The sequence below is a fragment of the Ipomoea nil genome, unplaced genomic scaffold, assembly GCF_001879475.1.
Source record: "Ipomoea nil cultivar Tokyo-kokei standard unplaced genomic scaffold, Asagao_1.1 scaffold2694, whole genome shotgun sequence".
NCBI classification, from domain to species: Eukaryota; Viridiplantae; Streptophyta; class Magnoliopsida; order Solanales; family Convolvulaceae; genus Ipomoea; species Ipomoea nil.
In genome coordinates, this window is record NW_017619122.1 from 862009 (window position 1) to 934097 (window position 72089).

Consider the following 72089-nt stretch of genomic DNA (forward strand, 5'->3'; position numbering starts at 1 on the left):
ATTTGAGTTGAGCTAGAGCTATATCTCAAAAAAGAAACCTCAGACAAGTTTAAGTTTCTACTTTTTTGAATCCTGTGTGCGGAGTTTTGAGTTTTGACTATTCATATTCAAATTGACTCATTTACACCCATAGATGTAATTATATATAATTTGGAGTTAAGTCCTTAACAGTAGCAATGGTAAATTAAATACTTTAATAACTTAATTACTTTTATCTTTTAATAGGATATAATCAATCAATACTCGTATATTTTGTCAAAAAGTAAAACTTTTTTAGAAAATCATGTACCTATTTGCAAACATCATGATGTGGATAAAATTTTCACATCTTTTTAACTTAATGGTGGTCAAGAGAAATTCATTGCCTTAGTACAAAGCTTAGATTATTATGTATGTGTACATTTTGGTGGTCAAAAAACTTTTGGCAACAACTAATTTAAAATTTGAAAATTTTTTTATTTTAGTGAACAAAATTTTGATTTTATTTTTAAATTGTTTACTTCTTTTTATATATAGTGAGAGAAAAAAAATGAAAAAAAAAAAGATGATTGGAGGAGAAAAAGGAAACAAAAAGTTTTTTTTTTAATTACTCCGGACATAGTTTAATTTCTACCATCCAACAAAAACCTATGATAAGAAACCAAGATTTCGGCTAGAAACACTTTCTCAATGATTATTGAAAAATGGTTAAATTTTTTTTCTTTTCTTTTTAATTCTCGACCGTATGTGGATGAATATCTAGTTACTTGCATAGTGATTTTTTTTTTTTCAAAACGGTGTAGTGATCTAATTGTTCAAATATTCTAAAAATCTATGTTGGTGCTTGGTGCTTGGTGCTATTGATCATGATCTAATTGTTCAAATATTCTAAAAATCTATGTTGGTGTTTGGTGCTTGGTGCTTGGTGCTTGTTGCTATTGATCACTTCAAGTACTGGTCAATAATATTGACAAGAATTTTTCGAATTCCATAAGTAATTGAAAACTCAATTTTAAATTGTAAATCTTAAGTTTTCAATGACTTTTTGATAGTTATAGAAATTCTAGGTTTTCTAGTCTTCATCTTATAATTACCTTAAAATGTGTAGAAGTAACAATACAGCATTCATAATTGTACAAAATAAAATTAGAATATTTGGGCTCTCAAAAAAAAAAAAAAAAAAAGAATATTTGGATACTTGTTGAATTTGAGTATCACACTCTAATCTATGATGCATGAAAATTTTTAAAGAGTAATATTCTCTCACTTTATAAAACATTTCAAAACTTCTGGAAACTCATTCCGAGACATTTTTTATGTAATTTCCTAATAAAATAGAAGTTTTTAAAATTTTGGTATAATTTTATAATTAATTTAAAAAATTTCAAAAGTGTTTTAAATCCAAATTGAAAAAATTTTATTGGATCAAAATCTTTAAAAAATCAAAATTAAGACCTAAACTTTGTCTTTTACTCTTGAAACCTATTTTGCAGACGATGTTCATCACTTTAGTCTCCAACTCCTAAGACCTATTTATGCATATATTACAATTGAATATTACAATTGCGGCTGCTTGATTCGTACCATATATTTTTCTTTTAAAAGAGATTAATGCATTAGTTTTATTTATTAATATAGTATTTTTAATCATAAAACTATATATATATATATATATATATATATATATATATATATATATATATATATATATATATATATATATATATATATATATATAAGTTAGCTCAAATGCGACCGCGCCTTCCCGTGCAGTCGTTGCGGCCGTTTGAAAAATGCACCAATAATAATACGTGTTAACAAAAGACACTAATATTGTTAGGAAAATGCACAAAGTAATACACCAAAAAATGCACAACACACCCAATATAATGCACCATAACTCCCCACACTTAATTGTGCATTTCCGAACACTGTGTGGTGCTTTTATGCATATCTAATGATGCGTTTTTGGGTGATGCGTACTTAATAATGCATATTTGTGTTGTACATTTCCTAACATTGTTGGTGAATATTTGCATAACTTTAGTACGGTCACACTAACCGCACGTTAATGCCCGGCCACTCAACTCTGCTATATATGTCATACACACATTTTTCGGTATTACATTTCCTACATTCCTACTATACATTTTTTAAAATTATTATTTCCGGCCTGTTTTTCCTATTTCAGTATTACAGAGATTTTAACTAGTTAAGTTAGAGATTATTGGCAAATGGAAATACATTAATTAAAGTAATACAGAATTAAAATGAAATTAAGCTATAGTATTATTCAAAAAAATGAAATTAAGCTATATTCCAAAATGTAGCTATTTTTATTTGATTTTTTCCTTTTCTCTCCCCTATTTATTCTCTTATAATAATACTTCTTAGTGGTACTTATGAGAAAATTACATTTTTTGTTCTATAATTATTGAGGTCTTGTTAATTTTAATCCATAACTTTAAAAATTAATAATTTAATACTTTTAACTATGTCATTTTTAACAGATTTGATCTATCTGGCCAAATTACCGACCAATTATCACCGGAATCTTTTAATCCATTTTAATTTGTTTAATTCGGGGGCAAATTGATCATTCCAGGTTTTTCTTAAAAAAAAAAAAAAGGGGGGGGGGGGGGGGGGTGGGGGGGAGTACGCCGGAGATGGTATCTGCGCTCCAAGTTGAAGCTGCTATCTAAATCCATAGAATTCCTCGTCGGCGGTACAGAGCTTCCTTGTCGGCATCAAAATTCTCATCGACGACAGTGTGTATTCCGTTCAAATTCCAATCTACATAGATTAATTTCCGGCGGTGGCAGTGGAGGATTTCCAGATGGCAGCCTCGAGTCCTCTCTGGCAGGAAGTTTCTGGGCAAGTTCAAAATTTCCCGGCAACTTCAATTCCAGCGACGGTGGCAGGTTTCCCGTTCCGCGAAGGTTCAGCAAATTGTTTTAGGCAGTAGCTTTGTTTGGGTGGCAAATTAAATCCAACTCAGCAGCAGAGGATTAATTCTAGCAGCAACAAACAAATTCTTTGGCAGCAACTATTTATTCACAATAATTGATTTTTCTTTATCTTCACTCATTAGTCATTATTATGAAATTAGCAATATTATGGGGAAGACGAACGGAGATGGGGAAGATGAACAGGGAAAACATATGCAGAGAAGCTCTGTACCGCCGACGAGAAATTTTTCAGCGTTCTCAACTTTCCCCTTTATTCACCAAGAATGACCGTATTGCCACCCCCGAATTAAACAAATAAAAATGGATTAAAAGATTTCGGCTACAATTGACCGATAATTTGATCAGATGGGTTAAATCTGTTAAAAATTACATAATTATGATATTAAATTATTAATTTTTAAAGTCGTAGATTGAAATTAACAAGAATCCAATAATTATAAGACCAAAATTTTAATTTCTCTTGTACATATTTATAAGAAAATTTATAACAAATGGATGTATTTAGATTCTGAGGATACTTTTTGAGAGTATACTAATTTCAACGTATGTTTTATTTTATTAGAAGAAAAAAAAACATTAAAAATATTGTGGTCCTTTCTTCTTCTTTTTTTTTTTTTTTTTTTTTTTTTTTTTTTTTTTTTAATTTAATCTGTGTATATTAAGCTTGCAACAAATAAAAAAAAAAATAAAAAATAAAGTACTAAGGACCTTGTAGTCTAATGGTACTATGTTGCTCTCTTATGTGAATACTGATAGGTTCAAACTCATATAACTCATATAAAATAATAATGTAATAAAAATTGATATATATATATATATATATATATATATATATATATATATATATATATATATATATATATATATATATATATATATATGGCAGAAGTGTCAAACAGGCTCATCTACTAATGCGAAGTGCTCAATTTCCACCACGAACTAAATTAAAATCTAATCAGCCCCACTTATACTTACCAGCTTGTTTGATTGACTTTTTTTTTTTTTTTTTTTTTTTTTTTTGCAGGTTGCTAACCAGATGCCTATTCAATTATCAAAAATAAAAATTATAAAAATTAAAAAAAAAAAAAAAAAAAAAAAGAATTTCAGCCACTGGTTACGTATTTTATAAACAGCCGGACAACCACAACTGTCAACTGGTTAGCAACCTGTAAAAAAAAGTTAATCGAACAAATTTAGCTGATAAGTGTAACTAATTAGACATTATTTTAGTTCGTGGTGGGAATTGAACACTTTAGTAGATAGGCCTATTTGATACTTTTGCTTATATTTTTTAATTCTTTCTTTCCTTTGACTAAGGCATGAATAGTATAATGTTAATATGAAGTAGATAGCCAGATATAGGGTGATATGGTCACTTGAAGTGTGTATATATATGTGTGTATTAAAAGTAGGGTTAACCACCTAATCTGAACAGAACTAATAATAAAGACCATATATACATATGGATATATTAGTCATACGGTCATACCTATATAAGACATATATATACCAATCTATAAATCAACTGCTAGACATTCCTGATTTGTTTCATCAACTTTAGACTTTTTTGTTTAATAAAAAATCATTATCTAATCTAAAAACATAATAAGTCTCAAGCAAAGTTATATCCATAATTTATAACCATGTTTTTAGTGCTAACCATTTTGTATATTGTGTTTTTAGAGTTGTACTATACAATTTTTTGAACAAAAATACCCTTATCGTTATAACTTCCGTTATCTTTTCTATTATTTTACCATGCACATCCATCCATCGTATCTTTTCGTATATTCTTTAATGATAATAATATTTGTAGATATTATATATTGGATTAAGAAAAAATTGCATCTTTAGTCCCTGAGTTATAACCAAGTTTCGACTCAGTCCCTAAGTTAGGTAGTATCCGAGTTTAGTCCCTCAGTTATGAGCAAAGTGGTGAGTTTGGTTCCTAGCTTTAATATTATGTCTCCCGCTAACGGAAAACTTAAAAATAATATAATAATATAGGGGTAAAATAGAAATTTCAAATTATAATCCCCTTCTTATGTTGAAACTCATTGCGCAACAGTCATTATTTTCTTCTTATATCAACAATAGAAGGTCTTTTTCTTCCCCAAGCTCTGAAGTCTCAAATTCATCCACTTCCAAGCTGCGAAATTCATTGACAAGTTGCTTTTCTATTTTATATGTTTAAATAAATAATCAATATTCTCTATTTTATATCAAGAAAAAAGTAACTTGGAGCATATTGATTAATTATCAAGAAAAAAGTAGTCAATATTCTTCATGAAGTTAGCAAACACCTCCTCCAAATTACTTTTTTCTTGCTCATAAATACGGAGAATATTGATTATTTATTTAAATATATAAAATAGAGAAACAACTTACTTATGAATTTTGCAGCTTGGAAGTGGACGAATTTGAGATTTCAGAGCTTGGGGAAGAAAAAGACCTTCGATTGTAGGTACAAGAAGAAAAGAATGACTGTTGCGTAATGGGTTTCAACATAAGAAGGAGATTATAATTTGAAATTCCTATTTTACCCCTCTATTATTAAATTGTTTTTAAGTTTTCCGTTAGCTGCAGACGGAATATTAACTCTAGGGATCAAACTCGCACTTTGCTCATAACTGAGGGGCTAAACTCGAATACGGTCATAACTTAGGGACTGAGTTGGAACTTGATTATAACTCAGGGACTAAAGATGTAATTTTCCCTTGGATTAATATAATAAATAATTTTAATTTCATTTAGATATTTTAATTAGTAAGAATTTGTTAGTTATTTTTTAAAATATAAATATTGGGCATATGTTTTTGCACATCGCGTATAAAAAAGACTAGTGTTATAACAAAAATGAGCACACAACAAATTATGCAGAATATAACTTCCTAGCGAATATAAAATAGTTACAATTGATCAATGTAAATTAAGTAAAAATTTCATAAGTTTAAGAGTTAATTATCGAAATGGTTCCTTGACTATAGCGAAATTATTAATTTGGTTATTGGCTATTTTTTGCTTAATTAAATCTTCAACTTTAAAAATCTTAACCAATTTTGTCTTCCGTTTGTTTAGTAATCAGACGTCTATTTACTCGGGATCAAATTGATAAATTCGCAATAGTCAAGGGACCATTTCGGTCATCACATGCATAATTTCCTATCTTATTAAACCGAAAAGTTAACTACTGAAATTGTTCCTTGACTATAGCGAAATTACTAATTTGGTATCAAGTAAACGGACGTCTGACGGCTAACAAACGGATGACCAAATTGGTTAATAATTTTAAAGTTGAGGACATAATTAGGCAAAAAAAATAAAATAAAAAATCAAGAACTAAATTGGTAATTTCTGTATAGTCAAGGGACAATTTCGATAATTAACTCTAAATTTAATTCTCAATTTTTTTATGAGAATAAAGGTTTAATTCATTAAATCATTAGCAAGACAATTAACAAGACACAGAGGAGGGACATCTAGCCACGCCGCAACCTGACTTAGAAACGGCCTCCCGAGCTATAATGTGGGCGGCGCGATTCGCAGATCGCTTATCAAAACGAAATTCAACATCCATAATCGTGGATGCTGATTCTTTAATATCACCTACAATTAAACCGAAAGCAGAAAATAATGAAGTACTGGAAATAGCGTTAAAAAGAATTTGTGAACCTGTTCCCACATCAACTTCTCCCATTCTTGTGTGTTTGAACCAGCTCAAAGCTTCCCTCATACTAAATGACTCTACTTCCTTTACACTATATATACAAAGCTTCCCTCATACTAAGTGACTCTACTTCCTTTACATTATATATACATACCATGCACACACTTATTCTTGAACCAGCTCAAAGCTTCCCTCATACTAAGTGATTCTACTTCCTTTACACTATACATACCATGCACACACTTATTCTTTGCAGCGAGGAACACACCATGATCATCCCGGAGGACCCATCCAAGCTCCATAGTGTTATTAGAGTTGTTGATGGCAACATCAGTATTCAATTTTATTCTCCCCATATCCGATCTCTTCCAATGCACATCATGACCATAAACATTAGCAGCCCTTGGAGTCTCATTCGCTGTAGCCCAATTTTCAGGAAAAAATAGCGCATGAGGCAACAACATGGATAGATCAAAAGCTGCACTTGCCAAACACACTGATTCCGGCTGCACCAAAGGCCCCAACAAACCATCAAGAATTTAGGAAGCAAATCAGCATGTGCCAAATTAAGGCAACAAAAAAACCAACCAGTCATTGAGTTACTCGCAGCAGAGGGAATAGACAAACTAGCCATATTGTATGCTCTCTTTGCCTCTGGGCAATCTACAAAAAGGTGGCAAGGATGAGAACTGATTGTATTATATTTTCTGAACTTGATTACAATGAGATCAGATGATGTGAATATATATAATAGAGAGTCACAGTGTGATAAGGATAAGAAGTAGAGAGTCACAGTGTGACAAGGATAAGAAGTTCTAAACAGACTCAGATACATAGAGTCCTAATACTCCCCCTCAAGCACAGTGAATACTAGTAACCTGTAGCTTGTCCCTTAGGGAAGAAAATCTAAGTCCAGACAGAGCTTTGGTGAAGATATCAGCAAGTTGATCCTTTGTGGAGATGAAGTTGACTTGAATATCGCCCGAAGCTACTCGATCACGAACAAAATGATAATCAATCTCCACATGCTTGGTGCGCACATGAAAGATTGGGTTGGCACTCATATATGTAACTCCTAAATTATCACACCATAATTTTGGAATGGAAATACCCGGAATCTGTATCTCACGCAGTAATGACATAATCCATAGAACTTCAGCACAAACATATGCAAGAGCTTTGTATTCAGCCTCAGTGGATGACCTAGCAACAGTTCTCTGTTTCTTGCAAACCCAGGATATAAGATTACTCCCCAAGAAAACAGCAAAACCACTCGTGGATTTTCGATCCTCAGGACAACCAGTCTAATCAAAATCAGAGAAGGCATGAATGTCTCTAGATGAGCATCGTCGTATGCGCAAACCATGATCAACTGTTCCCTTAACATACCTGAGTACCCGTTTGAGCTGCTCCCAGTGTGACATGGTGGGAGCATGCATATGTTGGCATAACTGATTAACTGCAAAGGATAGGTCAGGTCGTGTGACAGTGAGATATTGCAGTGCTTTAGCTAGACTCCTGTACTGTTTGGGATCATCATATTGATCTAAATTGAAGGGGATATTTTTCGAGATAGAGATAGGTGTAGAAAGGGGTTTGCATTCAGACATTCCAGCCCGTTTTAAAATATCATTCATATACCATTGTTGAGATAAAATAATCTCATTGTCACTCTTAACTGTTTCAATACCCAGAAAGAAATTTGGTTCACCAAGATCTCTGATTTTGAATGTAGCAGACAGTTTAGACAAGAGCTGAGACATAATACCCTGATCACTTCCCATTACAAGAATGTCATTCACGTACACCAATAGATAAACCAAAGCAGAGTTTTTAGAGTAATAAAACAGAGAGACATCTGTCTTGGATGCTTGAAAGCCAACTGATAGTAAGAACATATGTAGTCGATTAAACCAGGCTCTGGGAGATTGTTTTAACCCATATAGAGATCTTTTTAACAAACAAACATGATTCGGGAAGTTAGCATCAATATAACCAGGGGGTTGCTTCATATAAACTGTTTCAGCCAGATTACCATTTAGAAAAGCATTATGAACATCTAGCTGTTTGATAAACCACCCATATGATAAAGCTAGAGATAGAAGGAGTCTTACAGTCGTAGGCTTTACCACTGGACTAAATGTGTCAAAGAAGTCCTGGCCTGAAACCTGATTAAAACCTTTCGCAACCAGTCTGGCTTTATGCCTTTCAATAGCACCATCAGCCTTTCTCTTCGTACGAAACACCCATTTACAACCAATAATATTCATACCTGCAGTGGGTGGAACTAGAGACCATGTGTGGTTATGCAGGAGAGCATTGAATTCTTGGTCCATGGCTTCACGCCACTCAGGATATTTGACAGCTTGAGAGTGACATGTGGGTTCCGTGGGATGCACCTGAGCTGCTAGAGCAAAAAGAGGAGCATCTGCGTTGCTGCGAGTGGCCATAGAGTGAGTACGGACATTGGGCCTGGTGGATCGCCCACGCGGACGGCCTCGCTGGCGAGCAACGGGCTCCACCGGATCACCCGACGAGGCAGCCTGTCCAGGATCCACGGCTGGTTCGAATGAAGCTGGTAGCGGCGATTCTGGCGGCTCATCATTGGACATGGCAGGAATAGGTGTGCTATGACTGAGAGCAGATTCCACCCAAGGTCCAGAAAATGGAGTAGATAGATCCTGCAAAGAAGTTTTAGTAGCAAAGGGGAAAGCTTCTTCATCAAATCTGACATGCCTGCATGTGTAAATCTTATTAGTATGTAAGTCCATGCATCTGTACCCCATAAAGGACTCAGGATAACCTAGGAAGACACATGGAGAAGACATGTATGACATCTTCTGACGATTATATAGTTGAAGATGAGGGTAGCATAAACACCCAAAGACATGAAGAAAAAGATAGGAAGGAGGGGATTTATGTAACAGGAGATGAGGACTGGAGTTATTTAATACAGAAGATGGCATTCTGTTAATTAAATAGACAGCAGTCTCAAAGGCGAAATCCCAAAATTTCAAAGAAACAGAGGCATGAGCTAGAAGAGCCAGACCAGTTTCAACAATGTGACGATGTTTTCGTTCAACACGACCATTCTGTTCATGTGTATAGGCACAAGATTGTCTATGTTGAATTCCTAATTGAACAAACGAAGAATGCAACTTTTTGTACTCAACACCTAAATCAGACTGAATGGCCTTTATTTTGCAATTAAAGGACCGTTCAACAAGAGTACGAAATTTATCAAAGATGACATAAAGATCAGACTTTAATTTCATAGGGAAAAACCATGTATAACGGGAATAGTCATCCACAAAGATCACAAAATAACGGAAGCCAGAAGTAGATAAAGTGGGCGCAGGACCCCAAATGTCTGTGTAAATAAGATCTAGGACTTGAGAACTATAGGAAGCAACACGATAGGGGGGAAAACGGGCAGATTTGCCTAATTGACACGCATTGCATAAAGAATTATGACAACGAATATTATCACGAGACCCACTAACCAAACAAGAACGAAGTATATGGCTAAGAACACGGTTATGAGGATGACCCAGACGATTGTGCCAAGTGGAAGCCGAGGCACGAGCGGAAAGAAACGCTGAAAGAGACGAACTAGGTAATAAAAGTGTGTATAGTCCCCCCGAACTATTGCCCCGAAGAAGTATTTCCTTGGTATTGATATCCTTCACAACAAAAAAGGATGAGTGAAACTCAAAAAAGACTTTATTATCGGATGCAAACTTCTGAACAGATAATAAAGAATTACACAAACGTGGAACGTGAAGTATATCAGACAATGTAAATGATCTAGAAGAGGTATTAAAAGAAGCATGGCCAACATGACTAATAGATAAACCCATACCTTCACCGACACGTAAAGTGTCATTACCAGTGTACTTCTCCGATGTAGAAAGGGCAGCGATGTTTGGAGTTGCATGATTTGTGGCTCCAGTGTCCGGACCCATGTATGAGAATTTGACGAGGTTTTAGCAACTAAACCATTGAACCCGGAGCCCCTGAATATCGCCGAAAATAGTTGACTCCCGTGTGACCGAAACTTTTACAAATTTGACACGGACCATTATAGCGCCAAAAACAATTGGCTCCCGTGTGACCAAAACGTTTACAAATTTGACATGGATCATCATAGCGCCAAAAACAATTGACTCCCGTGTGACCAAAACGTTTACAAATTTGACACGGATCATCATAGCGCCAAAAACAATTGACTCCTGTGTGGCCGAAACCTTTACAGATTTGACACGGATCATCGAAGCCACATTGCTGACCTCCACGGTAATTAAGGTTGCCACCGCACCGCTGCATCTTCTTGATTTTATGAATCACAAAACCTTAGCTAACTGATACCAGATGAGAACTGATTGTATTATATTTTCTGAACTTGATTACAATGAGATCAGAAGATGATGTGAATATATACAATAGAGAGTCACAGTGTGATAAGGATAAAAAGTAGAGAGTCACAGTGTGACAAGGATAAAAAGTTCTAAACAGACTCAGATACATAGAGTCTTAATAGCAAGCGCTCTCCTCCTCCCGCATGCACATATGGCACAACAGATTACAGTAAATATGTTTCCTTAGTAACGCATCACGGGTAGGTAAATAGGAAGATGCCAGTTGCATTAAAAATAAAAATTATATATTGTAAAAAACACAAAGTACATACTATGGTATTATTTTCAAAAAAAAACATACTATGGTATTAATTTACCAAAACAATCTAAGTAGAATTATATTATTATCCATAGAAAATTTTTTAAATGCATATACGGGCATATCCTGCATCTAATCCAATATATATGTACTACTTTTAACACGCACATTACGCAATAAACTAATGCCCAATATAAAAATTAGAATAAGTAAATAATTAATATAAATTTTATATATGGCAATTAATTAACATAAAATAAAATTGAGTACTTTCAATATAATCAAAATGAGTATTCAAGTTTTTATTAAAGTAGCATGTAGTAAAGATGAATGTTGTTGTAGATGTTATGACCGGAAACAAAAAGATGAGTATTGTTATAGTAGGAACTTGTGATAGTCATTTTAAAATAAATTAAGTCTTATTAATTCAATTTTGATGACCTTTGATGATTTTGTAAATTTTTTATTTTTTTTGGTTGAAAATGACATGTTTATAATAGGTTTACGAATATATATGGTCGAAGAGTAAATATTAATTTAAAGAGTTATGCAATGAAGTTATAACATATTGCAAAATATTGTTTTGGAATATAAAATTAATACGATGAATAAGGTTTGATTTAGGTAAAGAGTACGTCCTGTAAGTTATATATATATATATATATATATATATATATATATATATATATATATATATATATATATATATATATATATATATATATATATATATATATATCCCTTATACTTATAATTGGGTGTTCCCAATTGCCCTTCAAAAATGACACCCCTACTAGCCATTGATTTGAAATCTAATGATTCAAAGTTTTTTTTTTTTTTTTTTTTTTTGAAAAAAAATTTTTTTAATTGTTTTTTGATATTTCAAACTTTTTGATATAACATTTGTATTTATTTTTGTTTTTAATTGCCCCCAAATTTTAAACAAATTACAAGTTTGCCATACAATAAAGTAGTGGCAGTTGGTAGATCACATTTTTTCAGATAGTACTTTTGACTTTTGGCTTTTTTTTTTTTTTTTTTTTTTTTTAAATATGACTTTTTTCTTAATTAAACCCACCGAATAGCTCATTTTTCTGGTTTTAAAGCATTTGTTCATCAACATTTATTTTTCAAATGAAATATAGAAAGTTAGAAAACTAATTGATTTTTTTTACTCCTTTAAATTCACAAATGTTAATGATAAGTATCTATAGGTTGTTGATATTAAAATTTTAAATGATACCTTTTAATTTTTACACTAATTATCTAATATATTTATGATATTTGAATTAAGAGCATAACAAGTTTTTTTTTTCTTAGAAAGGAGATTATCCCTAGCAATTTCAAGTGGGCCTTGTCGGATGCGAGCTTCTTCTCGGCGAGCCTTTTCACTTTGTCTTGGGAACAATGGAATTTTTTTGGTCAACAATGTTAGTTTCATAAAATTTAGTTTCAGAGTTAGCTGACTAAAAAATTCCTATTAAATATGGGTGGCAATTTAATTTAACGTTTATCTATCCCTTCTTAAGTGGTATGGTAAAAACCTACTAATATATACTAAAATTTGATTTGATTTCCCCTTTGTTTTGCAATCTAAGAGATACGACCTTTTGCATATACAGTGAACAAAGAGAGGAAAATAATTGTATCTGGATCAGATCATTCAACCCTTTAATTGCACTATGGACAAGCCCCTTAAGCTCTTGGAAGTTGCTAATAGGTACATTTATTAGCACCTCAACGATCACTTTCAAAACTATGATGGGGTAAAATGATTAAAAATGAGTTGTGAACCTGATTCACAGGTTAAAGATCATATGTTTTTCCTTTGATAATGTTAAGCAGATAGGATAAGGGGTAAAAGGGGGCCGGTTCTGAGCAGAGATTGATATATGACTTGAATTAAAAAGTTAAGAAAAAGTTTGTAGATAACAAAGATTGCAACAGAATAATTGTTGACACATTATTTCTTATGTTACTTTATGGCGTAGTTTATTCATGGGAGTTGGTGGCCTAGCCTTTGTTAAATAAAAAGTGGTATCCTATCTCTTTACCATTGTTAGCTTCATTATATATGCAACATTTGTGGTACGGTGAGGGATATCCATGTTTTGAAAGAATTATCGGTAATTGATGCGGACAAGCCTCCATTGACAATATCTAAAAGCAATTCAAGGATCGTGTAAGGCATTTTTAAAAAGCTGGTGAGTATATGTCCATTATCATTGTAATTCGGAGGAATGTAAGAATATTCTGGATTAATATGTCCATTAATGAATTAATTAATCCAATGTTAGTAGTAGTTCAATTTTGTCATAATTTTAGAAAAACAAATGTACTAAAATAGTCTATATATTATATACGATATTTTGTTATTAATGATGTACTATTAATGTTTAATTTGTCAAAATCGTATTTAATTTAAAGTTATAATTATATCTTGCATGTTCTTACGTAAATAATGTATTTATGTATGTTTTTATTTTTTATATAACAATTATTAAAATTTGTATATATTATCATTTAAAAATTAGAACACTTTAATTCTTTTTTGGGTATGACGTTTTGCACAAAGTGCGTGCCTGTGACTAGTATATATATATATATATATATATATATATATATATATATATATATATATGGGTTTCCGTGCGATTGAGATGGTTTGTGTGCTTAAGGTGTGTCGGTGTTGAAACTTAAGGTGCGTCAACCTAAAGCTTTAGGTGCGTGGTTTTCCTTCTTAAGGTGCGTTGTTTTCATTCTTAAGGTGCGTCAGTTGTTGAAACTTAAGGTGCACCATTTTAAAATTTTAGATGCGTGGTTTGTGTTCTTAAGGTGCTTTGTTTTTGTGCTTAAGGTGCGTGGTTTGTATTCTTAAGGTGCTTTGTTTGTGTGCTTAAGGTGCGTGGTGTGTATATTTTAAGGTGTGTCATTTTAATGCTTAAGGTGCAACAACCGCACGAGAAGCTATACCCGCACCTGAACCCTTATATATATATACATTATCTATTTACTGTGAATGTAAACCATGGTAGCAATTGTGAAAAATATTTGCTTGACCCTTGCTTTTTTTTTTTTTTTTTTTTTTTTTTTTCCTTTTTTCTATCTGTTATGATAGTTGGTACAATATTTGAGTCTTATAAGGTTCTGTCCAACCTTAGTTTTAGGATTCAATTCATTTGTTAACATCACAATTTGGAAAATTCTGCCATCACAATGATTGTTACGTAGGTAATGTCATATTTTTGATTGCCCATTTTAAATTTTGAAACCAAGAACCCAAACCCTTGCCCAACCCTAGGAAAGTATTATGAACATGTGGCTGAGGTGGTTACATTGAGAATTGAGATGAAGAGTTAATTCCACCAATGGTCCTCTGATTATTGTGATTTTCCAAAATTGGTCCTTGTTTTTTAATTTGGACAAAATAAACCCTTGACTATCATATTTGTTCCAACATTGGTCCTTCCGTTAAAGATCAGTTAGTTAGGTGTTAATTTAGAGGCTAAAATGGTATTTTCCTTAGCTATTGCTTTCTTCTTCCTCCCTTGTCAAACCAGCAGTCCTACGCTTCTTCTCCTACGATCTTCCCCTCTTAAATCAAACAGCCTTCCGTCCATTAAAAAATACTATACCTTGCCAAAAGGTGCCACTAATCTGTGTAGAGCTGCTATCCTGTCTCCAAGTGTTTCTTTCCTCACCTGCTTATTAATCATTTAATTTACAACCCCCCACCCACACACATATATATATGAGTAAATATTATTTTATGCAAAATATATGTTGCATTTTGGAGGTTTGATTTTCTTTAATGTTGGAATATGTGAATTATGAAGATTACCTTGATCACTGGACATGAAGATCTTTGTGATCCGGTTCGTGGATTCTTATGTTGTTGCCGGAAAACTAGCTACACCTATTGATGCCACCACCGTCTGTGTAGGTGCCGGAGATTGAAGAAACCAGTGAAGACGGCCGCGGCGGAGAATTATTAGAAGAATTATTCATACTTCCAAACCTAGCCGCAGGAATTTGTCGGCACCCCCGATGCTTCGAGAAAAAACATTGTGGTTTAGGTCAAACTAGTTATGTTGCTCGCGTTTGACGGCATAGTCCGAGTTGAACGCCGGGATGATATTGCAGTACTGCGACGATGACGACATGCTTATTCCTTAATGTCAGAGTTGTTTTCATGTTGATGATAGTACTGCTGTATTGCGTCAGCTACGGCCGCCGCCGACCACACTAGAAAAAACAATATTAATCCATCCACTAACGCCGGCTGGTCGGACAAGGGAGGAAGAAGAAAACAATAACTAAGCAAAAGACCATTTTAACCCCTAAACTAACGCCTAACTAACTGATCTCTAACGGAAGGACTAATGTTGGAACAAATATAATAGTCAAGGGTCTATTTTGTCCAAATTAAAAGACGAGGACTAATTTTGGAAAATCACAATAGTCAAAGGACCATTGCTGGAATTAACTCTGAGATGAATTAATACTCATTCTCAAGTGCCATCATTGCCTGAAGTTTGAATAAGAAATCAAAAAGGGACAAATTTTATGACTGCATGAAAGTTTATTTTTTTCCCATGTTTGGTTCTTCCATAATTTCATTGCATTTGTTAATTAGTGTGTTTATATTTCGTGTTATTGTGTTTTTCAAATACTAGTTTATTTATTATTTTTTTTTTTCAATTTTGTAGCATTTAGAGAGACAAGGAAGTTTGCCCAACACTTTAGAAGAGATTGATAAAGTTAGAGACGTATTGTCTAAGTATCTTATTGATGAATGGTTTAAAACAATCCTTGATGTTTATTTGATGTTGATAATTTAAGTTTGAAATTATTATTATTATTATCAATTGTAGAATTCTATAAATTTAACTTGTTTAGTTGATGGTATGAGTTGTTTTTTTGAATTAATTGTAAGATTTATTAGTTTGATCAATTGTGAAATTTTGAATATCAAATTGTTGGACAGGTTCTGAAAATTGGGGGTGGAAAATCATAAAATAAAAAAATAAATTAAAAAATAATAAACGACGTCGGTTTATTATTTTTATTTTTATTTTTAAAGTTAACATCAGACGTCGGTTGTTACTAAAAACTGACGTCTTATGTCAGTTTATTTATTTAAAAAAAATATACGACATCGGTTTTATTAAAAAACTGACATCGTTTTCTAATTTAAAATATTTTTAAAAACTATACGACGTCGGTTGTTCTAAATAACCGACGTTGTATGTTAAGATTAAAAATTTTAAAAATTATACGACGTCGGTTTTTTAACCGACATCGTATCTCTTTATTTACAGCATTTGCGGTATAGACGTCAGCCGAAATCCGACGTCATAAGCGATTTTTGTAGTAGTGACACTATGGATTCCATTTTCAAACCTTACTAGATATAAATGATATTACTTAAACTTATGTTTATGTGTATTCTGTTAGTACTTTATGTGTATTATATTATATAATTCTGTACATTATGAATTTAAATTTCATACCTCAATAGCTAAAAATGATATTTATGCACATTTGTGTTTATATATATTATGTTAAGTGTTTATCTGTATTCTACTATAATATTCTTTATATTCATGATGATTAATGATTTTCTGTACCTACTCAACATTATTGCTGAATCAGAGGATGTCCATATAAGGAAAAGACCACATAGAAAATTCAAGCAACTGCCATTGCACTTGCGGTCACCCAACTGGGCGGAGAACCTTTCAAAGCTTAAAAATGTTTTAGTCAAGGAGAAAATCACCTCAGATTATGCATTCATGCCGAGCAGTGATGAATACCTAGAATTGTATATAATTCTTCTCAATCATCTAAGTTCATATTCTTCATTAATTACACACAGAAATATTATTACTTAGGTTTATAATTATGTGTATTATTCTATAAGTTTATGTGTATTCTTTTATAACATTCTGTACATTATGAATTTTAATGCCATCCCTCTTAATACATTCAACTATATAATTTTTTTTTTTTTTTTGTGTGCAGTGAATTGTTATTTGATGGAAACAATCTGTTTGCCACACGGGAAGACTTCAGGACGTTGACAGAGGGACAATGTCTATCAACATTATGCAAATTTGGTCTAAAGAATGAATGTAATTGATATGAAAAGAGCTGTTGATCAACCAAAGAGTCTTTTTCTCGGAAGTTACTTATGTAAGTAAACATGTTAACTTGCATTTTTTTTTTTTAAAAAAAAACAACCCATTGTATAACAAACAACAATTTCTTTTACAGATGATAATAGAAAAAGTGGAATTGAAGAATATAAATCTAAATGTGAAAGACTTTGTGATAACCTCGATTACTAGTTGAATGCAGTTTATGTTGATATGACTAATGCAAAGATTGTAAGTATAAAATCTCTGTACCCTAAGTATGGTGATTTTTTTAGGAGTTTTTTCCCAAAATGGTCCCTCGACTATCGCTCATTCTCAATTTTACATTTTGACTTTTAATTGCACCCAATGTGGTCCCTTGACTTTTAAAAACTCCCCCAAATTGGTCCTCTGTTAGAAATTCCGTCTATTGAGTGTTAAAATGAAGGGCATTTTTGTCTGTTTACCTATTATATGCCTAATATACTCTGAAAAATAGTCGAGGTACCATTTTGGGAAAAATTCATTTATTTATTTCCATTTTTTTAAGACTATCATATTAGAATTTCTATAGATTTTTTTTTCTTACAAATATAAATAGTTTTTAAACTTTCTCTACAATTTTTTCCTTCTGTCTAAACATACAAATTTTTCCTCTATCCCTATCAAGTTTTACAATAAGTTTAGTACTTTGGTAAACAAGTTTAACTTTCAAATTTAAGTTTATTAATATTCATATATAAAATACAAACAAACTTCAAAATAGCAAGAACTTGTAATATTGAAAAATGATGAGGCTTTAGATTTAGAATTGCTTGTTTTGTGCTAATTATTTTTGTATTTGGTTTATTTTACTTGTCCTTTAACACAAAATTGATAGCCATAGTTGTAGACTCTCTTTAGCATGATGTACTTCTTGGTAGATAGGCTCATAGGCATTTGGAAATGGTAGTTATGATTTGTACTAACTTTGGAATGAAATAATGGCCTTGCAAGTTAAGTTAAGCCAACTTTTCAAAAATATTTTCTAAGATTTTGTCATTGACCGAGAAGTGACGCGTACTTCTCAATTCCAAGAAGTGCTAGAAGCATAGCGATTGATTGTAAAAATAATAATTTTATTTTCAAAGGCATACTGACCGAGAAATGAAGCGTACATTTTGGGTGTCTAAACTGATAAAAATAGTAATGTTATTTTTATTGGTAAAAATAATATTTAATGTGATACATAGTGATTGATTGTCTATTAAAGTTTGTCTCTCTGTGTGTGTGTGTGTGTATATATATATATATATATATATATATATATATGTGTGTGTGTGTGTGTGTGTGTGTGTGTGTGTGTGTGTGTGTGTGTGTGAACATAAAAAGTATATGAGTATTATATTTTTGAAACTTACGGAACTTATTGTAAAACTTGATACGAATAGAGGGAAGTTGGTATGTTTAGATAGAAGGAAAAAAATTTGTAGAGAAAGTTTAAAATTTTGAATTTTAACTATTTATATTTGTAAGAAAAAAAATGTATAGAAATTCTAATTTGATAGTCTTAAAAAATGGAAATAAACAAAAATGAAATAAATAAATAAGTTTTTCCCAAAATGGTCCCTCGACTATTCCCAAAATGGTCCCTCGACTATTTTTCAGAGTATATTAGGCATATAATAAGTAAACGGACGAAAATGCCTTTCATTTTAACACTCAATAGACGGAATTTCAAACGGAGGACCGATTTGGGGGAGTTTTTAAAAGTCAAAGGACCACATTGGGTGCAATTAAAAGTCGAAATGCAAAAGTTCAATTGATTGACAATAAGACATTGCCTGAAGCGATAACAAACAAAGACAAATATGAGGACTGCCAAACAAAATTAGTAACATATGCTTTTACTAATATTTTATATCTACATCCTTAAATTTTAATATCTATATTTCTCAAATTAACTAAATACTACAATAACTATATTCTACAACTGACTGCATTCACCAAGTACCTACAACTGAAAAAAGATCCCCTTGCTAGAGAGATGAAAAGTATGAAATTGGAGTATATGGAAATATCATGGAAAGTCCGTGACAATGTAGTAGATTGTGGCATATACTCCATGAGGCATATGGAAACCTACAAGGGGACATCACTAGAACATTGGGCTCCAGGATTCATAGGAGGTTTGGAAGATGTAAGTACACAAATATTCAACTTTGTTGAATATTTTACCCTTCATTTTTAATTACTTTTTCATTATCTTATTTGTAAAATCAATTCATTGTATCGCTGCGAGCAAAATATGCAGCAAACATAATTATGTGGTCAAGGAGTACAAAATTGGCAGCCGTTACAAAAGCTTCAACGGGAAGAAGTATAAAAAAGCAACTGAATCTTATTCTGATGTATGGAGATTTGAACTTGTAATCTTCAAATGTTACTGATGAACAATGATGTACTCAGGGCCGTCCCTGGCCATGTTTAGCCAGGGCATGCGCACAGGGCCCCCAAATTTGGGGGGCCCCAAATGTATGTATGTACTTACATTATTACATACGCTAGCTAGCAACGGTGACTCAGTGAGCATATAACTTTTGTGCCTCCAAATTTTTGGGGGCACTTGTATTAAAATATATATATATATATATATATATATATATATATATATATATATATATTATTGTATATTTATTTTTTATATATTAGTGTTGGTTTGACTTATGTACGAAGAAATTAAGAAGGTTTAAAATTCTAAAAAGCTTACGTTTCTAATTCCAAAGAATTTGATTTACATATAAAGTTATAGTAATATAATTTATAGGAATTGAAGCTGACCTATTTGACTATTGTAAATTTATTATATATAAAGAGTCAAAAATTACTCTTATTCATATTATAATGCATACACGCAAGATTTATATTCACAACGCAGGAATTCAATCTCAGTAATCATTAATTTGAAGTGTGTTATTTGTGTATTTGACATTCTCAATTTTTTTATTCTTCACAGATGAAAGTGTGTGTCATAATGATGCCCCAGAAATTATGCATATATGTTATCATTGTACCTTGCTTCATACTAATATACTATGATAATGATGCCTGTAAATTATTCATACAAGGAGCACATATAAGTATAAGATTCAAGGGTACGGTTAACTTACCTCATGGATTAGTTGTAGATCTCTTCTCCTCAACAACAGCTTGGTGTCCACCAATTGCTACAGGAGAAGCCTAATATGTATACAAGTTAAATTGACATGCTTCTCATAGATAGTATAGATGGTAAAATAAATTCAAGAGAGTGCAAAATTATTGATGAGATGAGAGGAAGGATACACAAATGAAAAATCACAGATGTCATAAACATTCAACAGAAAAGGCCATAATGGTCATCTTGTTTAATTGAAAACATAAATGAGGAAAGTGCTATAAGAATTCAGGAAGAATTGGGCACACCTCACATCAAGAGAATCAACCAAGAAAAATATTACCCTCACAAAAGAAAAAATAAAATAAAATAAAGGAAAAATCAACGATTTGGTTCATCAATTGTTAGCGAAATATCAATGTAGTCCTTTAATCGCGTAATGTTGGTCCCGAATGGGTGGCGAGAAGTCTAGAGGGGGGGGGGAGGGGGTGAATAGACTTCTCTAAATTTTTCAAATTCTTTCGCAAAACACACAAGGCAAATAACACTTTGATAATTTCAACTCTAAGTAACAAGCATCAACAAGATAAACAACTTAGAGCGTGCAGCGGAATAAGTAGCGGTAAAGTGTTATGCTTAATTAGTGCGGTGCTCAAAGAGAGATTCTAAACATGCAATACGTTAGAAACACTTAATATGGTACAAATATAATGTACGCAAAATTTAGCTCGCATGCAAACGTGGGAACTATCAAACCCAGACAGATAAAGATACGCGATAAATCGTAATCGGGTTAGTTCGCAGTTAGAAAAAGCATGCACAAAATATATGAGCAGTAAGTAAATAGAGATAGAGATTTATAGTGGTTCAGAGGTGGTGTAATCCTCCTAGTCCACTCTTCTCCTTTCACTTCAAGGAGGAAATTCACTATTCTTCGATCACTCAGATACAATAGTGAATTAAGTGTCCACCGACACTTCTCCGAGTGCTTCGCACAAAGCTACACTCCTCCAAGGTTTTTCGCAAGCTCCTCTTGTTACTCCGCCTTCCCGAGTACTTCGCACCAAGCTGTACTCCTACACCACGAGAACTACGCACAAAGCTACGTCCTCCAAGGGTTTTCACAAGCTCCTCTTGTTACTCTGCCCTTCACCACGAGTGCTACGCACAAAGCTACACTCCACCAGGGTTTTTCACTCTCTCTAGTTACTCCGCCCTCTTTCTACACTCAGTAGAAGATTTACAATGAAATACAAAGATTTCTCTCACTCAGACTTGAATTCTATCGTGTATGCTCAATATATCACTTCTTGGCTGATTTGAATATTGCTTGCTTTTCTCTTGCTTGTAATTTTTCAGCCGTGTTCAAGTCCCCCGTTTGTCTTCAAGTCTGCTTGGGCATTTTATAGCCAAAGAAAACTATTTGCCCGTTGATCAACTTTCGATCTTGATCGTCCATTTTGAATTGTAGTTGATCTGATAATTTTGTCAACTTGATCTGCAATTGTAGGTAGATGTCATTTCTCCTTTTTGTCAGATGATTTGAATAATTTACCCGTTGCCGTGTCTTGAATTTTGTAGCCTCCAAAATTTGAATAAGTCCGGCGCGGCGTGCTTGATTTTCTTCTCCTTCATAAATGCTCTGACATGTCAAGTTGATCAAATAATTTAACTGCTGATTCTTGCTTGAGTATAAAATTATTTCTCCGCAAATCAGCCTTCTTTGAGCGTCTCCGGTTCCACCGTAAAAACTTGATGTTCAGATGAAAATATATCAGATATTTTCTCCTTCATGATCCTTGTAGAATAATATACTGGAACCTCTGTAAAAACTCCACTGTTGTTCATGGTGAGATGCTCTGTTTCGAATTTCAAGCTTAGTCCACCATACTTGGTATGTTTCTCCATATGGTGCATGGCTTCTGTGAGACTTGTGCATTTACCTTAGCTAGTCTCTCCTTGGCTAGTCTCCATTCTAGCTAGTCTCTTTTTAGAGAGTCTCCATTCTAGCTAGTCTCTCATACGGTTATACGGTCCAAGCTAGTCTTCCACCCATACGGTCTTCGTATACATTGAGCTAGTCTCTCATACGGTTATACGGTTCAAGCTAGTCTCCCATATGAGACAAGCTAGTCTCTCATACGGTGGAGTTAGTCTCTTATACGGTCCAAGCTAGTCTCCAAAGCAAGCTTAAAAATTGCTTCACTTAAGATTCGAACTAAGGATTACTTGGCTTAGCTCAAACGCGTTTCTTCCAACTCCTCTAGCATGGTTCTTGGTGACTTCTCCGCAACATAATTATGTTAAGCTATAATCCCGCTTAACATCGAAAATCAAAATATGATTTTCCAGACTTGTACATGGGTTGCATGATATAGGTGCACCATACTCCGTAGACTCAAACTGACTCAAATAGAATAAAATTGGGGACTACTTGATTTTTCAAAAATACATTCGGCTCATCAAAATTTACAATATATTCCTAACACGTAATCATCGATTTAGTCCCTGGAAATAACTGTTTTTAGTTGATTTGACCTTTCCGACCGTAGTCCGTTGAAAATCCGGCGATAGCTCCGATTTAGCATGGGTAATTTAGTCATTTCAGGGGTAATTTAATCCTCCTTCTCTAACAACCCCTCCTCCTCTTCTCGCCGCAACTCCACAACAGAAACCATGGGTGCCATTCTTGGAAAGCTTCTTCCAATCAAATACCCATCCCAGGAAGCCCGAGACTCATATAGGAAATCGCACAACAAATCATATAGGAAATCACAGAGATTCAGTTTCAATTTTGTTCTTGCGATATATGAGCTTCAAATCACCATAATCTTTTGCTTCTTTCCCCGGCAAGCTTGCAGATTCAGCTGTGTGGGAGAGATGGCGAGGAACGGGGTGTTTTCACAGTGGCGGAGGGCTGAGGGACCTGCCGGATTGTCGCTGCCCTCAGAATCTCACGACGTTCATGTCCTCGCCGTCGACAGGAAAGTAATCGAGAAATTGCTCAAAATTACATCCTGCAAAGGTTTGCGGCGCTCCGGAATTTCGCCCTGAAAATTCGCAACTGCTCTGTTAGTTTCCATGTTCACTGAGATTGTAAGAAAAAAAAATTTGTTTGTTGCAGTGACAGCAGTGGATAGTGGGAGTAGAGCTCTGCAATTCTTAGGATTGGACAAGGAAGAGAGTTCTGTTGGGTTTGATGTAAGTGAATTCCATAAATTTGTTGATTTTTATTTTTTTTCTCTTTCATAATGTAGAATATTTATGGGTTTGGTTTCAGCAAAATTTGATTGATGATTGTTTTGTGGATGTGAATTTAGGGTTTGAAGGTGGATATGATAATCACAGATTATTGCATGCCTGGAATGACTGGCTATGAATTGCTCAAAGCGCTGGTTTCAGTTGCAACATATACAAGAAGACACCTGCTAAAACCAGATCAGATTGATAGTGAAATTACTGAGTTTTCAGAACCCCTAGTTGAAAACGCTGCTAGAAGTGTGGTTAGTTCGGAGATTGTGGGGGAAGAGGGCGTGAGAGGTGATATATTAAAGCCTATGAAGGATCATATAGATCTTGATTCACAGACAAAAAAACCCTCTAGGGGAGGACTTGCAGGGAGCATTTTGTCTACTGTGGCTATCAGTAGGGAATGGCAGAAATGAAGGAACAAGCAGAAGCTGAAGAAACAAGAAAATGTCAAAACTTCAGTTGCTTTGCCTGCTGAGATGCCAACGTCAAAGAAGAACAGAGAGATCCAACCGGAGATGACAGATTACGGGTTCGGTTTGTTGGGAGAATTAGCTTTGATGGTCCGAGGTATTCCTTGGATGAGTCTCGGGCTTCCTGGGATGGGTATTTGATTGGAAGAAGCTTTCCAAGAATGGCACCCATGGTTTCTGTGGTGGAGTTGCGGCGAGAAGATGAGGAGGGGTTGTTAGAGAAGGAGGATTAAATTACCCCTGAAATGACTAAATTACCCATGCCAAATCGGAGCTATCGCCGGATTTTCAACGGGCTACGGTCTGAGGGGCCAAATCAACTAAAAACAGTTATTTTCAGGGACTAAATTGATGATTACGCGATTAAGGGATTACATTGATATTTCGCTAACAATTGAGGGACCAAATCGTTGATTTTCCCTAAAATAAAATAAACCCACTTCTGCATCACCTGGTGCAGGATATCTACAAAGTACTTGTTTCTTTTTCTTTTTAATACAAATGAAAAGCTGTCAATTCAAATGTAAGCAAACATTGAATTCTTAAGCATTTTCATATCTGAATAATCAAGCATATATCTATGAGAAGTGAAAACCAGCAGTAATTTCATATCATAGCTCAAAATTTTCAGGAAATGGAAAAGTATAGGGAAAGAATACCTAATAGAATCAGTATTCTTGTAGTTGCCAAGAAGAAAAACAAACAGCTAAATGCAATTTCTGAACAACAAAGTAAATATCACTGCTTCAACTATCAGGAAATACACCAACATTAGAAAGTCTAGAGATCACAAAGCTAGGAGCACAACCAAACTTGGTTCTGCTAAACCTTTGATCAAAGAGCAATTCTGTAGTAACGTAACGTAACAAACTATACATTCAGCAATGATTTAATTGCTTGTGCGAGAGCCAACTAGGATTTATTCTAGATTTACAATCCTTACATTACCCCTACATAAGCCAAACACTGATCAGAAAGTTCCAACCCATAAAATGTATTTCTTCAACTTGAGATTTGTGACTTGGATAGCACCACCCTCCTATCTTCTAAGACATAATCGTCATATAGGAGACTGAAGGGAAACAGTACTCTATAGAGAAGAAAATTGCATGTTACGTGCAGCAAAAACAAAGCATACTTTGTTCCTCCCAATAAGATTTTTCCGAGGAATCTGTCATTCAGTCCACTAGAAATCCAAAATTTCTCAGAATGTATACAAGTATGTTCTCCATGAATCTCAATTATACTAGTAATATTTTCTAAAAGAAATCAAACTCAAGGTAATTATTAAAATTTTTTGATTAGGAGCCACTGCAGTAAGAGTAGTCATTTCACTAGTTGATGCTGCTGGAAGTGGAATACGCTCAAATTCAACTGGCTTTGGGATCTCAGGAGTGGAAGCACATCGTATCAGAAGTATAGAGTTGTGAAGGGGTGTCTGAGGAGCGGGTGATGGATAGCCATCAAATGAACCCTTCTTAAACCTCAAAAATACACTTCAATTACCTCCGGCGCAAAAAAAGAAAAAAAAAAAAAAAAAAAAAAAAAAAAAAAAAAAAAAAAAAACAATGTTCATATACATATCTACACATAAACATATACATATACTACTGCTAGGACAAATCAAACTAGAAAAGCAAGGAAATAAAAAATAAATAAAACCCTAGCTTCACAAATCTCATGTGTACGTACGTATATGAGCTCATTCTTCCTATATCTGAGGGAAGGGGGAATGAGGTTTTACAGGGAGAGGGGTCATTTTGGAGACTTCAAGATAGTGATCTTTGAGGGAGCGGAGAATAATGTTGTTTACAGCGGTTGAACCACTAGATGACGATGACGACGAAGTCGAGGGGGAGACGGCTGTCTGGCGGCTGCGACGACGGAGTCGAGGGGGCGATGGCGGTGGCCACGAGAAGAAAGAAACGGTGGAGCGGGTGGCGACGGCAGTGGGGCGGTGGGGCGGTGTGGCGTGCAAGACTGGCTGCAGCGGTGTGGGCGGCGGATGGAAGTAGCAGACAACATTTTTTTGTGGAAGAAGATGTGTGTTCTGTGGAGTTTTTTTGTTTGAAGTAGCAGACGACGTCTCGAACTTACTAAATATTAGGTCTGAAACACGTATATGACGTTGGCTAAATATCGACCGACATCTTTTTAAAATTAAGGTTACCACGTTGGTTTTTACTTAGAACCAACGTCGTATCCTTAAAAAAAAAATAATAATAATAGTAAAATATACGACGTCGGCTCATATTGAGCCGACATCGTATAGTATATTTATTTCTTTATTTTTTTAATTAATGAGATACGAAGTCGGTTATAGGTTTAACCGACGTCATAGATTTTAGAATTTCTTTTTATTTTTTTAAGACATATAATGTCGGTTTTATGAAGAAATCGATGTTATAAGTCTTTTTTAAAAAATTATAAATTATTTTAATTTTTTAACGTCGGTTTATTTAAAAATCAGCGTTATATTGCCAACATTGTAAATGATTTCTGTAGTAGTGTGTACAGAATTATATAATAAAATACACATAAAGTCCTAACAGAATACACATAAAAACAAGTCTATTTAATATTCAGTTTATACCTGTCAAACTCTAGTTCCTCTGGTGTTGGCTGTGGCAGTGGGTCCTTTGATCCTTTAGAAATATCATCAACCAAGTTCTTTAGCATTGTTGCAATGGGGGTCAACGGGGTTGATGGCAACAATACTGTTGGTTGTGCTGTTGTTGGAGTTGATGGTGGTGGTGGTGCTGGCTCTGCTGTTGCTGATTGTCGCTCTTTGGTAGGTGCATTGGGAGTAGTAGCCTCACGTGGTGCCTGTGGTGGTGTTGGGTCAGTAGATTAAAAGAAGGGGCAGGGAAATCAGGAGTCGTGTTCATGTTCATCATTGTGGCAATGAAAGCTGCTTCAAGCTCAGCAACTGCGTCTAGAAAGCTCGGTTGGTTGAACAAATCGTCATCCCTCATCAAGGTCTCTGGTGGGGTTGGATTTGGGCTTGATGTGATGTTTTCGAACTGGAAGAAGTTACTGAATACATTTTTTATTATTTCCGTAATAGAGTTCTGTGTCCCAATCTCTGCCATAATCTCTCCAAACTCTGCAGCAAATGTCATTTTCTTCAAAGCCTCCGTCACTCTTTCAACTGATTTTGGTTGCACAGGTGCTTGAGTCGGGGGCTCCCCCAGCTGTGTTTTCCTCTCAATCACTTTGCCATGTCCAGATCCCCCTAACTTTCTCTCCACAACAAATCTTTTCCTCACTTCCTCTGTGGTCCAAGGAGTGATGGTGGGACAAATTTTTGTCACAACTTGTCCTCTGACCTGGACCCTGTCTAGGTATGCAAGCTTTAAAACACACACACACACACACACATATAAGTATCATTTTTTACAATGCAATGTACAGAATTTTATAGTGGAATACACATAATCCCATAACATAATACACATAATCAGAAGTCTAAAGAATATCTTTTATGTATGTTAGGATATGTAATTGAATTAATGATATACAGAATCTTATATCATAATACGCATAAACTCTCAACATAATACACATAAAGATAATTCTAAGAAATATATCTTCTATGTTTTGTTGAGGTATATATGGAATTGAAATTCTTAATATACAGAATTTTATGGTGGAATACACATAAATTCTCAACATAATACACATAAAGATAATTCTATATACACATAAACACAAGTTTATCATTAATACATAGAATTCATAAAAAGAATACTCATAACTTCATACCGTCAAGAAAGTGACAGGTCCAACAAATGATGAATCTCTTTTACGCTTCCATTCTTCAGCAGTGTCAAGGAGATTGTTGATTGTGTAACCGCACCAGTTGAGATCCTTGATTTTATTAACATCAAGTAGTGAATAGAGGATCTTATAGTTACAACATGTGTTCTTGAATCCCTTAATTAGTGTGGTGACAACAAAGATTACAAAATCCATTTTAAACATGTCTCCATGATCACCCATTTCCACTATCTTGTTCAGCATTTCACCAGTTGATGGTGTTCCCTTATTTATTCCCCACCGAGCTCTCTATTCAGCAACCGTTTTATTGAACTCAGCAGTTGCATTTGCAGCAGTACCCTCAATAACAGGTAAATTCCTCCTAGGGATATGTAACACCCTCGAATTTCAGCATAAATTAAAACCATTAAAGCTTACAAAATAAAAACAAGTCTATTATTAATACCCGAATAAGCAGAAGTCGAACATATTAGTGTAGGGGTGCTATGCCACATCTAAGCTTGAGAACCTAGATGCACAGGCTACTAACTAACTAAACATAATCCATAAACAATATCTGAATACAAAAGCGGCTCACAGGCCATCAACTAAAGTTACTACTATCTAAATTAGGAACTGCAACTCCGACTAGCGCCCTCACGAGCCAACTAATCTGTACCTGAAAAATATGTGGTGTAGCAACCGTTAGCGAATAATGCTAAGTAACCCACTCCCACCCGTTGAGTACAATAAGTATAAATATAGGAAAACCATTTTGAGACTTGAGAATACATAATTATAGTCCTAACAACTCTAGCTTTAAGATCGAGATCATGACTTAACAAGGACACACGCACAACGGTATAATTAGACTCAAGGCATAACAGTACTAATGACGCTATAAGACCACAATAAGACGCAAGCATGCAAACCAGGACTACATGACACGACACGACAATCAATCAAGACCACAAGACACGGCAACAACAACAACAAGCAATAACAACACACACGTCCATGTTCCAACCTTATACCAAGTTCCAACCTTTACTCCTCTCCATCCTTATATCAGTTCCAACCTGTACCTCCAGGCCACCCTAACACCACCAACCTTATCCCTCCGGAGCAATGCTCCCCGCCTATCCATCCACCCATCCATTCCGCCGATCCAAAGCACACCCAGTGCCAAAGGTACCGCAGCACCACACACAAGATAAATGCACCGCAGCGCAATATCATAAGCACCGCAGCGCTTTATTCCACCAATCGATTTTCTACCGCCAATCTCATATCTTTTCATCACCATGGACAACAACAACAACAATCAAGACTCAACAACAACTTCAACAAGGGGTAGGCAAGGGAAGGGCGCCATATACGTACCGACTCTTATCAACAAGTGACACCAACACAACCACATGACTTATGGGGGACAACCTAAACATTACTTACAATGACAACAAGACAACCACAAGACTCATAGGGGACATTACAACTCATATTGTGAACCTACGGGATACCAACCTATACCACATGCATTAACAAGACTCACAAATCCTACTACGGTGCTCAAGGCATCAAACTAGACTCACAAACATCAAAGGGACACAACGGGGTACGGGGAAACGTCCAACGGGGATTAAAAAAGCACCACACTACCGCCCCCTGCCTGCTGGCGGGCACCACTATTCCAACGGGTATTTCGGCGGGTAGTCGTCCACCCGCCGGCCACCCGCTGGAACGGTAGCCTTTTCCGGCGGGTGGTCGAGTGGGGGTTCGTCCCCCCACTGACTACCCGCTGGAACATGTATTCCTTGGTATTTTTCCCATCCCCGGAATTCATCAACTTCGCCCAAAATCCAGTCCAAACACATCTAAACACACATCAACAATAATTGGGACTTGGACACCAAGAATAAACCAAGGAATAACATAATTGAACCCTAAACACAAGCTCTACACATGCCAAGACACAAGAATAAACATATAATTGCTCAAGAACATCAAGAACCTCAAGATTATCAAGAAATCATCACATAAACCCTAAAGACAAGCTCTAACAAGGCATACATACAAAATCACACATACAACCATTCAAAGGAGCCAATAAATCAAAAGATAGCAAGGAAAATAGGTTTTGTAAGACATGGGTTACCTCTTAGCCTTAATTAAACTTCTCACGACTTCTAAGATCTTTCCTCAAGGCCTTCTCCCTATTGATCTTTCCTAAGCTTGGTGACGAGGAATTCTTTGTTTGGATTCTGGGAGGGGATTTTCGAGTGGTAGAGAAGAAGATGGGAGGAAAAGGGTTCTAAAGGCTTTCTAATTTCCTTTATATAGGTTTAGGACTCCCAATTAGAATCTGATTAATATTGGGCCCACTTTCTTTATTCTAACGGGCTTTAAGGCTTTAATATAGACAAGGGTCCACGGTCCACCGTTGACCATACCAATTAATTAAGGGATCCAGGCCAAATTAAATCCTTTTTAGCTACTCCTAACGGAATTAATTAAATAATTAATTCGGATTTAAAGGGTAAAACACGGAGTGTTACAGGATACCAAGTGTGGAGCGCACATCCCCCTCCTCTAGAGAGAGCTCATCATCTTCAAGATGGACTGAGCATCTACCAACATCCAATCTTTCTAGGAGGTACTTGATTAGCTTTCCATCACATAATGAGAGCTTTATGTCAAGTAGAGATCAAAATCCTATCTCCTTAACAGATTCATGTTGTTCCGGGCTTAAATTGTTGACGAGATTGTAGATTTGCTTTGGTGTTGTCCTTAAGCCTAAGCACTTTACATGCTTTGGTACATCGTCTTCTAGTTCTTTCATTTTCCTTGATCGTTTTGGTGTTTTTTAGGCTGGTCAGGCTGGGCATTATGTGGTGATTTGGCTCTTTTTTCAGCCCTTTGGATGTAATGATTCCTTGCTTTGGTTCTGTTTTCGTTATTCTTTGGCTCAGAATCTACATGGAGGGCCACTGAAGTAGATGCAACATTTCTTTTTCTTTTGCATATTTGCTGCATTTCTTTTATTGTAGGATCACTGTCTGTGGAGCTTGACATTGCTCCAATAACAGTAGACAATTAGAGCACTCAGATATACACATAAACTCATAATATAATACACATAAACATAAGTCTAAGTAATATGTAACCTAGATTAAACACTCAGGCACAGAATAATTACATAGATGTAAACACATAATGTACAAAATCTTATACTAAAATACACATAATCTATACTCAAAATACACATAACCTTAACCATAAAGAACATATGTTATGTATGCTGAGGTGTATAGTAGAATTTAAATTAGAGCAATCAGATAGAGAATTTAAATTCACAATGTATTACAGAATTTTACAGTAGAATACACATAAACTCATAACACAATTTAAACATAATAATTAGTCTAAGTAATATGTAACCATAGATTAACCACTCAGGCACATAATAATGTACAAAGATCTAAAGGCATAATGCACATAATAATATACTAGAATACACATAATCGTTACTTAGAATACACATAATTTTAACCATGCTGAAAATCTGTTATGTAGGTTGCGGTGTATAGCAATTGAAAATCTTAATTTACATAATTTTATATAAGAATACACATAAACTCATAATATAATGCACATAAGCATAAGTCTAAGTAATATGTAACCCTAGATTAACCACTCAGGCACAGAATATTGTACAGAGATGTAAAGGAATAATGTACATAATTTTATAATAGAATACACATAATCTCTACTCAGAATACACATAATCCTATACATAAGGAACATTTGTTATGTATGATGAGGTGTATAGTAGAATACACATAATTTCTACATAGAATACACATAAACTCATAATATGATACACATAAACATAACTCTAATTAATATGTAACCCTAGATTGACCACTTAGGCACAGAATAATGTATAGAGATGTAAACACATAATGTACAGAATCTTATACTAGAATACACATAATCTATACTCAAAATACACATAACCTCAACCATAAGGAACATCTGTTATGTATGCCGAGGTGTATAGTAGAATATGTTAGATATAGAATAATCTAACTATACTGAACTATAGTATATGAGAAGCCTAACCTCGTAGTAGAGCGGAAGCGTAGCCGTGTTGATCTCCAGCCACAATTGATATTCCTGTTGTGTTGCCTGTTAACGGTAGACCGTTAGCCATTATTTGCCTCATACCTGACTCAGAACCCTAGATGGTGTATTGGTGTCTACTGAGCAGTATGAGTATCGTAACTGAATGTGCTATCTAATTCATAATCCTGTATCCCATCAATCCAGGTGTATATTATGCACAAAGTTTGGTTGACTAACAACTTCTAGTTATTCAGTCCAACCAAACCACTTAATAAGCATAGTCCACTTGCACCACTTAATTAAGGCCCTAATATATAATATACAATATATATTATAAAGGGAAAATCTTACATTCTCCCACTTGGTGCAAGTATTAGCACAACCCTCATTAAAGAACAAAACACACGAATCATAGTGACATGTCCTCTATTTAATCAGAATAGTATCCATTATGGTCACATGCATTTTAATTCTCCAACTTAGGTCCTTTATGAACAAACCCAATGTTTATTCTCGGTACCTTAAGGGATGTTTCTCTAAATATATTATGTGCACAACTGGAAAGAGAAAACCATCCAAATTGTACAAAAGAGTACACTTTATGATCTCTAAAACCATAGATGCATTCCTTAAGTAGAGATATCTTAATGTTAGCATAATGCTAACTATATTCTATGCCTTCTTTATAAGTTAACTTTAAGCACTACTTCTAACGGCTAAGAGGTTGGAGTTGACACGTCTGTCACTCCCACTCATCAAAATAGCCAAAAGATAGTCAAGTCACAGAAGCATTCCAATAACTTAGACTTTAAACCAAAAGTCTACGTCCATAAATTTGGAATCTTAATCATACACCATAACTTCCCAAATAACTTCAATGTCCACTTTAAACGAACTGAACATAATGAGCCTTACTTATATGTCTCACAAATTGTTTTGAACCTTACAAATCAAAATGGCTCAGGATCAATTTTGAAAAAACTAAAGACTCTATTAATCACTAAAGAATTTATTAAATGACAGCGCACCACAAGTTAAATGCTTTTGTTCTAATAAATTCCTTAATATTGTTACAACATTTTCATAAATATATTGCACAACTAAATGTTCAATAATTTGAACTAATGAATTTATATGAACAAATACAAGATTAATACTTTCAGAATCTTTTGGACTTATTGTTTGACATACAATCCAATTTGAGATGTATGAAGACAATAATTAAATCCAAAATCTTTAGTGGAGTATCTTAATGATCTTTTGCTAAATGATCACTCCCACTGATTAAGATATTATTCAGCGAAATTAATAATATATACATACTCATAATTGATTTGACCAACTAATAAATGAAGATATAATTCCCCACAATTAGTTGTGCATACTAATAATCAATTTTTGGTTCCAATTAAAGTCCAACTAAATAATGAAGATATAATTCCCCACCATAGTTGGACATACTACAAAAAAAACAAAATACATCTCCCAAAACCAAGTTAGGATTTGGCTTAAAAGATACATTTTATTATTATTGGAATCCAAAAGAGGTATGTAAAATCACGTAACTTACTACAGTTAGTCCGAAGAACCGAGCAAGATTCGTAGATCAATTAATAAAAGTGGCTAAATTTTGGGAAGTGACTGAATACATGTTTTGTCAATGCAAACCATGAAACTTAGAATTATAATTGAGCTAAATTTATAAATTCTAAGAATTGTGATAAAATTATCATCTAATGGGTTGAAGGATTTATTGACATAAAACTTGTCTGTGTGCTAAAGTTTTAATTCTATTAAATCCAATTAAACCCTTATGATAATATTTTTCACAAATACTAAATAGACAGAAGAATCTAGTGACATAAAGCTTGCTTGTGAGCTAAAGTTTTTTACTTGTATTCTGCTTCGCTCTCGTACTTTTTTGCTCTTTCACATGAGATTTTTGCTGTGTTTTTTTTTTTTTTTTTTTTTTTTGCGTTTTGAATGTTCGAAATGGAGTGTCTTGGGGGAAGAAGAAGTGTGTTGCTTTATATTTAATTTAAAAAAAAACTGTAACGGGGATTGGACGGACGGAACGACGTCTGTCCCTTCCAATCTTCGTTAATAATTTGATACGACGACGTTTTGTGTCAGGGCGCACATTGCTTTGTGCGTCCTGGACTCCTAGTGCACGGTATAACGATTGAGCACGATTGAGCTTGGTGAGGTGGGCTGATGGACTAACCCCCAGCCCGCCTATTTATTTTATTTATTTTTTATTTTTTATAAGGAAGGGGAATACCCTACATATACATACTACTTGTCTCAACGGAGGTTCGAACCTATCAACTCCCACTTAGTGGACCATAACCTATCAACTACTTGCCTCAGTGGACAACAAGCCACTTCCCAGCCCGCCTAATTATTACGAAGTATTATTATTAGGGAAAATTGCATTTTTAGTCCCTAAGTTATAGGGTAATTGTAGAATTCGTCCCTGAGTGTTGGTCATGCTCAATTTTCGTCCCTAAGTTATCATTGGTGTTGCACTTTTCGTCCCTGAGTTATAGAGTAATTGTAGAATTTGTCCCCGAGTGTTGTTTATGCTCACTTTTCGTCCCTAAGTTATCATTTGCGTTGCACTTTTTGTCCCTGAGTTATACTAAAATTGCAATTTTCGTCCCTAATCACTACTACATAAATGGTATACTACGTCACTTAATAGACGGATGTTTTTTAAATAACCACCATCTTATATATTTTGTTATACTACGTCATTTAATAGACAACAAGTTTTTAAATAACCGCCGTATATAGCTTAATTAATTTTTTTTACGTCATACACTTTAAATAACCACCGACGGTTTTTTTACACATACACGACAGTTTTCGAAGTGTCGCGCGTGTAAGTGACTGCCGTTGTAAATATACACTTTCTACAACGGTTTTGGAAATCGTCGTGTATGTTAACTATATACGGCGGTTAAAAAACTGCCGTGTATGTCAACTATATAGGTAGTTATTTAAACAACCGTCGTCTATTAAGTGACGTAGTATAAGTGTATAACAGAATATATTAGACAACGGTTATTTAAAAAGTGACGTAGTATACCATTTATGTAGTAGTGATTATGGGCAAAATTTACAATTTTAGTATAACTCAGGGACGAAAAGTGCAACGTCAATGATAACTTAGAGACGGAAAGTGAACATGACCAACACTTAGGAACGAATCCTACAATTACCTTATAACTAAGGGCCGAAAAGTGCAACGCCAATGATAACTTAGGGACAAAAAGTGAGCATGACCAACACTTAGGGACGAGTTCTACAATTACCCTATAACTTAAAAGATAAAAAATGCAATTTTCCCTTATTATTATTATATTTTTTCATTTTTTCTCTTCTTGAGACTTCCCCAAACCCATTGACCATTGACCGATTTCCCCTCTCTACTCCTTAGTCTTCCCCTAATTTGTAATTTCCCCCTTCTCAATTGTATTCTCATTCCTTTCTGACTTCTTCCGTCGATCCTCCAGCCCGTCGTACTCCACACTCCTCGACAGCCGACTAAGGCACGCAGTGACACAGCGACGTCAAGCTCTGGCAGCCAACCATCGACGCTCCTCGACGTCCAGCACGGCAGCACTCCAGTACAGACTATAGAGCTCCACTCACTGTCTCCCGTCAATCAGCATAGCCAATTAGCCAGGTAAATAAATTTATTTTGTTTCCTTTAATTTAATTTATTTTGTTTAAGTATTGATATAATGATATTGTATGTTGAATACTTGAATTGAATCTCAAATTCGCAGTTACTCACTTACTCTTCACTCTCTGTGAATACTTAATACTCTCGATCATTTTTTTTTTTAGTTTTTACAAATTTTTGCTTGTATGTTGAATACTTGAATTGTTAAATGTTGTATCGTTTATTTTTTTTAGCAGTGTGCATAATTTGAATTATATATCCACAAATTCATAACTATATATCCACAAATTCATAACTATATATCCACAGTAAATGAATAACACAAAATCCAGAATGAATGAACTAAATATCCACAATGAATGAACTAAAAATCCACAATGAATGAACAACATAATGCTGTTGAGCGGGAATCGAAACTGATTTTTTTTTTTTTTTAAATGGGACGCGCGTTTTTAGTTAAAACGACGTCGTTTTGCAACTGTGCACGCGGTTGCACAGCATAACTATTCCTATAATACTGACAGAAAAACAGAATAAAGATTTGTTTAGTGGGTTCTAGTCACATAGTGTGTTTTGCCGTGACGGAAGAAAGATTTGGCAGAAAGGAAGAAGCAAATGACTAGAAAATCAGAGGAAGGAGTAGAAAAAATCAAAGATTTGTGGGAAGCGGAAAGTCTTTTTGTATCTATCTTCTAAGGCTGTGATTTTGATGAAGTTTGCACAGTTTTAAAGCTAATTGAAGCATCCCATAGCTGAAACATAGAACAAATATTTAGGACAATGGTTGATAATCTGATGCTGTTTTTAGTGATTCATTTCTGCTTTCTTCTTTGTGATTATATTATGTATATCTGTAGCCATTTAAATTATTTGATAATGAAGGTTTTAGATGTTTTGGTCCTTTCCTTTTGATTTTTTGTGATGTTCAGCTGCTGAATTGTTCATAGTGAGTTGTCTGATGGCTTATTGGTATGTTTACTGCCGCTTTTGTGCAGTTGGTTTTGCTGGACTTTATTTATTTATTTATTTTTTTTAAAGAAGTTAAACTCTGGTTAAAATTGGGAGTATTGGTTTTGAAGGTGTACTTTATGTGATATAAAATGTAAAAAACATAGATATCTTCTCATTGTTTGTTAGCCTGTAATGTTCTGGATTTGATTCCTTGTTGGGTGAAATATGTGACTATGTTTGCCTATTTCTTTCTTATTATCCCACTTTTCTTGAAATGTTCTTGAGTATTTTTAGTATTAATATGTATAAAGAAGCACCTGCGATATCATATCATGATTTCATGAACTGTTTATGCTTGACTAGATAGAAGAATATGGCTGCTTTCATGGGCGCAAGCTTGCGTTCATTTCTCAAGTGCTGTATTTTGGATTCTTTGGGCTCCAACTATGGTGGTATGATTTTAATGGAGCAGTTTGCTCATTTCATTTGGTGTTATTTGTCTAAGTTTTATGACAAAATTCATCATTCCATATTAATCTTCATTTAAATGATTTGCATGAGACATGCCAGTATGTAGATTCCACTTTCTAAAACATGCATTTGATTAAAATATAAGCACATAGATTTGACTTTTTCCCCAGTGATCTTAAGATACCATGCTTGTCATTCATACTTGTAATTTAATTTCAGGAAATTGAAGATCTTTTGATACTATTCTGCATATTCCATACCTGCGTAGGACTGATTGTGCCGTCACTTGCCAGATTAAGAACCATGTAACTAATGTTGCTAAGTTTTTTTGTAATTTTTTGGTTTATATTTTATTCTGGACTCTAAATTTATTAAATTGTTATTATTTATGTATGGATACATGCATTTATATTATTAATTGTAGAATGAAGTTAAATAGGTCAAACTTGAGCTCGAACTCAAGCTTGAAAGTTTCGAGCAATTTGACTTGAACTCGAGCTTGAGCTCAAAACTTCGATCTCAATTCGAGCCAGTCGAGTTAAGCTCGACTTGAGCTCGTACACTTGAGCCTATCAAGTCGAGCCCAAGCTAAATAAAAAATTTGCGAGCCAAACTTGAGCTTCAAGTTTAAGGTTCGGTTGAGCTCGAGCTCGGCTCGGCTCGTTTGTAGCCCTACATGAAATGCATACTGAGAAATTAATAAGGGTATTATAACATTAAATAGTAAGAGAATCCTGGAGAAATAATTTTCTCTGAATTTTTAACCTTTGGCATGATCTTGATGGAAAACATCTCCCTGATAAAACTGCATCTTGTTTATAATCCATGTTCTATCTATGTAGTTTGTATGTTGTACCAATTCCCAATCCCTATATATAATCTTTGTATTGCATAACATGCTAAAATGAGTAAACTTTGGTTTCATTTCCTTGCAGCTCATTTGAACCATTTATTGGAATATGCCCAACGAAGAGGCAGCATGCTCTAAGCTTTTATGGTAGCAGGTATAGCCACTTTGTATTTGTAATACTTGAATGCAACACTTCTCTCTCATTCTCTTCCTATTTCTGGTGGCATTGTGGAGGTTACCATCTCTGGAGAGTAGAGAATATTGGTGATGAAAGGTTACTATAAATTACCATTCATAGCTCTATTGTTGGGAATTCATAATTATTGTGTGCTCCATGGTTATCTAGGCGTCGCCTAGGCGACGCCTAGGCGTCTGGGCGCTCACAGCCTTGCGCCTAGTCCGCTCGCCTCGCCTAAGTGCAAAATACAACCCAAAACCCCACAAAACATACATGGGCAGAACCTACACACTAAGGCGAGTCGACCGGTGTAAATTTCAGCCGGAGAAGACGCCGGAATCTGCCACACGCGTCGGCGCGTGGCGTCGGAGTAGCGGCACGGCGGCGGCGCGTGGAGGCTCCGATGGCGGCGCGGTTCGAACTCCGGCGTCGTCCTCCTGTTCCGAGCAAAGCCCACTACCTCACCCTGACTTGTTATCAATAAATAGTAGACTTCTCACTAGTCTAGGAAAAACTATTCATCTTCTCAATGATGACTTGAAGTAAATAGGGTTCAAAAAGGCTTCCCAAGACAAGATATTTCCAATATATACAATAAATACTAAACTTCTCATTTTTCTAGGAAAAACTATTCATCTACTAAAGGCAACTTGAAGTAAATAGGCTGCCCAAGCCAAGATATTTTCAATATATATGTATATATTTTATTTATTTAATACTCATCGCCTAGTCATCGCCTAGGCGGTCGCCTAGTCGACTAGTCGACTAGGCAGTTGGTGGCATCTCGCCTAGAAAGTCCGCCTTGATAACCTTGGTGTGCTCATCTTTGTAGCTTTCCGGCTTGGCTACACTGTCATTTTTGGATCATATGCTTCATTTCTATATATTCGCACAGGTATAAAATGTTTAGATATTGTTGCTCATTATACATCTTATTTTTGTTTCATCAAGTAACCCACTTCCCTTCTCTCTTGGTTTGAATTTTGACATGTGATTTTTGGTTTAGCATACTTCTCAGATCTTCAGGATTAATGCTATAAGACTTTAACAAACCAAAAGTCACCTTCAACCTTTCATTCTTTTGAAAATTAAAATCATATACCTTTGATTCATATCCATACATTAAAAATTTAAAGGAAAAATATAGATAAAATTAAAGTTTATAAACAAATTACTAAAGATCTTTTACTGTAATCACATCTACTTGTAATACTAAACAAAAGATTACAATTTCAATCTTTAACCCCTTCATAAGTTTAAAAAAAGTGCCAAATAAGTGCTTTAAGTTGACCAAATAGTGTAATTGAGCACCATAACTAAAATAGTTTCATCGAGATCCTTTAAATAGGAAAAATGTGCAATTAAGTCATAATTTGAGCTATTCAATAGAATATACTTGATTTGGCGCTAATTAATCTTCTATGTGTGCTATTTTTTCTATATGACGATAACTTAACTTCCTATGTGGCGATGATTTGACATAAGTGACAAATTAAACAATTCTTTTTACAAATGAGTAAATACACGGAGTAAGGAATATGATTAAATTTAAGTTCAAGGGTTTAAGGGGGTGTTTGGTTCAAGTTATATAAGATAACCAATGTTATATTTGTTTGGGAATATAAGATTCTCATATTTGGTTCAGATTATGTAATTTTCTCATAAATGTAATTTAACCTCTACATAATATTTTTAGCTATTTGAAGGGAATGTGAGATACATTCCCTTCCGTATGTATTCTCACAATCCTCTTTTTACTAAATTTGTCATTTTAACCCATTGATTTTTCTCCCCCTCAATGTATACAATGTTTTTCAAGTTTAAGCTCTTAGTTAATTATTTTTAAATCATTTACTTCTATATTTTACCATTGTCTTATTTATTTATTTTAATTTTAAAATTTATTGAAATACACAAAAATAGGTTAAATGTATTAAAGTAAAATAACCATTATAACATAAAAATAACTCTTCAACCAAACATGTTTATATTACATATATCAGTTTTAACTAAACATAGTAATTTAACATTTCCAACAATCTTACATTTTATATTGTAATTTAACATGTTAACCAAGCGCCTTCTAAGAGTAATGTTCGATACAATGAAGGGTCCTAATGCTAATATAATAAAGTCAAGGGGCAACATTGATCATTTTCTATTTTTTTCTTAATGTTTCCTGTATACATGTTGAAATGACTAAAATGCCCCTTAGACCATTTCGGAGTAGCTCGATGGACCAATCAATGTTTAATAATCTTCCTTCTAATGGTAGGGGACTTCGACCAGTGGGAATTTGTTTGCCTTCGAAATTATGTGAGAGTGAAATTTTAATTTCATTTCACCGAATGGGCGGTTGGTGAGACCTTTTGTGCGTAGAAATATATAGATTGCGGGCCTTGAATCATTTGGATAACTTTAGATTTATTTCTTTCATGAGTTTTGAGTTTGAGTCTAGATTATAGTTTGACAGAAATGAAAACCTGGTTATAAAAAAATAAAAAAATAAAAAAATTCAAGATTTCCGGTCAAGGAAGAAACGAGAAGAATTCCTTGCCGGAAAGTCAACCTAAAGTCCACAGAACACACACAAAATTCGGTGAACTAATCCATGAATGGTTTGTGTATGCAACTCAGATGACAATGGAAGAATCAACTATTGATGGCGGGACTTTTGGCACCGCCGGCGTTTCGAAATGGACGGCAGTAATAGCATGTATATCCATGGCGCTATTTTATGTTGCAATCCTCTATTCACCGACGCTAATCCTCCGCTTGCCGCCGCCCGATTCCTTTAAATCCTTCATGATCCGACGGTTCATCTGTGCTGCCATTTCCACCGTCGCCTCACTCATCGCCTGCTCTCTCATCCTCCCTGTAAGCCCCCAATCCAAAATGCAATTTCCGTTAATAGTGGAAACCTTTGCAAATTGAAATGAATAACTATCCTGATTACTTTATATGGAAAAATATATACAAATATTTGTAGAAGGATTGACAGTAATTAGCACATTGTTGAAAATGAAAATGGGAGTGTGGCCATATGGAAAATTAAATTGAGTGGCTTACTAAAATTCTAAAAATAGTTATTTCTATGATTTTGATCTTTACTTCTTCGCATCAAAGTTTAGTGGAGCCAGGCAACAATTTTTGTTATATATTTTGTTGCTTGTTTAATGGCCTGAATTTTATGTTTTTGGTCCAGATTGAGTTAGATGCATCAGACTTATTAAGTGCTTATGGAATCAGAGCTGACCATTTTGTGAGTTTCAAATCTGATTTATTGAAATTGTTTGCTTGGCATACTGTTTTCAGTATTAAGCACGCACAGATTGTAAAAGGGCAAAGTGCTGATATTTTATTTTTGTTTGTGACACAGTGGCAGGCTGCTGTCTTTCCTTTATCTTTAACTGCTCTTATGTATGCCGGGTCTTTGTTGGAGGCATTGCTACTTTTGGTTTCCTGCCAAGAAAATCAGGGTGATGGTACAAGTATTTTATCAACCATTCCTCAAAGATTCGTGAACTCAGTTTTTTCAATGGCTACCAATATCTCAGCTTGGCGCAATTATTTTGTGGTTAGTGCCTTCACCAATTTGTTTGTAATTTTTCTGGATTCTAGTTGTTTTCCATTTTATACAAAAAGCATGTTCGCATTTAGCATTATGGTTTGGACCTTTTTGTTTTGTTTGATTAAATTGAGAACTGTTTTTTTTTTTTTTTTTTTTTTTTTTTTTTTTTTTTTTTTAATTTATTTATTTGTAACTTGTTGATAACAACTTGGTTGTAGGGTTAACAATTGCATATTTATAATTGTTAATGGTAAAATGTCATGCTTTTGGATGTTATTTTTTAGAACATCTTCAAACAAAGAATTCTTAAAAATTTGTCAAGTTTTTATTGTTAATGTCCTCTCTATCATATTAAATGCTACTATAACAAATGTAGCATAACATAGAAAAGAAGATCAAAATTGGAAGCCATGTAATTAGTATTGTGACAACTTAAATATGTCAATATATATTTGTTGCAATTTCTTCCTATTTCTTGGAATTATCTATTTAATTCTCTGCAAGCTTCCCTATATATCTTGTATGATATACTCTGAAATATATTACCTTTTATACAAACTCTACAATTAGGATATTTTTATCATTTTTCTTTCTGTGCAAAAATAATGGTCATAGTATTAAAAACTCCTACCACATACAGGGTTCTGGAAGGAATATTAGTATCAGCACTTGACCTAATAATTAGCAGCAAGTTATTTCCCTGGCTTTAACTCATGATGATGCAATAACAATGAGTATGAACATTTCAATTTTAAAAAAAATGCCAAAATCTGCATATATGTATATATCTTGGATATGGAGTATATGTGATTTTGCAACTTGTAGTATGTGAAGTTATTGGTTTATGACATTTCATAATTCGCTGTGCAATTTCACATAAAATAGATATGGTGATTGATGGAAAAAACTCAAGTCATCCAAATTGTGATATCAATATAGTAGTAGGGTTGGTTAAATTGATATCATGTCTTCTTGTTTACATTTATGATAAAACACTCGAAACTTCTCCCCAGTCGTACCAGTCCAGTTGCCTTCTCCATGGAAGAAGACGATCGACAGTAGCTTTCTCCAGTGGAGAAGGCAGCCAGCACTGGTTGCCTTAACTGAAGACGGCGACCAGTCCAGTCGCCTTCTCTATTGGAGAAGGTGACCAGCGCTAGTCGCCTTCCTCTTCTTCAAGAAGGCGACAACCGGTCGTGGAGAAGACAATCGGCTTTTTTGAACTGTGGCGGTCAACGGTGGCTTACGGCGGCCTATATGTCACATCATTGTAATTTTAGATAGAGTTAATTCCAGCAATGGTCCTCCCGACTATTGTAATTTTCCAAAATTGGTCCTCGACTTTTAATTTGGGCGAAAAAGACACTTGACTTTCTAATTTGTTCCACCAATAGTCCTTCTGTTATTTATCCGTTTGTTAGCAGTGAGTGTAGGGGTCAAAATCGTCTTTTCAACTATGTTCTTCCTGTAAAATCACCTCTTAAGCCACAGAAAGTTAACTTTTCAAAATCTTTCCTGCCATGTTCTTCTACCATAGTTTATAAATGCTATCAAATTACAATCTATTTAAAATATCATCTGTTCATTCTATCAGTCAGCTAGGAATAGGATTAACACAAAATAATGGCCACTCGCAAAAAGAAGACATGGAAACTAATATAGCTAATACTAATTCCACTCCATTGATGACCTCATACACTCCATTGATGACTTCACAGAAAACTACTCCACCAAAAGAACACATATATGAAGTGGTGGACGGTACACTGGGCCACAGCCGCCACCGGAGGAGGGCTCCAACGGCAGTCTGGCGGTGGCGGGCGGCACCGGAGATGAATCTGGGGCACACCCTTTGCCCAAGAAATCATGAAAAACGGTACTGCCCTTCACTTCCTCTGCAGCATTAGCAGGAATCTTGATGTTTGCATTGGTGTTAGGCTAAGCCATAGGACACAGAGAATTACAAAACCATTAGCACAAATCCATTCCTTTATCTTCAAATCATTACTTCCCTTGGTGGCACAAATCACACTAAAGTTATAGATAATCACAAAATCATTAGGCACAAACCGTTTTCATGATTCTTGGGCAAAGGGCCGGGTGTGCCCCAGATTTGTCTCCGGCACCGCCCGCCACTGCCACTCCATTGATGATCTCACAGAAAACTACTCCACCAAGCTAATGAAAAGATGAATTTGACCCCTTCACTCACGGCAAACAAATGGATGAATAACAGAAGGACCATTGCTGGAACAAATTAGAAAGTCAAGTGTGTTTTTCGTCCAAATTAAAAGTCGCGGACCAATTTTGGAAAATCGCAATAGTTGGAGGACCATTGTTGGAATTAACTCTTTTAGATAGGACTTATTTGACTAATATTTATAAGTTGGAGTGTTTAATTGCAACTTTTTAAAGTTCAAGGGTCTAATTGCTTTTCGTATAAAGTTCAAGGGCTTATTTGACCATTTTCCCTAATTAATATTGTTTTATTGAACAGGCACCAGTTACAGAAGAGCTTGTATTTAGAGCTTGTATGATTCCTTTGCTTCTTTGTGGAGGATTCAATACGTATACTGTTGTGTTTCTTTGTCCTGTCTTTTTCAGTTTAGGTAAGAAAACAAGTTTCATTTTTGCTAGTTGCTGATCTCATCAATTATCAAGCACTAGGGATTATACTTATATATGGAGGACCTGAGGAATCAAGTATATTTCCAGCACATGAAATGCATATACTGAGAAATTAATAAGGGTATTATAACTTTAAATCACTTGTCACCCCTATAGTAAGAGAATCCTGGAGAAATAATTTTCTCTGAATTTTTAACCTTTGGCATGATCTTGATGGAAAACATCTCCCTGATAAAACCACATCTTATTTATAATCCATGTTCTATCTTATGTAGTTTGTATGTTGTACCAATTCCCAGTCCCTATATATAATCTTTGCATTGCATAACATGCTAAAGTGAGTGAACTTTGATTTCATTTCCTTGCAGCTCATTTGAACCATTTATTGGAATATGCCCAACGAAGAGGCAACTTGCTCCAAGCTTTTATGGTTGCAGGTATAGCCACTTTGTATTTGTAATACTTGAATGCAACACTTCTCTCTCATTCTCTTCCTATTTCTGGTGGCATTGTGGAGGTTACCATCTCTGGAGAGTAGAGAATATTGGTGATGAAATGTTACTATAATTTACCATTCATAGCTCTATTGTTGGGAATTCATAATTATTTTGTGTGCTCATATTTGTAGCTTTCCAGCTTGGCTACACTGTCATTTTTGGATCATATGCTTCATTTCTATATATTCGCACAGGTATGAAATGCTTAGATATTGTTGCTCATTGTACATCTTATTTTTGTTTCATCAAATAACCTGCTTTCTTAATCTCATGGTTTGAATTTTGACATGTGATTTTTGGTTTAGCATACTTCTAAGATCTTCAGCAATAATGCTACCTTAATACCTAATATCTTTTTGGCATTTAAGTTTTACTAACAACCTCACTAAATTTTTCTAACTTCAGTTGAGTTTAATATTAGAATTTTATTAATGAGCATGAACACTTAACAAGAATGACATTTTCCAAACTTGAGCTAATAAAAGATATATAAATGAATCCTATAATGCTTCAGTTGAAAGTAAGGATTTGTGTATCATTTATTTCTATTTACTTGAAAGAGGCAGTGTTGATTTATGATTCACAATACTGAAAATGAATTCTGAGATTTCATTTCAAAATGGAATATAATCCCTTGTCTCTCCTTGCATACTAACTGCTCATGTAAAGTCAGATAAGTATTTTTTCATGTGTTTTTAGCTTTTTTCAACTTGTCATGTTTTGGTTTCTTCTCCTACTTATGCTAGAAGTATACATTTTTGCTGCTTGTTACCTTTATTTGTTTGCAGGGCATCTGGTTGCTCCACTTGTTGCTCATATCTTCTGTAATTATATGGGCTTGCCTGCTATAGTTTCTAGGAGGTCAGGTATGGGAAGTTGATTAGCACTTACCTTTTGAATTCCGACATGAAAGTTCATACAAGCATTTAGTGCACTTGTACATATTAGATACTTAAATACTACATCTAGGTAAACATAAAACTTTCAATAAATGACCATGTATGCTTTAAATACTAGTAATTTTTTCCTGGTTTAAGTAGCTTCTAGAAGATCCTCTACTATATTTTCCTATTTGTCATTGATTGTTACAATACCAAACTTTGTATTTAGGCATTTGACCTCATATATTAAGTAAATTGTGCACCAAGAATCTGTTGCTTTTTTTGATAAAAGCTACCTCTACGAAGAAACCTGCCTAATCAATTTGCTTGAAAATTGTGTTATGGTGAAATATGACTTGAATTACTTCTTAAGTTCCACATTTGGACTTCTTAACCCTTCTTAAATTTTTGTTGACCATTCAATGCTTTTTTGGCCTGGCTTAGTTTGGGGCTTAACTCCTACTAAAAGTTCTTTAGGAGTAAAAACCTCTTTTCAAGAAGCTTCAAGTTGAGGCATTTTTTAAAAGCCTAATTTTTCAAGAAGCAATAAGCTAGGCCACATTATGCCACTTTACTTATCTTACTTTTGATAAGTTCAAATTATGTCATATGTGATATGACTTGCAGTCCAACTTACAAGTTTGCCCTTGGCTTATTCTTATGGCTGCTATTATGCTAATATTTTAACCATCACCTACGCAAAATTAACTTTCCTTTTTGAGTTCCAACTTTAGTTCTTGAAGTTTGTTGAGAAAACTTTAATTCATAAGTTTGACAGTAAGCATAACCGGATAAGTTTGCAGAACCTCAAGGGTGTATTTGGTTCATGGGTTTACACACTAGGAATGAGAATCAAAATCATAGTTAGTGTTTGATTGACAACTTTTTAAAACACAACTATGGGATTTGATTACCCCTTCAATGAAAAATCTCATTCCTTAATTAAAAAGGGGTATCATTCCATCTTATTGGTAATCTAATTTTTAAGTTCGGATTAGTACTTTTAGAGTTTTGTTTTGATTTTTTTTTGTTAATATTGATGCTTTGGATGTCATTATATTTGGATCAATTGCCTTATTTTTTGTTTTTGTATTTTTAAAACCTTTATTCCCATTATACGGTCATACACAACCAAACATTAATATTGATAATCATTTCAATTCCACCCTACTACCAAACATGCAAAACCCATTACCATTACCAAGTATTTGATTCCCATGTGTGAACCAAACACACACTTAATGTTTTGATGCCCAAAAATTATTTGTTATGAAATAATATGTTCACAATTTACCATGTTGATGTCGTAATGCCTAATATCTCTTTTGTGAATTGTAGGGCTAATAACTTTCGCATTTCTAGCTGGGTTGCTGGGTTACCTCTGGCTTCTTTTTCCGCTAACCAGTCCACAGTTGTATAACAATGGGACAGATGATTGCAACTGTTGGCATCGATACTGTTCTTGGAACTAAAAAGACTCAATTCTCGATAGAGAGAGATTGCTGGACTCCGATATGAAATTCAAGATAGATGGTAACTCCTCTCTCCCTTCAACAGCAGGTGGATCATGAATACAAAGTTCAAACATCAACCTTGTACTACCCACCACCGAGGAGGTGGCATCGCTAAAATACTTCGCAGATTAGGTATTGGTCGCCTACTTGCTCGAGCCACTGGGCTAACCTTACATGGTATTCAAACATTACTTGTAAGAGCAATCTGTGTCTAAAGTTTTCTGGCGTTTACTTGTACTGGAAATTATTTTATAGAGTTCAAAAATGAGGAAGACTGCATATGATGTTCTTTCGTCATCTTGCTCAGTTGGTTCTACCCTAAATCTTGTCTTAAATTACATGGCTGAGTACTGTTGATATTATTATGAGTAAATTGGATGAAATAATATGATATGAAATAAGATTGGGTGTAAAAAATTTGAGACATGTATTATTAATCTTCTAGGTTTTTAGTACTTTTTCACTAACTCTTTTGATAACTCATTCACTTACAAATTATAATGAGTACTGCTTGCCAACTAAGTTATTTTTATCGGTATTGATGTCAATTGTACAATCACATTGGCATAGTACTTGATATAATTACATAGTTTTACTTAATATTATCAACATGATCGATACAATATAAAAGTCCACCCACATTGCATATAGAAACTCTAAAAATACGGATTGACATGTATATTAATATATGATTGTACATGATATGATTAAAAATCATAATCAATATAGCATCATCAAGAATAAGGAGTTATACTATCACTCAAATACAAGAATCCTAATACTAGTCTTAATACTCCCCTTCAAGCGCATGGTACACTTGTAACTTGTAGCTTGTCTCTGAGAAAAGAAAATCTTGGTGAATATATGTGCAAGTTGATTTTTTGTTGAGATGAAATTTACTTGAATCTCTCTAGTAGCAACTTTATCTCGCACAAAGTGATAATATATCTCTACATGTTTGGTGCGGGCATGGAAGATAGGATTGGCACACACATATATGTAGCTCCAAGATTATCACACCATAATTTGGGAACCGAGATCCCTGTAACACGGAATTCACGCAAAAGAGACATAATTCAAATTACTTCAGCACAAATATCTGCTAGAGCTTTATATTCAGCCTCAGTAGAAGATCTAGCAATAGTTCTTTGTTTCTTGCAGACCCATGATACTAGATTAGACCCAAGAAAAACAACAAAGCCACTTGTGGATTTTCTATCCTCCGGACAGCCGGCCCAGTCAGAATCAGAGAAGGCATGAATTTCCCTTGAGGATGACTTCCTGACTCGTAGGCCGAAATTGATAATTCCTTTAACATACCGTAATACTCTCTTTAGTTGTTCTCAGTGAGTAGCTGTAGGTGCATGCATGTGTTGACATAACTGATTGACTGGAAAGGATAGATCAGGACGAGTGATGGTTAAATACTGTAATGCACCTGCTAAACTCATGTATTGTGTAGGATCATCATATGGAGTTGCGTCAATGGGGATGGATTTTGACGTCGGAATTGGGGTGGACAAGGGCTTGCAGTCTGTCATTCCAGCACGATTTAGAATGTCATGCATGTATCTCTGTTGGCAAAGTAAAATCCAATCATTGTATTTAATTGCCTCAATTCTTAGAAAAAAACCTGGTTCACTAAGGTCCATGATTTTAAATGCAGTAGAGAGTTTTGAGACTAGTTGAAGAACTAGATTCGTATCACTTCCCATCATAAGAATGTCATCCACATAAACAAGTAGATATACACAACCAGATCCCTGTGAGTAATAAAAGAAGAGACACATCTGTTTTGGATGCCTGAAACCCAATAGATACTAAACTCCTGGGACCAAGAAAGTTAGCCAACTCACCTAGGATTAAAGTATCACGAACCGAGAGAGATGCAGTTAGATTTTGAAATTCCGGCCGTAAACCACAAAACACATAGAGATTCATCTCGTCAAGCCAACCGGTCTACCAGCCAAAGCAAGATCCTCCAAAATAACACGGGCACGACCAATATAATCAGCAACCGTGGAATCTCCCTGGCTCAGGGACTGTAGTTGGCCAAGGAGATTTAACGAGCGGGCGCGAGATACGGAAGCCAAAGACTGTTCTATTGACTCCCAAACCTCCCGTGATGTATGATGTCCAACGGCGAGGTGCATAACTTCTTCACTGAGAGAAGAAATCAACATGGACATAAGAGCCCGATCATGACGAAGCCATGTTGCGTAATCGGGATTGGGCGTCGGCGAGCCACCTTCGAAGACGGGAAGATAAGGTGGACTGGGGTTGGTTCCATCGACGAACAACATGAGACCATGTCCATCAAGAAACGGAACGACCTGGGTTCTCCAAAACAGATAATTTTTGTGTGTAAGCTTAATACTGATGAAGTGATGAGCAGTAGAAAGCGAAGACACGGCGGCGCTCGCGGAAGGCGTAGCAGTGGTGTTGGGGATGGTTCCTTCGGATGATTGAACAGATTCGGTAGCCATTGAGCCAGAGAAAACCCTAGCTTAACTGATACCAGATGAGAACTGAATGAATTGTATTGAATGAACTTGATTACAACTGTACAGACATGGGGAATATATATACAAGAGGAATCATAGGAAGACTAGAATAGTGAATCATACTATGATTCAAAAACAAGAATCCCAATACTAGTCCTAATATGCACTTTTCTTGGTTTTTTTTTTTTTTTTTTTTTTTTTTTTTTTTTTTTTTTTAATTTTTTTGAGTTGGAGGTGAAAGATGATGATTTGGAGGAGAAATGAGCGATAAAAAATTGAATTTGTAGGAGAAATGATTTTTTTTGTGAGACCCCAGAAGGAGAGGGAAGGGAAAAATGTTTCCCTTTTGCGCGTCGAGTGCACAAGGCACGCGTGTACGGTGTGTACTGCACGCGCCCAGACATCTCAGTTTTTTTTTTTCTTTTCTTTCGTTTCTCTCTCCTGGTTTGCACCTCAAAAACCACAAAAAATAATAATAATAATACTATTGGAGATGTTCTAATACTCGATACAGTAACATATGGTATGCATGATGGTACCAGGTACGACAGATATATTTGAGGTGAATGTATGTATTTACAAGGTTGAAATTCAGTTGTATGACATTTGACAAGAAACCCATACCAGGAAAGCCTTAACTCATTCAATAAACAATCAATGACACTTAAAATATATTGAAAATTTTTAATGTTTGCAGAACCCTACCTCATAATTACATATACATATATATATTCTGCTGCAGCTAGCCTGAGAGTTAGTGTATCTATCTATCTGTTTGATGGGTGAAAGAAGGGATGTTTTTGTGGAAGATAGAAATGATGTGTTAAAAGATATAGTTTCTGATGAGGAAGATCTTCTCATCCAGTTTGGGTGACCAAAGTCATCCTTCTCACTTCTCCCCCAAGATCATGATTCAAATGAGCTAAGCAGAGAATCCTATTTCAAATCTCATCTGAAAGCAAACAATAATTCGAAATGACAAAATTTTGTATTGTTTTAAGATTTAAAAAAAAAAAAGGTTTTGAAGGTGATTTTGTTGTTGTTTGGTCTTCTAAGGTCAGTGGCAGTCATGATTGGCCTATGCCTCTCTGATCTCTGGTTAGGTTGACTTTGTACAACACTGCTCACTCTAGCTTTCATCAAGACATCTGCAAGGCAATTGTGCTGGTCAATTTAATTATGAAATGAAATTATTAGATTTTGTGTTCCAAAGATATTTCCAATGATAATCCCTGCCGTCTGCCTCCCAAATAGAGAGAGAGAGAGAATATGATATATGACTATGTTTGATATAATAGTAACGTAACTTTTTTCACATTTAGTTTGTAAGTATTATTTTTATTACATTTAGTGCATGTCTACATTTGGTTCTTTTGATAATATTTTTAATAAATATCAGTTTAAATGCATCTCATTTTCGATCCATTGCTATACATTTGAGTTAATATTTAAAATGAGTTAATACCCAAAATCGTCCTCGACTATAATGGTTTTTCTCAATTTTGTCCTAAACGACTTTGGTGACCTAATATCGTCCCAGACTTTTGTGTTTCGCTCAATTTAGTCCTCCATTTGTTATTCCGTCAAATTGGTGTTAAATAAAGGGACAATTCAGTAATGTCAATATTGATCTCTCTTTACTTTCAACTTGTGAAGTGCGAAATTCCTCTTTCTTGTACGAATTACACCCAAAATTACTCCCGGACCTGCAAATCAAATTTTATATTCGCAGTTTTAGGAGTAATTCTGGGAGTAATTCGTAAAAAAAAAAAAGAATTTCGCAGTTCACATGTCTATGAGTAAAGAGATGCCAATATTAAAATTATTGAATTGTCTATTTATTTAACACCAAATGGACAGAATAACAAATGAAGGACTAAATTGAGCAAAAACACAAAAGTCTGGGACTAAATTGAGCAAAACACAAAAGTCTAGGACAATATTAGGTCACCAAAGTCGTTTAGGACAAAATTGAGAAAAACCACTATAGTCGAGGACGATTTTGGGTATTAACTCTATTTAAAATGGTCTTTGACTATAGTGGTTTTTCTCAATTTCATCATAAATGATTTTGGTGACCTAATGTAATCTCATACTTTTGTGCTTATGCTCAATTTAATCATCCGTTTGTTATCCCGTCAAATTTGATGTTAAATAAATGGACAATTTAGTCATTTCAATATTGGTTTCTCTTTACTCTCAGACCTACGAAGTGTGAAATCCCTCTTTCTTTTACGAATTACTCCCAAAATTACTCCTAAACCTACGAATATAAAATTTGATTCACAGGTGTAGACACTTAAATTTTGATAAATATTGATTATTTATCAATATTAGTATATTTGAATATATTTGAAATATTTTGGATAATATTGATTTATCTAATTTGTTAATTAGATAATATCAAAAGAGTTTGAGGTTATCAAAACTCTCTATCCTACAGCTATAAATAGGAGCTCTCATTTCTATGTAATCACACACATCCTAGGAAAAATTCATAGAAATATCTTAAAGCTTTGAAGCTTATTCAGGGATCACAATAAAAATGTGATCCTGAAAGTAAAAGTCCCTCCTCCAATCCAATCGTGCCTGTTGCTTGTTGATCCAAACCTCCATTGAAGATTAAGCCATTTGAACCCGGAGGCCCTTCAAGAAGAACAAGCTATATATACAAGCCCTTCTTTGAAGATCAAGCCACTTGAAACCCGGAGGCCCTTCAATGGTGGAGTGTTCAAGGCATTCAATTGAAGAATCAGAGGATATCCAGAGACATGTACCCACACCGCATTGATACTTAATATGTAAACTAGAATTTTGAATATTAATATATTTTATTCAATTTTCTTTCTTTACAAATTGGCACGCCCAGTGGGACAGCTCTGCCTCTCATCTCTTCATAGGCACTTTCAACCGGTATGGGGGCAAACCCCATATGAAATTTGAAATGGAGGAGGCTAAATGATACTCCTTGGCACGAGTAAAAACGGCCTCATATCTTTCAAGGCTCCTTGGCACGAGTTGAAACGGCTTTATATCTTTAAGTTGTAGTGTCGAGACTTTCTTGCACTACATACTTTCAAGTTTTATATGCTCTCAAGTGGTGTACAAGCAAGTCTCGAGGGGGCATTTGTAGACACTTAAATTTTGATAAATATTGATTATTTATCAATATTAGTATATTTGAATATATTTGAAATATTTTGGATAATATTGATGTTATCTAATTTGTTAATTAGATAATATCAAAAGAGTTTGAGGTTATCAAAACTTTCTATCCTACAGCTATAAATAGGAGCTCTCATTTCTATGTAATCACACACATCCTAGGAAAAATTCATAGAAATATCTTAAAGCTTTGAAGCTTATTCAGGGATCACAATAAAAATGTGATCCTGAAAGTAAAAGTCCCTCCTCCAATCCAATCGTGCCTGTTGCTTGTTGATCCAAACCTCTATTGAAGATTAAGCCATTTGAACCCGGAGGCCCTTCAAGAAGAACAAGCTATATATACAAGCCCTTCTTTGAAGATCAAGCCACTTGAAACCCGGAGGCCCTTCAATGGTGGAGTGTTCAAGGCATTCAATTGAAGAATCAGAGGATATCCAGAGACATGTACCCACACCGCATTGATACTTAATATGTAAACTAGAATTTTGAATATTAATATATTTTATTCAATTTTCTTTGTTTACAACAGGTCTGGGAGTAATTCGTAAAAGAAAAGGAGATTTCACAATTTGTATATCTGAGAGTAAAGAGATGCCAATATTGAGATTACTAAATTGTCTATTTATTTAACACCAATTTGATGGAATAACAAACGGAGGACTAAATTGAGCAGAAACACAAAAGTATGTGACTACATTAGGTCACCAAATTCGTTTAGGATGAAATTGAGAAAAATCACTATAGTCGATGACTATTTTGAGTATTAAGTCTCCAAAAGTATCAAAATGTTCAAGATGGTATGATTTTGAACTAAAAGTTCAATGTATTACAATTGTTTTCTGTTAAGAAGAGCTAAATGAGAAAACAAAATAATACTTGTACAAAATGTGACAAAAATAATATTTGAAGATCAAATGTGGAAGTGATTTTATAATTATGGGACCCAAAGTGTAAAAAAAATTTAAATAATTATTCAAAGTTAGTTAAATATGGTTTGTTTGTAAGTAAATTATATGCCAAACACATTGTGCTAAGATGGCACATTTGTGGTTCTCCATGAGGAAATTAAGGTCACATGATCGAACTTTGGTGGTGGGGTATTGACGCTTTGGACTACAACAATATAGAGAAAGTATAGAACATATATATACCACCTTGTAATAGAGTCAATAGTAGTCTAAATAAAATTATTAAGAAAGAATGAAGTTAGTTAAATAAAAATAAAAAATTCAGGACGAGACCTTTGCCCTCATTCCAAATCTAGGATGAGGACGAAAGGTCCTCATCTATGACAAATTGACAATTCGTGGTTAGATGTTCAAGGTCGGGACAATCATGCAAACTGCGTCATGGCTATTGGTCTATGTCTAGATCTAGATAACCATGGTAACCTATTTGATGGTTGTCTAATTTGGACCAACTAGATTGACAACCATGACTACCCTTCTCCAATGCATTCCATTTAATTCATTTTTTAAGACCTTTGGTCAAAGAAAAAATGTAAAAATTATATATTGATCAGTGTCCTTCGAATTTACTTGATTAAATTGAAATTAATTAAATTGTTTGTTCATATTATACTTAGTGATTCATGTATTGGTTAAGTAGTTAACACGTTAGATTACCGATTGTGAAATAAAGAGAATCAAATAGTAAGTTAATAAAAATTAACACACCGAGTTTTGATAACCCATCTCAATGCAAACGGGGACCACCAACAGTAAATCCAATCCACTATCTCAATAGATGTTCAAACATACAGAAAAAGAACAATCTCACCGGTATGTGTTGTACCCCACACTGTATGTACCCAATCTACAAGACACCATAACTGAATTGATTTAGAGCTCAGAGATCTCCAACGCAACTGTCTGGCTCTCTTATTCACCCATTGCTGCACCACAACTAATATGAAATACGGTCTTTGAAGTGATAAATTACTTGAGTTTCTTCTCTTCAAGATCAATGTAAATTCAGGTTGTAGATGAATATATTGAGAGAATATTTTCAGAGTATTTCTTGTAAACTTGTAGAGAGAGGTTCTTCAATAAAAAAAAATGTGTTCATCTCTCTAAAATTAACTTCTCTCTATAATATAAATACTCAAAATTTAGATGAGAGTAACTTCCAAGATATTTTCCTTGTAATCAAATTACTCTTTCACCCTTGATGCTATAATTGAGAGAATATACATATTAACCATTGGATCTCTTAGATAAACTAATCTTGGATATTCTTGTAATCCGCCTCAAAGTAGTTAATTATTTCCTCATCCTGTTGAGCATATAACCATTAATGTGCAATCCAACTATCAGATTAGGCTTTTAGTTGAGATGGAGCACATGTTTTAATTTGGTATCAAAGCTAGACCAAAGGTCATGGGTCCGATAAGCGACTACGGTCCACGTGTCCGCACACGTGAGGGAGCGTGTTGAGCGACTTAGAATAGATTCTGGACATCGTTGTTGCATGTTCTGTTCCATCAAATCTTCAGTCAGTCACGAACCAATTACCCTACTCTAATTATTGCCATAATAATTTGTCAATTACATAAATGGGGTTTAAATTAGATACTAAACCCTAACATATATGAAAAAAAAAATGTTATAGATTGAAGTCATATCAACAATAACATGTTGTAGTAGGTTACTTATATATATATATATATGTATGTATGTATGTATGTATGTATAAATATGCTAATTACATTTTTTAAAAAAAAAGTTCTAGTGTTAATGCAAATTTTTTAAATTAGATATTAGCATATTGCATCGAACTACTGAATATTTTTAAACAATTTGAGAGTTTATTTTGCACTTTTTTAAAATTAGATATTGCATTCAACTGAATGTTTTTAAACAATTTGAGAGGACGAAGAGGTGGAGTTTGAACCCATCGAAGCTGGTGTTGGCGGGGTCGACGACAGTCCAGAGGAGGCATGGGTGGTGGTATGATGCTTCTTGACTGATAAGCTGGTGAAGGTGGAGTACATCCGTCAGGTTATGACATTTGTATGGCTTCCGGTCAAGGGTGTCCAGATTACAGAGGTCCAACCGAACATGTTCTTGTTCGTCTTCTATCATATAACGGACATGCAACGGGCCCTGGATGAGGGTCCCTAGCCGTTTGATAATAGTACCCTTGTTTGCAACCAAGTGGCTGCGTGGGTTCTACTCGCTGATGTTGTTTTGGACTCGGTTGATATGTGGGTCCAGCTACATGACATCCCGTTAGGGTATACGTTTGAACTGATCCTCGAGCAAATCGGGAATTTCATTGGAACGTTTGTCAGGAGTGATGACTGGTTCGTGGATGTACCGTGGAAATCCTCTTACTGCATACGTGTCTCAATCCCTGTGGCTAAATCCATGAAACGTCGCATGAAACTAGTGAAACGCGACAAAACGAGGTGTTGGGTATCCTTTAGGTACGCACGATTGCATACATACTGTTTCTTTTGCGGAATGTTAAGATATTCGTACAAGTTCTGTCTCAAGGCTAGAGACTCGGTTATGCCTGTTGAACATTACCCGTTTGGTGCGGAGCTTCGTGTGGGGGGTAACCGAGGCCCTAGGGTTGTCGGGGACAAATGGCTGGTCTCGATTGGTCAGGCAAGGGCAGTTCGGCCTCGACGGAGGAAGGGCAGCGTGATGTTGTTAGTAGCCTGGTGTATGGCAGTGGACGGGGAGGGGGGCAGGCTATTGTGGCAGTGGACAAAAGGCACCGAGAGGTCTCCGCATCCCGTAAGAAGCCCGAATTCATTTTTTTTTATGGAAACCAAGATGGTGCGGATACATGCTGAACGTCTCCGCGTCAAGCTTGGATTCAGAGGTTTCTATTATGTTGATAATGTAGGTTTGAGTGGGGGCTTGGCGTTGTTTTGGAGAAAGAATAACACGACCAAATTATTAAGCTTTTCAAAAAATCATGTTGATGTAGAGGTTAGTCTAACAGGCTCTTCGAATTGGCATATGACTTGTTTTTACAGTTTTCCTAAACATAATAGGAGGAGCGATTTGTGGGACTTCCTTAGGTCCCTGGCTGATAGATCATCACTACCTTGGGTTGTTCTATGGGATTTCAATGATCTCTTATTTCAACATGAGAAACGGGGTGGGAATCCCCACTTGGACGGCCTCCTTCGTAGTTTTGGGGATGCCGTGGATGATTTTGGTTTGGTCCAACTACCTATGAGAGGATATCCGTTCACATGGGAGAGAGGAAGGGGCACGACAGGTTGGATGGATGAGAGATTAGATAAAGTATTGGCTACGGCACTTTGGAGCAGTGCCTGGATGAGTGCGAGTGTGGAAAATATTATGATTCGTTCCTCTAACCACTCGGCTCTTTTTCTTAGTGTTGAAGTCATACACGCAGGTGGTGGTAGGTTAGGGAGGGGATTCCGATTTGAGATGGCTTGGCTTCTTGATGAGGGATGTAAGGGAGTGGCGGAGAGTGCTTGGCGGGATGGGAAAACCTGTGGTCTATTGGATTGCCTATATCTTTGTGGTGATCAGCTGCTGCAATGAGGGAGGGGAGCACTTTCATAAGTTTGGGGAGCAGATAAAACACCTTCGTAAGGACCAGTTGTTCCTTCGAGATCGGAGGGATCTTTCATCACTAGCTAAATTCCAACGGATTGAGGCGCAGGTGAGCTAGCTGGAAGCTCAGGAAGATGTCTTCGAGAGGCAGCATGCTAATCAACATTTGTTAAAAGGGGGCAGACTCCAACACTAAGTTTTACCACATGTATGCCCTCCGCACGTAAAAAGAAAAATACTATCTCTAAACTTAAGAATGACTCTGGTGATTGGGTTGAGGGGGATGCAATGAAATATGTTATTCTCAGCTATTTTGACAATATTTTTACTTCTAATAATTCTGCCTGTGAGGATCCCTTCTTTGGTACTATAACCCCTCGAGTGTCTCAAGGGGAAAATGATGCCCTTCTGCGCCCCTTTGTGGTTGATGAGGTAAAATCTGCTCTCTTCTCTATGTTCCCTGACAAGGCATCTGACCCTGATGGAATGAATCCGGGGTTCTATCAACACTTTTGGGATGTGGTAGGGGGGGGGGGGGGACTTGTATGCATTTGTGATTAATTGTCTTAATACTACACGTTCTTTCCCAGTGGGGCTCAATGATACCAATGTAGTTCTTATCCCTAATAAAAGTGTGCTTGAGTCTGTGTCAAATCTTAGGCCAATTGCCTTGTGTAATGTTGTCTATAAGATTATGGCAAAGATTATTGCAAACAGGATGAAGCCTCTTCCGGGGGATTTAATCTTTGAAACCTAGAGTGTTCTTTGAAACCTAGAGTGTTTTTATCCCAGACAGGCTAATCACTGATAATATACTTGTGGCGAATGAAGTAGGTCATTATCTTAATAGGAAACAGTGTGGGGTGGTTGGCTGGGGGGCTCTTAACTTGGATATGGCAAAGGCCTATAATCGTATGGAGTGGCCTTTCCTGCGAAAAATGCTAGTGGCGCTGGGATTTGTAGACAGGTGGGTGGATTTAGTCATGCTCTGTGTTACCACGGTTTCCTATAATTTCTTGATTAATGGTGCAAGTAGTGGTCAAGTTACTCATACACATGGTCTTAGACAAGGTGACCCCCTTTCTCTCTATTTGTTTATTATCTGTGCTGAAGGGCGCTCTTCTTTGCTACAGAAAGCTCAAACAGAGGGTGTTATTCATGGTTGTAGGGTGGCTAGGGGGCTCCTCCTATTTCTCACTTTTTTTTTTTTTTTTTTTTTTTTTTTTTTTTTTTTTTGCAGATGAAAGCCTACTATTCTTTAGAGTAAATGCCAGGAAGCCAAGGTAATTAAACATTGCCTTAATGTTTATGAGAATCTGTCTGGTCAGGCTGTCAATTTCCATAAGTCGAGTGTTTGCCACAACGGGAATACAAATGGGGCAGATATGAAGGAGGTAGCATTGGTTTTAGGCATGAATCAGACTCCTAATTTTGGAAAATATCTAGGTTTGCCATCTTTTGTAGGCAGGAATAAAAGGCGCAGTCTTTTCATATATTGAGGATAAGATCAAGCAGAGAATTGGGTCATGGAATAAAAAAGCTTCTATCACAGGCAGGTAAAGAAATTCTCTTGAAGAGTGTGGCTCAATCAATGCATACCTTTTCTATGAGTGTTTTTTTTACTTCCTGAGTCAATATGCCTATCTATTGAAAAGACTATGAATCGCTATTGGTGGGGTACTAGTAGGGAGAGGGGTATCCACTGGAAGGCCTGGGATCGTTTATGTGTTCTTAAGAAGTATGGTGGCCTGGGTTTTAAGGATCTGCGTGCTTTCAATTTGGCTATGTTGGGTAAACAAGCCTGACGATTCCTAACCAAGCCTCACTCGTTGGCTGCTAGAATTTATAAGGCAATGTATTTTCCCACATACTCCTTTATTGATGCTACTGTGGAAAACTGCCCAAGCTTTTTGCTGGCGAAGTATTATGACAACCCATGATTTGATTTGCAGTGGGGTTAGGCACAGGATTGGAGATGGTAGGGGTACTCTTATTTGGGGTCACCCTTGGTTGCATGATAACCCAAGTCCATTGGTACAAACTGTTATGCCTGGCGAGCTTCAGATGCTAACACTTGGGACCTCTCCATCTTGTCTTATATTTTTATTCCTGATGATGTGAGTCGTATCTCTAGGATTCCCATTAGCCTGGCTATGAGGACTCTTGGTATTGGCAGGGAGACCCAAGGGGTTGTTCAGTGAAGATTGGTTACAAGAGCATTATTGGAAAATTTGTTGATAACCCTGGGGTTTTGATAAATGGACCCCCCCCCCCCCTTTGGAAAGCAAATGCCCCCCCCCCCCCCACCCCCAAGTGGAGGACATCTTTATGAAGAGCCCTCAATAATATCCTTCCCACCACTGCAAATTTGATTATAAGAAGAGTAGAGGTGGAAACAACATGCAGTATGTGTGGCCTTGAACATGAAAATACAATGCATGCACTCCTTTTGTGTGACTACACCCAACTTGTTTGGAATGAGCCTTCTTTACCTATTGCTAATATAGTTGGTAACACTTTCCCTGTGTGGTTTACTAACATGATGAACACTATGCCTGAAGAGAATGTTGGTGTGATTATGGCAGTACTATATCATGTCTGGAGAACCCGAAACTAGGCCGTATGGGAGAGGTGTTTGCTAGTGCCGAAGAACATGTGGCGGGTAGCGGCGTCTTCACTGCAAGCCTGGAGGCAGATTCATCACCGTCGGGCTCCGTCTGTTGTTGCCATCATCAACACTTCCAAGGTGCTATTTTGACGCCAGGTATCGTCTAAACACAGGGGAGGCGACGTTCGGGGCTGTGCTGCTTTCTCCGGACGACGCTTTCACGGCAGCCTTCAGCGGCAACCTTCCACCCTGCTTTTCACCATTAATGGCCGAATCCTTGGCTTGCAAGGAGGTGCTATCTTGGCTCAAGGATCGCAAGTTGTTGTTCGTCGATCTCTACATCGGCTGCTCGAAACTCCGAAGTTGCTTGTCTACCTCACGTATTGCTATCCTCTCCTACGTCGGCTTGGTAGTTGACGGTTGCAGAGAGGATTTATCTACTTTTACTCATTGTTGTGTTAGTTTAGTGCCTAGATCGGCTAATTTACTTGCGCATACTCTTGCTACATCGGCCTACATTCAGACTAGCTCTATGTACTGGGACATGGTCCCTCTTGACTCTATTTCTACTTTGCTATAATAATCCATGCAATTTTACTTTTAAAAAAATGTATATAAATAATAACATTTTGACATAAATTGTTAAAACTTTTATTACAAGTAAAAAATGGATTGACCATCCAAAAAGTTCGTATCGCAATCCATTTTTTTTAGTACTATTGACTCTATTATAAGGTAGTATTTGTTCTATACTTTCTTTATCTGTTATAGCCCAAAGAGTCAATACCCCTTCCCTTAAAGAGAGTCATAGAGGTGCCATCTGAGTACAAGGTGTTTGGCTCAATCCATTCTTAATATGGCTAATATATATGACTATTAAGGATTGCTATAGTGTAGCTATATATATAGTGCTTTAATTATTCATAATTTAAATTTACTTCCTAAGTTATTAGCATAGGGATAGATTTGGTCTTTAAATTTGAATAGAGTTAAAGCTGCTCTCAAAACTATTAGGTCAAGAGTATGTCTGAGTGGTGGTTACACACATGTGTATACCACACCTCATTGTCCACAAACAAACAATACTATCAAGATTCACTGCTGGAAATTAATGAATTTCCGACCACTTGAAAGTGATCTCAAATCAAGTCGAAAGTCTTGTTCCGATCACTTTTAGTATCTGGAAAAACCTTTGTTGCTATTTCCGACCACTTTTTGCTTTCGAATTGATTTAAGATCACTTTCAAGTGGTCGAAAATTTCATAATTTCCAGTAGTGAGTACATTAATAAACATAAAAAAAATTAAAAAAAAATCAGGATTCCTTTATAAATAAACAGAAGTTGGGGTTTTGCTATCAAGAGTACATTAATAAACATAAAAAGAATAAAATTATTAGGATTCCCATATAAATAAACAGAAGTTAGGGTTTTGTTTAAAATCCTAAGTGTACTCTTGGTTTAAAGAATGCTTTTTTAGATAATGTAAAAATTTTCAAAAATCTCACATAACCTAAGAATTTTGGAAAATGATATTCCTATAAATATCACAAAAAATGAACTAAAGATCAAGTTATAGAATCTTAAATTTTCTAAAAAGACCTCACATTTTTTAACCAAATAATGGGGATTTGATTAAAAAAAAAGTCAAATTAGCCCCCAAAGTCTAGTAAATAGTGCAATTAGATTTCATAATGACAAAATTAAAAGTTCTAATAAGGTAATTTAAAATAGCCAAAAAAAATAAATAAAAAATTGAGTCCTAACCTTACTTATTCAATAGGCTATCACCGATATAGTGTTGATTAAGCTTCCATGCATATATTTATTTTAGATGTGATACTGATTTAGCTTGATAGATTGAATATCTTTACATTGAAAAAAAAGAATACAAAATACCATACAGAGACATGTCAAGTGGTATCATAGTCATGATATATTATCTTGGATCTAAATCTTGACGTTTCTAGATTATCTTGGGACTAGATCTAAACCTTTCTAGATTTGGACATTTGTGAAGAGGTGACCATGTCCATGGCGATGATGCACAAAAAACTCTTAAAAGAGTAGTGCTTCTTTCTTCCATCTTGGGAAATCCTTGAAAACATTTTGTAACATTTCCTAATTAACAAAAAAAAAATTTAAAAATAAAAAATTCAAGTCATTTCCCAAAAAAGGTTTACAAAATTTCAAGTCATTTCCTTAGTAATAAAAAAAATTTAGAAAGAGATAATAACAAAAATCATCCTTCAACTATGTCATAATTCCCGACTATCAATTTTACCAATTAATTTAAGTCCTCAACTATTCAAGTTTTACTCAATAAGGTCATCTATTGAGTACCTTATTGAATAAGACTTTAATAGTTAAGGACCATATTGAATAACAATTGAATATTTGTGAACTTAAATTGGTAAAATTAATAGTCGATGACTAATTTGTGAATTATGTCATAGTCAAAGAATGATTTTGGTTATTAACTCAATTTAGAAATGTGTTTCCAATTTTGAAAACATGTTTTGGGTACACTTTCTTTAAATTTGGATCAAAATTTAAAAATCTAAAAAGCCAAATTAAAACTTGTTTGGTATTCATTTAAAAAAAAAAAAAAGAAAAACTTGTTTGGTATTCATCTTCTATATAATTTTATTTTTTTTATTTTTTTTTATTTTTATTTTTTTTTAAGAAAGACCCTTTGAATATTATGATGATAAATAAGAAAATGTGAAATCGTGAAAGAGATGAATTTATGAGTATGGAGAATCGATGTTGGTATTCTTTAGTTTGTCAACTTACTTTTAGATAAATCTGAGTTAGAGTATGTATTTTAAAAAATGAAAATGCTAATAAAAAAAAAGAATAATTAGAATATTTAAATTTAAGATTATTTTGAATTTTGAACATTGTGTTATTATTTTAAATAGATTTTTTGGTATTTAACTGGTTATTAGTGCAATTCTTATAATTATAAAAGAGTTAATACCCAAAATGGTACTCGACTATAGTGATTTTTCTTGATTTCGTCCTAAATAACTTTTGTGACCCATTGTACTCGCCTAGATCAGACATGTGTATTTTTGCTCAATATAGTCCTTCATTTGTTATTTCATCCAATTAGTATTAAATAGATGGACAATTTGATAATTACAATATTTGCCACTCATTTACCCACTTTCACCCTCTTCAATTAGTCACTCTCAATATGTCATTCATTTCAAATTTCATATCTTTTCCATTCTTAACTCTCTATATTTTCTTTAAACTATTCTCTACTAGCAAATGTTCAATTAAACCTTTGCAAAAGATATGATTTTCCATGCCAGTTTAAGAGTGTAAATGAGATGCAAATATTGCAATTACCAAATGGTCCCTCTGTTTAACACAAAATGGATGAGATAACAAACAGATGCCTTCATTGGGAAAAAATACACAAGTCTAGGACTATATTGGATCACAAAATTTGTTTAGGACCAAATCAAGAAAAATCACCATAGTTGAGGACAATTTTGAGTATTAATTCAATTATAAAACTAGTAAATACATGTAAGATAAGAACAAAAAATACGATTATAGATTTTTTTATATTTACAAATTTTCTCCATGTTTCATTTTTTATATTTTTTGAAATTGTTGCTAACCCATTTCTCTTTTCTATATTAGGTCAATGGAGATAGCCATTGAACATAAAGTCTTTTTTGAAGATGGTTCTTTAAAAAATTAATATAAAAAATAAAATAATAAATTATAAACTTATGATTCACATAAACGTCAAAGTGCTACAGGTTAGCCTAGTCACGATCACAATAACGATATCTTGTTAAATAAGTAAAATTAAAATCAAATTAAACTATTTTATCAATGTAGGGTACTTCATTAGAGGTTTTTATTTATTTATTTATTTTAACTAACGGACTTAATTGTACTATTCATTAGACTTAAAAGTTAATTCCAATCTATTTTTGGAATATAATATTTCAATATTCACCTTATATGGCAATTTATTATGTGGACCCGGGTCCACCTTACAAGGTGGCTGGACCCCCGGATCCAAAGATACACAATTAACATACTAAATGTTCACAATTTACCTTTTAAAATTTACAATTTGTGATGATCCTGTAGGCAATTTATATCCTGCACCAAGGCGCGCATTGGATTGTGCGCCCTGATGCAAAACGACGTCGTTTCAGGTTTTTTTTTTCGCTACCTTGTGTTGGCGGTTAATTTTCTTTTAAAAAAATTATCTCATGTTAAAAAATGTACATAATTTTATACTAGAATACACATAATTGTATACATGAATGTACATAATTGTATAACAAAATACACATACTTTTTTTTTTCTTAAAGATAATACATACAATCTAACATAATACATAATACACATAAACTTTTAACATAATAAACATCAACTCTTAACATAATACACATAAAGTTCCTATTTCGGATTTCATAATTGTATAAAAAAAGATGTACATGATTGTATAAAAAATGTACATAATTGTATAAACAAATACACATAATTGTATAAAAAAATACACATAATTTATAAACAAATACATATAATCATGTCAACTCCCTACATAACTTACCAAAACGACGTCAGTTTAGGAGGCGCGGTGCACACAATTCTATGCGCGCCGTGGTACAGGGTATAACGATTGGATCTTGTATTGTATTCACAAATTTCCAAAACTTAGAAACACAATTTATATTCTAAAAATTCATAATTTCTACTAAAAATACACAATTTAGGACCAAGATCCACCTTACAAAGTGGACCTTGGTCCATGGTATAACAATTGACCTTACATGAGTAATGTAATACTCCGTATAATTTTAATCAAACACACTCTAAACACAATCTGCCACTTCACTAAAGTGGTTGGGTACGAACAAAGCAGCTTTGTCCCGCAGTGTCAGATAGTGGACAACATCGTCATCTACCAGGAATTGCTTCACACCATGAGAACGAAAAGAAGTGGCCTTAAAGCAATGACTTTAAAAATTGACCTAGAAAAAGCTTACGATAGACTATCGTGGGACTTTCTCCAGGACACGTTGCTAGGTCTGGGCATGGAAAGACATTGGGTTAACATTATTATGGAATGTGTCCGGACCCCGAGGCTGGCAGTTTTATGGAAGGGTACCCAGTTGGAATGGATTAATCCGACCCGGGGCCTTAGACAAGGGGATCCGATCTCCCCGTATCTGTTTGTTCTTTGCATGGAACGGCTCAGCCGGCTCATAAAAATGGAAGTCCAGAATAAGAGGTGGAAGGGAGTCAAGCTCTCAAGGTATGGACCGGAACTAACACATTTATTTTTTGCTGATGACATGGTTTTAATTGCAGAGGCTACTTTAGACCAAATCAGAGTGATTAAGTCATGCCTTGAAATATTCGAAGCTGACTCAGGCCAGAGAGTTAGCTCTGTGGGGACTAACTCTAGCGCGAAGCGTGCCAGTTCGAGGAATCGTTTATGGTATTCCGTGATGGTAGCCGTTCCTTGTTTTAGGTGGAGGAACTCTTCGTGCATAGAGGCTTTTACGTGGGCCGGGTAGAATCGTTCTCGCAGGCGTGTTTTCAGGTTTTCCCAGTTTAATCCTGGGTCTTGCCTGTAAGCGGGCCCCGGACCCTCAACGAGGCTTACTCCAGTGCTGCCAACCTCTACCGAATCCAACTACTACAACGTGGGGTTCAAGATCAGATTCAAAAAAGAAACACAGGAGGAGGTGCACCACCAATAAAGAGAACGAGAACCGACACCGGCACAAAACCAAACAACCCAACTGGACAAAAACCACCCCCAAGAAGCAACGAGGCCAATACAGGGGGCTTCCCTTGCCCAAAATGCAACCAAAGCCACAGAGGCAGGGACTGCATGGGGAATCCCTTACGATGCTTCAACTGTGGAAAAGAAGGACACAAGGCCTTCCACTGCTTACAACCCTCAAGCTCACGCCCCATGAACATGGGACAACACGGAGGCGCAAGCAACCAGGGGAATCACGGTGCCCCGGGAAAGTATTCATCATGAGCCGCACACAAGCCGAACTTGGAAACGAGGGCAACCTCAACGAAGAAAACATGACCCCGAAAGACGAGGATCACGCGAGTCCACTAGAAAAAAACCAAGAAGACGAATTTTGTTTAGGATAGACTAAGAAACCACTTGTAAACACCCATATAGTAAAACTACTTGTTTAGCATAGCCACTTCGTAATCATTTTAAATAAGATCGAAATATTTTAGCGTAAGTAAAGGGAACTAGACAACAACAAACCACAAGGAGGACCAATCAAATTCCCCACCACCACTAGAAGACAAAAGAAGGAAAAAGACAAGGAACACATAACAAGGAAAACTAGTGTTACTAATGAGAATAGAACCTTGGACCTCCGACATACAAATCAAAACCTTAACCACTAGGCTATAAGTGTTTCTTGAAACCTTAAGGGAACACTCCTTTCTTAAACCCCCACAAAACCCTAAAAAACCCCAAAACCCCCAAATAAAACACCCTTCTTCTTCTTCTTCTTCTTCTTCTTCCCCACTCTCTCTCTCTCTCTCTCTCCCCTCACCCCCATCAACCCGCCATCTCCCCCACCTTCACACACCTGCCGCCGCACCACCCTCCACCACCACAACCGCCGCCCTACGCCCCGCCGACGAAACGCCACCGCAGCCGGCCAACGCCCGCACGCCGCCGCCACGGAGCCGGAGTCCACCCGCGCTGAGCCCACTACCACGGCGAACCCACCACTCGCCCGGCCACCACCCACTGCCAGCGTCAGCCACCTGCACCATCTTGCCTTGCACCCTCGCCGCTGACCCCGAAACAGTGAGACACGTCACCGCCCCTCGCCGCTAGAACCTCGCCGGAGCCTCGCTGGAAAACGCCACCTAAGAGAGAAAATCAAAATGCCGAAAAAGCCCCTCGGAGTCCGCACCCCGGAATGGAACAACGCCGGCTACACCGTGATCGGAGGTAAAGCCCTCGAACCCGACCAATTCTCTCCGGAGTTGGTCGACATGCTTAATTTCCAAGGGCTCTTGGATATGTATCTCACCATTAAAGGGGATACGTACCCCGAATTGGTGAAAGAGTTCTATCATCATTTGGTAGCCGTTAAGCGGGGCGATAAACTGGAAATTACCGCCAAAGTCCGAGGCAAGGAAATCATACTCTCCGAAGGCCGCTTGGCCAAACTCTTAAGACTGACCACCACGGGTGTGTCAGACTACGACCGGAAGGGATGGATTGGTACCCAAAACATGGGATACAAGGACTACCTCGGATACCTACTCGGGAGAGAAAAAGGTTTCACCTCGGCCACATGGCCGAACAGGAAATGGCTAACCGCGGAGCAAAAGATATTGGTCATGATTGTAACTGATAGCCTGTTGCCTACAAATAACAAAAGCAAGGATGTGGGAAGTTTGGAGTGCACGTTTAATTACCTCATGAAACACAAAATCAAGTTCAATCTACCGGCCCTCATGTTGAAGCACATGGAGTTTTGCAAGACTAGTAACCGGCTTAGTCTACCCTACGGGATGATCCTGAGTTGGATCATGGAGAAGAAAGGAGTGGACCTAAGCCACACAGAGATCAAGCCCGCAAACGACATGGTTTTCAATGCCCAGAACCTCCGTCGTAATGATATCTACTACACCGAAGGGGGACAATTCATCACCCTCGAGGAAATTTGCCTTAAACCCGAGGAGGAGCGAAGATAATTGGTTGATCGATTGGACATCTCCAACAAAAAGCTTAAACGGGCAATGCAAGATTGTGGGGGGCTAGAGGGAAATGAGGATAGCGAACCTAACCCACCGGCACCCGCACGAACCGAAGAAAACCCAAGGGACCAAAATGAAGAATTCGTCAGCGAGCGCATCCTTGCACAGCTCACCCGGCAAAACCAAATCATGGACGAAGGGTACTCGTCCCTAATCCGCGCAACACGCGATTTGGACTGGAGGGTGGCAACTATCGAGGCCATGTTGGGCACTCACGGGGCGTCCAGCTCAGGAGCAGGAAACCAAGGTAGACCCGAACCCTCCAAAACCACACCGCACCAAAAATCCAGTCTACCCAACGAGGACAACACGTGAAGCCACATCTCCTAACTAGGAGGCCAAAATACGTGACGTCTAGGGGTGAAAGAGTGGACCCACGCACCGGCTTCGAGGACGAAGCCTCTTGTAAGGGGGGGGGGGGGGGGGGAGTGTGTAACACCCCGTGTTACGACCCCTAACCCTAACCAAATATTTAATCACTTACCCTAAAAAGAGAATTAAAAACCCATTAATCAACTAAGAAAGCTCCACCATAGTCCATGGGCCCACATCCCTAACCAACCCCTTTAGTCTTATAAGGAATAGAATTAGCAAGCCCATAGTATTTAGACCCCAATTAGGACTCCGGGGGAATATATATATATATATATATATATATATATATATATATATATATATATATATATATATATATATATATATATATATATATATATATATATATATATATATATATATATATATATAAATAGGGTCATAGGAGGCACCTAGATCACACATCACAAATAATCTTTCACCGCACAAGAAGTTCCAAGAATCCCCTTAGGAGAAATCAAGAAAGAAGAAATCTTAAAGAAAGACCCTTCATAGCCAAGGAAATTAATTAAGGCTAAGAGGTAACACATGTCTCAACAAAACCTATTTTCTTCGCTATAATCTCCTTCCTCGGCCTCCCTCTATATTCTTGTGTCTTGATTGAATTCTTCTATGATAATTGTATTATATTCGTGATGATTGATAAGATGATTTGTATGCTTTCTTGATAATCTTGATGATCTTGATGTTAAGAAGAAGTTCGTGATTATGATATGATGATTCTTGACGAATCATGATAATTCTTGATGATAAAAATATGTTCTTGATGATTTGGGTGGGATTAGAACCCTAGGTTGGATTGGGGATTTGTATTGTGATGTTCTTGATTTACTTATGGGTGGGAATTCGCATGCTCGAGTGTTGTTTATATTTAGAAGTCGTTATAGGATAAGTCCTACACGATTCCTGCTTTTGATCGGTTAATTGCTTACGTGATGTCGTTATTTGCGTTTAAAAGTGTCTAAGCATGGTTTTGGGTTCCACGAAGGTCCCCGGGACGAGTATATGAGTAAAGAGTCAGTGGGGGTGGGGGAACCCACTACTTACCCGCTGCCCAAAGGGCACTGCCAGGCAGCGGGCAGCCACTGGGTAGCCGGTTGCCCGCCGGCTACCCTCTGCCCGGAACAGTGCCCACCGGCGGGCAGCCGGCGAGTGACCCCCACCCACCGGCGAGTCACCCGCCGGCTGCCCGCCGGTTGGCACTGGCTGCCCGGTAGCTGTCCGCTGCCGTGCAGTGCCCTTTGGGCAGCGGGTAGGTGGTGGGTTCCCCCACCCCCACCTACCCACACTGACTCTTTACTCGTATACTCGTCCCGGGGACCTTCGTGGAACCCGAAACCATGCTTATACACTTTTAAACACAAATAACGACATCACGTAAACAATTAACGGATCAAAAGCAGGAATCATGTAGGACTTATCCTATAACGACTTCTAAATATAAACAACATCAGAACATGCGAATTCCAACCCAAAAGTAAATCAAGAACATCACAATACAAATTCCCAATCCAGGGCTCTAATCCCACCCAAATCATTAAGAACATATTTTTATCATCAAGAATTATCAAGATTCGTCAAGAATCATCATATCATAATCAAGAACTTCTTTTTAACATCAAGATCATCAAGATTATCAAGAAAGCATACAAATCTTCTTATCAATCATCACGAATATAATACAATTATCATAGAAGAATTCAATCAAGACACAAGAATATAGAGGGAGGCCGGGGAAGGAGATTATAGCGAAGAAAATAGGTTTTGTTGAGACATATAAATAAACTTACGTGTGATCATTCACATACTAAGAATAATTTCTAAGGGCTCATACAACTTCCACCTAGGACCACATGTTACCAATTCTACTAGCATGCAATTCCTAAGCCTCTTTTATTCTACGAACGGTACCCGAAACATCAAACTAGACTCAGGCACGACAAACGGGGTCCGTTGGGACAGCACGGGGGATGGGGAACATCAAACGGGGAAGCTGGGGACCCGGGGTGGGGTACGGACCAGCGGGTAGCCGGTGGGTGGGGGTCATCCTCCGGCTGCCCGTCGGTGGGCACTGTTCCGGGCAGCGGGTCGCCGGCGGGCTAGGTTCGCTATCCTCATTTCCCTCTAGCCCCCCACAATCTTGCATTGCCCGTTTAAGCTTTTGTGGGAGATGTCCAACCGATCAACCAATTCTCTTCGCTCCTCCTCGGGTTTAAGGCAAATTTCCTCGAGGGTGATGTACTGTCCCCCTTAGGTGTAGTAGATATCATTACGACGGAGGTTCTGGACATTGTAAACCATGCTGTTTGCGGGCTTGATCTCTGTGTGGCTTAGGTCCACTCCTTTCTTCTCCATGATCCAACTCAGGATCATCCCGTAGGGTAGACTAAGCCGGTTACTAGTCTTGCAAAACTCCATGTGCTTCAACATGAGGGCCGGTAGATTGATCTTGATTTTGTGTTTCAGGAGGTAAGCAAACATGCACTCCAAACTTCCCACATCCTTGCTTTTGTTATTTGTAGGCAACAGGCTATCAGTTACAATCATGACCAATATCTTTTGCTCCGCAGTTAGCCATTTCCTGTTCGGCCGTGTGACCGAGGTGAAACCTTCTTCTCTCCCGAGTAGGTACCTGAGGTAGTCCTTGTATCCCATGTTTTGGGTACCAATCCATCCCTTCCGGTCGTAGTCTGACACACCCGTGGTGGTCAGTCTTAAGAGTTTGGCCAAGCAGCCTTCGGAAAGTATGATTTCCTTACCTCGGACGTTGGCGGTAATTTCCAGTTTATCGCCCCGCTTAACGGCTACCAAATGATGATAGAACTCTTTCACCAATTCAGGGTACGTATCCCCTTTAATGGTGAGATACATATCCAAGGGGCGGTGGCGTGGCTCACTGTTTCGGTACGCATTTAACGGTTCGTCCTGGTTCTAGTTGTATGAGCCCTTAGAATTTATTCTTAGTATGTGAATGATCACACATAAATTTATTTATGTCTTTCCCCTCCCAATATGATATTACGTGCTCCTACGTGTTATGTGTTGCATGATCCCCCCTTTTGGCTATAGGCCAATTGGGTGATTCCCGGACTAAGGTTCAGAAGTCGGTTGAAGACCGAATGGATTATTCCCGGACAGAAGGTTCGGAAGTGGCTGAAGGCCAACGGATTGTTCCTGAGCTAAGGCTCAGAAGTGGCTGAGGCCAAATTGATACACTTCTTGGACTACAGGTCCAAATATGGGCCTGGTGCTATGACCCACCGGACCTGAATATGCCAGGACGGTGTGTAAGGCCAATAAGCCGAGGAAGGCTGTAGTCCACCGACCTAGGTGAAAGTTGTATGAGCCCTTAGGAATTATTCTTAGTATGTGAATGATCACACGTAAGTTTATTTATGTCTTTCCCCTCCCAATATGATATTACGTGCTCCTACGTGTTATGTGTTGCATGATCCCCCATTTTGGCTATAGGCCAATTGTGTGATTCCCGGACTAAGGTTCGGAAGTCGGTTGAAGACCGAATGGATTATTCCCGGATTGAAGGTTCGGAACTGGCTGAAGGCCAACAGATTGTTCCTGAGCTAAGGCTTAGAAGTAGCTGAGGCCAAATTGATACACTTCTTGGACTACAGGTCCAAATATGGGCCTCGGTGCTATGACCCATCGGACCTGAACGCGCCAGGACGGT

General features: G+C 36.1%; 2 protein-coding genes and 1 long non-coding RNA gene across 4 annotated transcripts in view; 2 read left to right on the top strand and 1 right to left on the bottom strand.

Annotated features, from left to right (window-relative positions):
• Positions 1-8814, bottom strand: part of LOC109155132 — a 10861-nt gene extending 2047 nt beyond the window's left edge. Inside the window, exon 1 of the mRNA XM_019302868.1 lies at positions 8805-8814. The gene's annotated coding sequence lies outside the window, so the exon portion shown is untranslated. The remainder of the gene's footprint in view (positions 1-8804) is intronic.
• Positions 8815-23539: 14725 nt separating this feature from the next.
• Positions 23540-23950, top strand: LOC109155133. Its single transcript, XR_002049853.1, has 3 exons — positions 23540-23590; positions 23690-23766; positions 23886-23950. It is a non-coding gene; the product is annotated as an uncharacterized LOC109155133 (long non-coding RNA).
• An 11671-nt stretch (positions 23951-35621) lies between these two features.
• LOC109155223 (CAAX prenyl protease 2) lies at positions 35622-47741 on the top strand. Of its 2 annotated transcripts, XM_019302942.1 has the most exons (13): positions 35623-35862; positions 37177-37265; positions 37504-37589; positions 38220-38288; positions 39145-39207; positions 40950-41189; positions 41518-41574; positions 41692-41889; positions 44381-44492; positions 44880-44948; positions 45140-45202; positions 45797-45874; positions 47228-47741. In XM_019302942.1, exons 5-13 carry the CDS (start codon positions 39181-39183, stop codon positions 47359-47361), a joined length of 978 nt encoding a protein of 325 aa, XP_019158487.1. In that variant the 5' UTR covers positions 35623-35862; positions 37177-37265; positions 37504-37589; positions 38220-38288; positions 39145-39180; the 3' UTR covers positions 47362-47741. The 2 variants fall into 2 exon arrangements, with proteins under 2 accessions (XP_019158488.1, XP_019158487.1); XM_019302943.1 differs by lacking the exon at positions 39145-39207 and having other exon boundaries at positions 35622-35862.
• The last annotated feature ends 24348 nt before the right edge of the window (positions 47742-72089 follow it).

Excerpts from the sequence above, each read along its gene's own strand:
- LOC109155223 (XM_019302942.1), top strand. The coding sequence starts at position 39,181 with ATGCTTCATTTCTATATATTCGCACAG. Across the intron at positions 41,575-41,691 it reads GAATCAGAGCTGACCATTTT|TGGCAGGCTGCTGTCTTTCC; the intron begins GTGAGTTTCAAA and ends TTTGTGACACAG. Across the intron at positions 45,875-47,227 it reads TATAGTTTCTAGGAGGTCAG|GGCTAATAACTTTCGCATTT; the intron begins GTATGGGAAGTT and ends TGTGAATTGTAG.